Genomic DNA, 57135 nt, shown 5'->3' with positions numbered 1-57135 from the left:
GGGCTCGGGAGGAGCCACCGCCGTGTCGCGACCGGCGCCCCCTTCTCCCCGTGAGGAGCTGAGGGTGAGCGGGCAGCCGGGGCGGAGGTGTGGCTGGTACCTGAGAGGAGGTGGCGGGAGGGCGTTGGTGAGGTGAGGTGGGGTGGTGCGGGGTGACGTGACGGCGACTTCTTGGGAAGTGATCGAACGACTTTTTGAGCAGTGCTCCTCAGCTGCAGAGAAGGGGGAGTGTGCTGGAGCGGGGCTGGACAGGGTCAGATCTCGGTTTGAGGAGGTAACACTGGCCCAGAGTTAGCCGGCACGCTCATCAGGCTTGACATCCCCAACTAGGAGCAAGGTTGGGAAAAGTCCGTGGCCCTTGGCGTTCTTGGCATCCAAGTGCCACTGCTTTCGCAGAAGGCGGTCAAGAAAGGGTTCTAAAACCTGGTCTTAGAATTAATGAGCTAGTTAATGAGCTGGAAATTGAACTTGTAATTAGGTTCCTACTAATGGTTGTTAAGCCTTTTGGGGAAGTGAGGACCATCATTAGCATCTGGAGTTACCAAAAGGGAGGAGTGCCTGCACTATCTTCACCCCTCAGTTACCTGCCTGTGTGACCAGGAGTGGGATCTTGTCTTCTTCGATGACCTCCATGTCATCTTTGGTTTTGGCAGATGCCACTCTCTCAGGAGCCACTTAGAGGTTCAGATATTTGTGAAGTTTTCTTTGCAGACTTTCAAGGGGAGAAGAGCCAGCTTTTGAAGGTGGGAAAAGAGTCCTATTTTGGGGCCCTGCTGTCAGGGTACAGTATGGATGGTCTGTGCAGAGATGTGCTTAAAGAAGCTGGAATGATCAGGAGGACGAGCAAATGGGATTTTCCTAGAGATGAGACTATCCTCCTGATCAAAGTAATTAATTGTTTCTGATCTTTGCCTCAACAAGAATAAAACCAGTAGTCTGTGGAATGGCTAAAGCTTGTCCTTAAACTTGTCCCAGAAACTTTATCTGGGTTTGATCAGAGTCCCTTAGTGAAAAGACCACTTGCTAACATCCAAACAACTGTCTGATCAGATGTCCTGTCACCATGGGCTCTCATTTGAAAATCTGCTTTCTTTTCTTTGCCTTTACCACCCTCAGTAATTAATTTTTTATTTAAAGAGGAGATGGACAATGGACTTATATATAGTTTCCCTTCTAGATTTGCCTCATCTTCTGTGGGAAACTGTGATGGAAGAATTAAAACACTATTTCCTGCCTCTGGTTTCCTGAAAGGTTTAGGAGAAATGAGATAATCCTTTGCTTCCTTCAGTGATGACATTGTCACATATTTCTTCAGAATAATGACTATGTGGTATTCTAAAGCCCAGCTTTTAAGTGATTCTAATGATGGAAAAATTTCAGCATTCATGGGGGAAAAAAGTCCCATGAAAACATGTAATAAGAATGGCATCAGAAAACAAGAGGCAAAAGTAAAGCACATCCTAATTTATTTAATGATTTGTGTGGAAATCCTAGTGGAAAGTAGCATCAGGAGAGGCAGCTCATTGTACCTGAGAACTGGCAGCACCTTGCAGTGTTGGGAGAGCTTGAGGCTCTGGAAAGCCCAGAGTAGTATGTTTTGCTGTGTTTCCAGGTGAAGCATGTGAAACATCACTACTGTGGTTTGTGGTGTTGGGAATGTTGCTGCTGAGGTCTCATTTGAATCCCACTAATTAACTCAAGTGAAAAATATTAGTAAATATAATACAGGGTGGAGTTGCCAGATTGAGATCATCAAGTGTCTTCCGTGTTCATCTATTTGACTTGAGCCTGTTGCTACAGGCTAAGAAATGTCTATTTGAAGTGAAGATAGGGCTTTGGGGATAATAGGACTGAACTTCCAGAGATTCCTGGTTTTGAAATAGAGTTGTTAAATAAAAATATAGAGGGAAAAGCTGTGGGAGAATAAAGTGGAAGTGGTCTAAGTTTTTCTTGTTAAAAAGCACAGTAGCTTAAAAAAAAAATTAATGGGTGATTTTTATTATTTTTTTTTTTTTAAATCAGGAAACACTGTATTTCACTTCAGACCATTGTAAGACAAAATGGGGGCTCTTAGCAAAAAAGGCTGGTTAAACTGATGGTCCGTGGCTTCTACCAGCAGCTCTGGAGAACGGCATCAGTGTGCGGCTGCTGCCGGTATGGTGCGCTGCTGTGTGTAAATGCTGCCTGGAGGAGAGTGACAGGCTCCTTGCACACATCTGTGCTGTATCGGCTTGGGATTGCTTTTTGCTGTGGCTTTCATATGTTTTCAGTGTCTTCTGTCTGTCTGTAAACCAGAGGCTTTCAGGAATAGGTTTTTTTTTTTCCTGGTGCTGTTTATGGGGGTAGTGTTGGACCGTGCTGCGATGTGTGAGCCGGCAGGATGGCAGCAACAAAAAGTCGGCGACGCCAGACTTTGCTCTATTTTCCCACTGCCACTTGGTTATAACTCTGCTCACACTTACATCACTGAACTAATGCAGAAGACTGATGAACAGAGTGTTTCCATAGATGAAGTTGAATATCCTACTTTGTGGCTGTATAAGAAAATAAACTGCAAAAACACATAAGGAAATTATTTGATTTGAATTACTTTAAATTACTTTGAATTACTTTAAAGTTTCCTGAATCAGAGTTGTGTTATTTGTTTCCCAAGCACAACTGCAGTCAAGCAACCAACACCACCAAAAGGGGGGGAAAAAAAGACCCAGACAGGATGGGAGAGATGGAAACTTGTCCGTAAATGGCCCCTGAGTCTGCAGGAAGCTGCCTGCGCAGCTGATGGTAAGGCTCCATCAGCAGACTCCAAGACTGTGCAGCGTGTGGGAGGGTTTGATCACCAAGGTTCCAAGTGTCTGTTTGTGCCTTAAGACGCATACATAAAAAATGTTAACTGAAAGCAGCAGGGAATAAAGCAATTTAGCTATGTGACAGCTCTAGTTGTTGCTGGAGCTGCCTGTTCTGGTGCTTCAGGGAGCTGTGTTGCTCCCAGCTGTTTTGCTCCTGATTGAGCCTACCAAATAGCAGATGCTGCTGCTCTTGCTGACAAAATAAGCAAAATTTGCCATTCACAACTTATGATGGTCATCTGAAGAATGGGAAGAGTTATGCTGGGCTGCAGATGTAAACCAAGTGGAAGTTTGTCATCGCATTTATATTTTGGTGGAAGCACTTGAAACTGCATTGTTGCTAAAAAAATGCCCTGTGATTCTAAGCTCTGATTGTGTTCAGCACTGGCCTGGCATGATATATGCAGCAGATAAAACCTCCAGCTACATGGAAACACACAAATTCTGCCAGATGCACCTGCTCTTGCAATAGGTATTAGCAAGGTCTGCACCCACGTAGCACTGCAGATGTGTGAGGCGAGTTTTAAAAAGTTATTCCAGGGTGCCATGGCAAAAGAAAAAAAATTGTTGCATTTGGACTTTGAAATAACACCAAATTCTTGCAATAACAAGCTTATGTTGGCTATTGTGCACTGAAACTGGGAGGAGGCCTCTTTGAGAGTCTAGTTAGGAAAAGCTAGAATTATTTGCCTCTTGGGCAGATTTATTTCCATGGAGGTGGGTAGTGTGGTATGCTGCCAAAGTTAACCTTATGTTATTTTGGATGCTCTTTCATCTCCTGTCTAGGAATATGAAAGTGTTTGTCTTCACTGGTTAAAAGCTAAGAACTAGATTTTGCTGCTGGGCCCATTTGTATTTTGTCTGGAATTATAACATATTTTGAAACATGATGGATCGTTGCCTAAAACAGAAAAAACTTGTGAGATTATGTTTTTCTAGGCATTACTTGTATACCTTTGTCTTTTGGCTCATTATAAATGTAGACTAATTGTCTTTTTCTTTTGCTTGTTGGGTTGAAGGTTTTGTTTTTCTTTAAATAGGAACTGTTTCTGAGAGGTTAGTGCTTCTCTGTGGTGATGACTGATAATGATCTCACCTTTAATCTAATTGAAATCTTGCAAATTATTTTGGAGGGATATCTTCAAAATTATGTGGAATAACTGTTTGGCAGTTAATATGGCAGGTTCAAAATAACCTCATGCAATTTAACATTACATTATTGCTAAGATTTTAGTTAAATTTACATTTGATTTTTAATTTTAGGATGACAATGCCATTTACATTTATGTTAGTGGTATATAGGGTTTATACCAAGAGTCCTTTTTAATTCTTTTAGAAATTTGGTTAAAAAATATAACAGATGTTTTTATTGCCTATTTGCTTGTATAGTTTTTTCAAGCTGGCTTCACATCTTTAAAAGTCTGGTAAATTTTGGGTAATATTTGAATAGGAAGCTACTCTGACTGGATGAGCAGGAGCCAAAATTCTTGGAGAAAACGGTTATTCTGAAGTTAAATCTAGTCTGTCTTTCCATATCCCATGGTGTAATAGCTGGTCTGTTTTGGATTGAGACTTAACTTTTATAAGTTTATTCATTATGTGTGCCTGGAGCAGTGTTTTAGCATTACACTAGAGTTGAACACGACAGGGCTTTGGGAACTGTGCAGTGAGTCACCTCAGGCTGCGTTTGAAGGAGTGAATTTGCCCTGGCTGAGCCAAACCAAGAGAGCTGCATGGGTTAAGGCAGCCTTTTGGATCTCCTAGTGATTTTAAATCCAGAGATTTTTCCAGTCTCTTCACCTGTGTATGAGACATGACGAGCTTTACAGCGTGCAGTACCGTTCTCTAAATGCTGTGTCGAGGAGTGAATAGAGTCCTGGCTTAAGTGGATGTGAGTGGTGTGTGTGATTCTGTGGCAGAGGAGTGCTGTGCTGAAGAGCTGGATGTTGATTATTCTTTTGAGTGTGCTGCTTCTGGGCGCCTCCTTTAATAGCAGGTAGACAAACTGGAAAGAGTCTCATTGAGAGGAAAATGATGTTAAGAGCTGCAGGAAGGCAAGCCTGCAGAGAAAGCTTGCAGAACTGGTATTTGTTTTGAATAGGGAAAAGTAGGTTTTGAGGGAATGTGCCAAAACTCTCCAAACTAAAAAAAATAATTTTTTGTTGAAGGACACAATGACCGTTTGTTCCCTAGGTCCACTACAAGTAGGACAAGAAGTAACTGGCTTGATTTTCAGGCAAGATATTAGGTCAATCTTTTAACTCTGCAGTTGGTAAGTAATGGAACGACTCCCTAGAAAAATGGGAGCTTCGAGTGTGCACACAGGGAAGGTCTAGGTATCTTTTTCATTATGCTTCAGGGCAACCTCCTGAGGTCCCTCTGGCTACATTTACCTGCTTTGCAATTAGAGAAGCAATCTGGCAGATACAATGTGATTAGCTAAACTGGAATTTAGCCTGAACAATGATCTAACATAAGTGAAATAAAAAGAGGTAGTAGGGTCTTCAAAGACTATAATAAGCGGTCCTTGCCCTGGCTTAATACCTCACTAGAGAGACCAGACACCACCATAATTGTTCTGTGTGATGATTTAGTGGACCCCAGAGAAAGGGACACTAGTTGACAGCTTTTCTCCCTCCAGCACTTGGAGGTCTCTTAGCAAATATAAACCAACACAAAGATGCTTACCTTGTAAGCTTAGCACAAGATAGGAGCTTATGGTTTCTGTTAGTACCTGAGGAACAGCTAGCTGTGACAACCGTGGTCTGATTTTGTTCAAATATTCAGGCCAATAGCATAGACTGAGAGAGGTTATTGTGTTTGGAAGAAAAGAATAAACTTTTACTGAAAGCAGTTTTCAACAGCAGATAACCAAATCTGGGGAGCATCAGCCAGCTCTGCCTGTAAACAGGGGAAGCTGAGGTACCAGAAAGTACCCAAGTACAGGAATCCTCCAAGTAGCCAAGCAGGAGCAATACTGGGCTTTCACTGTATTCTCACTGCAGTTGAAATGTGTTTATAGTAGACCATAAAAAGGAGATGGTAAGGTTTTTTCTGACAATGATGTCACTTGCAAGCTTGTGAGGTAAATGGTCACTCAAAATAACCTTGTATCTTACACACTTTTTATTACCTGAAATATGTTCTTTCTTCATAAATTTTTGAGAAGCAGCTAGGGAATATTATCTTTCAGAAAGTCATTACTGCATTATGAGACTTTATTATATCCAATAGCATAGATTTCTTTCAAGTACCTTCTCAAGACTTTCTTTTGACATATAAAGATGAGAATAATTTTTTCTAGGTAACTGTGGCACAGAAAAAATGAATTAGGATATATAAGCTTTCTTTTTTAAGGGACCCAAGGATCAAGGTGATAATTTATTCTACAGGTACCTTGCTGTGTGATGGCCATTACAGTTGTGCCATCATTTCCTTGAACCCAGAGGGATAGTCCACAGGCCTTGTACAAAATGAAAATCCTTTACGACTGCAGTAGCAGGTGCAGAAAAACACCACACTGATCCATTCCTGTTTGCTATCTTCAGCTCAGACTGTTTCATGGCACTGCTGTGGGGGCCAGGCAACCCACATTGCCCTCCTGCCTGCCTGTGTGGTGATGCTCAGAGAGTGGCTGAGCAGCTGTGGTCATGGCCTCTGTGTCCCACTGAAGGGCAGCAATTCATTAAACACATCCTCTGCTCTCACCTCTTTCTCCACCCTTCCGAAGTTCGCTGTATTTAGGGAATTGGGTTGTGTTTGGTGTACTGCCGGTTATCAGACCTTATTAGCAGCGAACGAGCAGGACACCGCGTGCCGTGTATGTGCTTGATGGAGGAAGGATACCTTCTGCATGAAAGCTGTCGAGCAGGAGGTGGGAGGAGGTGAGCACTGGTGCGAAAATCGATTGTACAGCAAGTCACAGTCTTGTCATAGGGAAAGAGGAAGAGTCTCTGAAAGCTGGAAATTTTGACAGCCTTGAAGACAATGAGCACAGTTAGTGCCAAAAATTATCTTTTGTCACGTTTCATGTTTTGAAATAAGAAGTGAGAATGGTTTTGAGGATATGCAGCTTTCCTTGCTCAAGCAGTTCTCAAGATGGCCAAGCTTTCTTTATTCTTTTCTCAAATTTTCTTCTTTGGAGAGAGAAGAATCCAGAAAGAGAGATTTTGGATAGGTAAAAATTCTCCCAGATAGCCTTAGGGTTTTTACTTTACATTTCCAACCTTTAGCTGCCTTCTTATGAGACAAATATTTAACTTCATCACCAATAAGGGTTTTATCCCACTTTGTTCAGTCAATTCACATCAACATTTACCCAGCCAGCCAGGCAGTTAACAGAGATGTGTGTCTGCTTTGAGACTACACGGTAGGTGCTGGCATGCCAGACATCTCTCGTGCCACTTTTACTGAGCTGTGGCCATGGTTCAGACTGAGGTGCAGCTGGTGGATCTCTGGTGTGAACCCAGAGCAAACTCCAGTGGCCGCTGACAAGGGGTACAGTACTGAAATCCTGTGGTGAAGAACAAAACCTTCTCACAGCTGCCTCGCAGACTCATACAGACAGTGTGACGAGTGCATCATCACTTCTTACAAAACAGATGTAAAATTTGGAGATTTTAGGTAGCATTAGTGAGGGACCTCCAGCCTTCACACAAGCAATTTGTTTTGGTTGTGGTAGATCATGCTGTCCTCCTCCTGCAGCCTGGCAGTGATGGCTGTCACTCATGGCACAGCTTAGATAAAAGACTTGACACATAGGTGAGAAAGTCTGTGTGAACCACCACTAATCGTTGATGGCAGCAGCCCCCTCTTATCGCTTGTTCTAATATTAGCTTTGAGCTGTGTTTGTCTTGGATGGCTGTTCAGTGCTCCAGACCTGTGTGCAGTGGATATGAGTCATTCAACTCCAGTGTTTTTGTAGCTAGCAGATATGCACCAAGATACTTTTGTGTATGATGAAACATTGTCCAGAGCCCTTCTGTGTTTGTAAGTCTTAAGATCAAATGACAGGCAGTTCAGTGGAACAAATAAAGGGGAAAAAAAGGTTTGATTTAATTTTTCTTTCAGTTGCGATATATAGCATATGTATCCTGGAATCTGTAACATACATCACTCACCCTGATGTTTTTTATGTTAGTGCTTTTGCCTACAAAAGTGACAGGGTGACATGCTGCCCTATTTTGAGTTAGCAAATCTCTAAGGGTAATAGAAATCATGTGTGTAAATGGACCAAAACCTAGGGTAACACAGATGAAAGCCATGATTTTGAACTCACTCTTATGGCAACAACTGGGTCAATTTAAGCAGGAGATGATGGAACTGTTCCCAACTGTTTATGCCATGCTCAGTGGAAGAGTTTGGATTTTCAATGACACAATTTTTTCCCTGTCTGATCTTCTCTTCAGTAGGCTTGTGTTTGAATGTGCCATCAGGCTCAAGCACCATCAAGAAGGGCTCTGTCTGTGAAGTGCTCGTAGACTGCACTGTCAGAGAATGGGTGGATGAGGTGTCCTTTGGTTGTTGCAGACCCCTTGAAAAGCATAAGTCCTGGGTCTGGTTCTGGGGGATCCCCTTGGTGATTATTTTGCTTTCCTACTAATTTTTTGCAACATTTAAAAATAGTCCTGTAATTTTTGTCCACCCCAACATGCGTATAAATAAAATAAATTAACCTTTCCTTATGTCTTTGTGTAATGATAAATGTACTAGTTCCAGCAGCTGTTAGGACATACACAGAAGTCTTGCTTCTCACCAAAGTCGTCTTCATATGCTTTGCAGATGGGAACAAAGTGTTTTTGGAGAGTTCTTCAAAAGTCAGTACCACAGAACTGTTCTGGCTTTGCAGATCCCAAATATGGGGTACTTGCGATGAACATAGTTCCTGCTGCCACCTCTCCCTGTCATGCAATGAGAACTTTTCTTGTTTCTGGGAATGTAGAACCAGGAGGACTTTGCAGTGAGCTGTTGGGTTCTGAAGTCTCTTAGGATTGTCAGGTCAAGCCAACTGCTTCAGATTTTACATGGAAAACCTCTAGGTTTTTGTGCTTGTTGCAGAAAGAGCTAACCAGCAGCTCATTTAACAAGTGATCTGCTGAAGTTTACTTTGGATTTCACTTTCTGATAGATTTCAGGTGCAGCTTCAGGTGCATTGCTGCAGGCTTTTCTGGAAGCAACAAAATTCTGGGTCGTTTCCAGGACTGACCTTGTGACTTCTGCAGATTGAAGGAATTGAAACCTCTGCCCTTCTTGTAGTGTGGAAGACAAAGTTCATGGGCCTTGAGAGCTCAGGAAGGAAAGGTCTGCAAAGAGCCAGTTAGGCAACTAGTCTCTCTTAGGGATATTGCTAAAATGGTGGACATGCTGTTTGTTCTTGCTATTACTTTTGATGAGGTAGAGTCACTGTTTTTTAGTTTTGTGCATGTGTGACAGGGTGGTCTGCTGGGGAAAATTAGCCTAGACAAAATTAGAGCAAAGAAGCAAATATCAGTGATGTGCCAGGAGCTGGACCTGTCTGGGAAATATGTGCATTTGATGTTAGAAGTGGCAAACGTTAACATTGCAGAGCTGCTGTCGCTGCTTTATCCTTCCTCTGCTTTGCCTCATCCAGCCCTCTTCCTCATTCCTCTCCTAGCAGCTAGCTAAGTCAAATAATCAACTGGGAGCTTCAAAGTCAGTGCCCTTTTATTTAGCATCCTCTTTCATATTTTACAAAGAGACAGTGTTTGAAACTCTGGGAGGAAGAGAGGGTAATGTTTATTGATACAGCATATAACGTTAAATGTTATCTGCCGCTTAGAAGCCTAAAAATGATAGGAATCATTTTCAAACCCTTCCTGCTCCCTGCAGAGTGGACCGCAGTAGTGAAGGAGTGAGATTTATCCATAGATAGGTGCCACAGGGTAGGAGCTGTCTGAAAAAAACCCCAAAGGAACAGTAGAATTTGTTAGTATTGATGCCATGTCTCTTTTTTGGCTTTCCTCATGGTTGTTCTGCAGCACTGAAACTTTCAAAGTGAACTCTGTTTCATCCTGAATAGAGCGAAGCTACCACATCTTATTCCTTTTCCCTCGCTCTTTTGAGAAAATTAAACAAGAAGCAATTATGTGTCAATTGGCTGCTGCTGAGCTGATGTGTTTCTTCTTAGTTAGATGTCTTGATTAATGGTTTGATCTTGCAATTATTATTCATTATGAAATCTGTGAGAATCCTGGATGTATCATGAGTTCAGGGTCAAACCATGTAGCTGTTCGGTGCTATATCTGTATAATGCTCAGAATCAGGGATAAAACATTGGAAAATATCCTTAACTAAAGACGATGGTGCATATTTGCCCAAGCCCATCCTCCATGGGTTTATTATACTTTGTTCAATATAAGTATAGACCCAAAAATATTTCAAATTTGTGCACTTTGAAATGATCTTGATTTTGTTCTTTATAAATTGGAAAATAAATGTGTCATCTTGTACTTAAAATCCTAACAACTTGTAAGCCAGCTATTGTTGCCTTTCTAGACACAGGGAACTAATTGCCCAACACACGGTTTTATTTTGTTTGGAAGAATTTTACATAGCTCTAGACTAAGGGCAGTAATCCATAATCATATTAAAAACAAGAAATGAGTATGTTTGTAGACATTTAAAGCTAGTATACATTTGATTCTGTGAAGCTCCATTATCTTGTTTTATTAACTAATGCTTTTATGAAATAAGGAGTTGAAGAAGAAAAAAGTGAAGTCTGGCTTTTTGAGTCTTCCCTGGTTATCCAGTAAAACCCAGGACAATCAAGTGAAACTCATGGTGGCTTGAAGGAACAATACTTAGGTACCTGTTGTAAATATTTTCTCTCTTACCTTAGGTTTTACACTATGAAATTTAAATACCTTTAGAAGTTACTCAGCCCTTTGGTTTACCCATGAATAAGAATTAGTGTTTACTTCCTTTATGAGATTATAGATGTCTAGTGACAAATACTGCCCTCTACTGCTCTCTGGGCACAGAAGGTTGTCCTGGTACTTACCCAGGAGGGGAAGATGAAGGGGGAAGGGGTTTTCTGATGCTTCAGGTCTCCCTTTAGTGTAGAAGGTGTGGGCGACCATTTCTGTTTAGACATTGGATGAGAGAGAAATCTGCACAAGTGTGAAATGCTCTTATTTGTGTGAAAGCATTGGTTTTACTCCAAAGCACCTTCTTTTTCCCCCTGAGTTCTTAGCCTCAGGCAGGGGCTCTGAAGTCAGTGGATAGGCTGCCAGAGGCATCCCTATCTGTAAATCATAGTTAGAGTGCTGGAATTTGCACAGAATAAACTCAGCTTATCTGGCTAGCTGAGTATTTACTGATGAATTCTGTTTGCTCTATGCTGTGGTTTGAATACTGAAGTGAAGTCAACCTAGAAGAAAATAGCTTTCCCCCCCTTTATTGTATGGATTATGGAGTCTCCCATATTTTCTCAGCCAAAGCACTTCACCTAAAGCGGTTCTGAATACAGGGTGAAACCATGGTCTTGCATCTGCTTAGCAGAAATCTGAATTTGACAAGAAGTGACCAGTAGTCGCTCTATCTGTTTCTTGCTGTTATCCTTAAGTGTTGGGGAAAGCATGCAGGCACTGGAAGGAATTCAGCTGACTGAGCTGCTTAAGCAGTTTTGAGAATTTACTTTCCTAAATTTCAATCTGTTCTGGCTCCTGGTTTTATCTCCCTCAGATACTGTATCATGCTGTCAGCTTCTGGATAGCTCTGGAATGCTGCTGCCCACTTTATTTATTTTATTTCATTACCATAGCAAAGAATCCCACTTGTCTATTTTCAAAGCTGTATGTCTCTTAGCAGAGTAAAATCAGTCTCTCTTTTAATAAACATATATTTCTCCCTGATGTTACTGGGATTTCCAATGGCAGAGCTGTTGGTCTTTGGTGACCTTTGGAGGTTTGAAGAGGGGTTCCCCCCTGTGCAACTCTGCCCTTTCCTACCTCCTCAGCTCCTAGCTCCTTTGGCTGCAGTGGATTTATTCCTCAGAGGTAATGAGGAGTGGTAGTTATGCGATGTAAGTAATTAATTAGATGCAATGCTTTCTGAATTTGTAAGTACTTACAAATTAGTATTTTGGCAAGCCTTCTGAAACCCATGCTTCCTGTAAGTCCCAGTTCACTCAGGGTGATAAGCCCTGGTCTGGTGGTGAATTTACAGGGGTGTCCACAGCAACTAATTTAAACCTGGTGAGTTCCCAATATCCATTTTACTCTGAAAGTCAGGGTTATGATTTGAATTCAATGGAGCATTAGTCACCTAAATCCCTCTACAGATCTAGCTTCATCATATGAATTTTGGAAGGTGCTCTTTATTTTTCCAAAGCCATTTCTTCATTCCTAAAGTGATGTAAATTCTGTCACACAAAGTCTGTGGCAAGCATCCTTCTTTCCTGCGCATGCTTTTCTTATGAGACATTTATTTAGGGGAAAAGACAGAAACCTAAAAGTAGAGTTGGAAAGAGCTTGAGTATGGACTTTGTGTGTAAAGCGCTGAACCTCCCAATGCATCGAAGTTGTTGGTGTTTTGCATGGAGGTCGGTGTGTCTTGCCTGCAGGTTAGGCCAGCAGTTCCCTCGAGAGTGTGGGAGCAATGATTTGTATGCGTGTGGCTGGATTTCATACCGTCAGATGGGAAATCAGTAGCAAAAGGAGCAGAAAGTAAACATCAGTATTAACAAAAGGAAAGCAGAGGTGAAATGCTTGTTGATTGCTGCCTTTTCAGGGGTTGTTATGTATTCGTGTTCAGACTGATTTCCTTTACAAGGGTAAAGACTTTGGGTTTCAATTACCGTGCAGTGACTCAGAGCTTTTCTAATGAGAATTGAAGTCAAAGAAAATAGTTTGCTTCGTTTCAGTGCAAAACTTTGCTTTTTACCTTTTTCCTGCTAACCCTGAGAGTTTTACTTAAGGTGCAAACTGCAGCCTTGCAGCTGATAAACTGCTCTCAAGTGAAGCCCTCTGGGCAGCGTTTGGAGCTTCCTAAGTTGACTCTTGCAGCACTCGTGTATCCTGCTCCCAGCCAGACAAATGTGTGCTGCACTGCAAAGGCTTGGAGGAGATGAGGAGCTCGGGGAGAGTTAAGTGCATCTTAGAAATTCTTTCTTCAATTAAATAAAACACACACACCTGGATATAGAATTCTTCATATACAGGTCATGTCAGAAACTCATTTAAATTGAAGGCACGCGCTTATTAATGCAGAAAATGCTCTTATTATGGGACTGGCAGAATTTACTTTTGTAAGCAGCCTTCCTGCATGGGAAAGCCTGACTGTATGTTTTGCTTGCTTATCTTGGCACAAAGCTTTTGCTCCTCAGCCTAATATTCCAGCATCAAATCTTTAGATAAGATCATGGAGCAGATCCTCTTGGAAGATATGTTAAAACATGGTGAAAAAACCGAGTTGGTTAGGGGCAGCCAAAGTGGCTGCACCAAGGGCAAGTTGTGCCTGACTAATCTAGTGGAGTTGTACAGTGGAGTGACTGTATCAGTGGACAGGGTAAGAGCTATGGACGTCATCTACCTCTGAATTCCTGCCTCTGAATAGGAGACATACGGGTTTGATGGATGGACTGACAGATGAATATGGAATTGGTTATAGTCAATGGGTCGGTATCTAAGGAAACAAATAGTGAGTGGCATCCGTCACTAATCTGTACTGGGAACAATGCTGTAGCCTGGTCTAGTGGAGGGTGTGCACCATGGAAGTGGATCATGCTAGGTGATATTTAAAGGTCCCTTCCTATCCAAACCATTCTGTGATTCTGTAACACACCACAGTTTTATAGCTCTGGAGTTTGCCTGTGGAAGGGACTCCCTTTGTGGCCTGCTCATTCCACTGCACCAACCTGGTGTGTGCAGAGGATGGAGTAATCCAGTGGTGGTCGGGTACAGAGAAGGCTGTGTGCAGAGTTGTCAGAGATGCCTCTGCTTTAGATAAACTCAGAAAAGTAAAAAAATGGGGAAATAGATTTCCTATATTAATTATTTTTTTCAGTTCATCATGGAATTTGTGCAACTTCGGAGTCTCACTGTTGGAGTGGAAATTCTCAGTTTAGGTTGGCTGCAGTACTAGGTGTGACCTGCATTTCCCTGTGGTACACTAAGTGCCTGATGCCTCAGAGGGTATCCACTGCTTTTGTCTCAATACAGGCCCACACATGCAGAGAAGAAGTGTATGTAGCAAGTTCTGCACTGTGGTTTCTTAGGTGAAAACCTCATATGTTTAAGAAAGCCAAACTGGAAAGAAAAGTAGAAAATAATAGTAATATAAAAAAAAAGAAAGGAAAGAAACCATTCAGACATGTAGGGATGGAATATTTTGTTTGAAGGAACGGGGAACTATATTGTGGTCAAGGACTAGTTGTGATTCTACTTGAAGTTGCTTATTGCTGCTGCCTCCTTGCTGCTACATACAGTTCTACTTGGGGTTGCCTATTGCTCTGCTTATAGTTCTACCTGCATACTGCTACTTATTGTTTCTGCTTGCTTACTGTTACAGTGCAAAGGCAAGCCGGGCAGAATGTAAGGTGGTGAGACCAGCCTGGGCTCACTGCCGGGGAACCATGTGGCCAGAGGCAGGGAAACAGCCTGACAGGTGGATGAAGACAACCAATGGACTGCACCAGAAAGTGAAGATTGCCTTTTAAGAAGGGAAGGAGTGAGGCCTGGCAAAGGAGGAGCGAGGGAATGGTTATGCAAATCGTCCCTCCCATCCAGGTGTTCTCAAAGCAGGTCACAAGTTCAAGGCACCCAGCACGCTCTTAATAAAAAGTTCTTTGTTTCACTGTATTTGGTCGTCTTCTAAATTTTAATTAGAGGTATTTCTCACACATTTAGGTAAAGGGAACTGTAGGAACTGATCTTTCTCAAGGAGCTCTTTGCCAAGGCTGAAGGCATACTTACTCATCACTACTGACACCTCAGCTTTGAGGTGGAGTTAGGTTTAACTTGTGCCATATATTGCTGCTCCTAGCATAAACCGTTTGGAATTACTCAATCTTGCTGAAGAATGAAGTGCAGCTAAATGTTGTTTTAGGTTCATGGCTAAAGACTAGGCTCAGCCCTCTAAAACACATGCTTTTCTGCAGTTTGGCATGTGTGATAGTCTGGGTTGGGGTTTCTCTTCTGTGGTGTTGAGCATCTATGTTACAGGTGTTCTTGAGCCCAGCCTTCAGGCTTCCTTTGCGTGTCATGGACTTTTCTAGTGCTTGACTCATCTACTTATAGACATCTACTCTGTAGTGAGATGAATCATTCCATTAAAGAGCCTGTCTGCCTTATCTCTCCTGTCAGATAACTTATCTCCACAGCCCACTGTGGGAGCTTTGTCCATGGCTGTCCTCACTGCAGGAGCGTTTCTTCACTCCTGTCTCTCCCTTGGAGTCAACCAGCTGATTGCCTCTAAAACTAAATGTGGGTGTTCTTGAGGGATTCTTTGCTGCTGGAGCTGCTCTGTGTTGTCAGCAAGAGGAGCAGTGTGCCAGGTTTGGCTGCCTGCACCCTCAGCAGTCCTCCTATTTGTCTTAGCAGGCTTCACACTTGTTGTGTGACCCTCATGAAGCATGTCGTGTAAAGCCAGTACTTGAGTAGGCTGCAACACGCTGCTTTCACTTAGGGTACTTTTGAATTGAGGGAAAAACCCAAACAATTAGACCACTACAAAATAATATGCTTAAGGCCATAGGTGCTGCAGCGGGACCTCAAATAATATTATGTCCAAGCTTTGTAAATCATATCTCCTCTCACAAGGGCAAGCCTTCAGGAACTCAATCCAGTAAATCTGCTGTGTAGGTGTCTGAAATTTTGCAATTTGAATCCCACACATTGCATTTTAAACTAATAAAATCACTGCAAAATTTCACCCACAAGCAAGCTCTCTCGTGCTGTGCCCTTTTACAAGGCTGAGTGTGGTAGTACATAGGGTACCAGGTAGGCAGAATGGTTGGAGGTGAAGATGCATGTGTCATTTGTTTCTACGACTAGCAAATATTTATGGTTATTGATGGAATTTATTGCCACAAGTGATTTCCACTCACATTTGGTCCTGCCTCAAATGTAAAAAAATTATTGTTGCATGATTTAATCAGAGGATTTGCTTAAGACATCTGTGTATATATTGACAAGTCTTTTATTTCTTCTTTGGAAGCAACAGACTGCTTCATAGGGTTTTGTTTATAAACACAGCTAATATATTTCTGTATTTTAATTGGCTGCTAACAAGGAGGGAGATTAAAAGAGGGAAAAAACAGTTATTGAAAAAAAGATGGAAATATGCAAAATTTACTAATTCCCTTTCAAATGTAAGCAGAAGGGAAGGGAGGGGTTGAGCTTTTTGGATCAGTGCACTGAAACTAGGATTGGTCTGGAAAGAATTTAATGATTTGTGTTTTCAAGTTTAGGCTAGAAAAGCCAGATATTTTGCAGACCTACAATTTTAGACCTGCTGGTTTGTAAGCCCTTTGCAGATGTTTATTTACATTTTATATTATGATTTGAGATTTTAAAAATATACCATATATATACTACAGATTATTAAGGGGTTATCAGATGACTATCATAGATGGCTATGAGGAAGAAAAATCTAGAAAGAAGTGGGCTCCAGAGAAAAGTCTCTGCAGATTACTGTCAGATTAGTTTGAAGGAAACATCAGTCCTTATCCTTGAGTGTGAAGTACCTGGGTAAAAAAATCAGACCTTCAAATGTGTCCTTCTTTTTCTAACAAAGCAATGGCATTGCCTTAAGATTTTCTTTACTCTATGGTTATCTCATGTGGTGAAAATTTAGACATCACCCTGAATAACAGTTTCAGGATATCCATTACCATTCTGGAGTAGCTGAAGTCAGTGTCTCACCAGTGCTCAAAATAAAGTCTTGCTGAAGGCTGATTTTTTTTACAATGCTAATTTCAGGTACTGTGTCTGTAAGTGAAGCTGTATATAGAGGCATACTTCAAGATATTTGGTATGGTATTTTTTTAAGTGGCATTGTAACTTTCCAGGTACTGTCATCTCTTTATATGCTGCTGTTTGGGAAACACAGTCATGGTTGGATGAGTCCTTATCCTAGGGAGATAGCACACCCATGGTGATAGGCAGAGATGTAGAATGGCTGAACCCATTTTCTGGCTTCTGGGTGACCTTGTGGAGGTCTGTCTTTTCATATCCAAAGCTGCATAATATGGAGGTAATACCTCCTGTGTTCCTCTGACTGTAAAGCCTGTTGTGAAAGGAGCTGCTCCTCAGCCTGTTTTGTACTGCAGCCACAGCTCTTGGTTACTCTAGAGGTTTCCACAATACAAGTGAGAAAATCCAAGTCACGATGCCACAGTCAGGTTTGCTCTGAGTAAATAAAATTGCAAAGTTGAGATGGGGAAAACTCTTCAAATAAAGATCATTTGTTTATCAGGAATAAACCTGATTTTCACAAAGCACTTGGTCCACAGGGACCAGGTGCGTTTTATCTGTAGAGTTTATTTGAGAAGGCTTACATGGTAACACTGTGGAACAGACTGAAAATTACCTGAAAAACTATAAACAAAGGCTATCAATATACATATGGAATGGCTTCTTCAGGAGGATATTTTGTGAGTCCTGAACATACCTATGTCACGTCACCAACATCAGTGAGTTACCCACTGAGAGGGTGCACGTGGTCCAAGGGATGTGGTACATTTTCATCCCAGTTCATCATCTGTGAATCTATTCAGCAGCTATTGAAGTGCTCCATAGAGATGCTTAGTAGGTGTTAGGAACAGACCTCTCTAATGTATTCGTTAGTCGATGGAAATATGCTGCTACTTCCTAAGGAGCCAGGGACCAAGTGTGAAGTTTAAGAAGCTATTCAAAAGAATTGCCATCAAACAGAAGCCTCAGGTCTGATCTCTGTCATAAAAGTAGCATTTATGCAGTGCTTCTAAATTTAAAGAACTATATAAAAGGTTGTGGGGTTTTTTGGGTTTTTTTTTTGAGACTGCCGTATTAAGTCACTGGGGTTTTTATTTAATTTTCGTGTGTTTATTGATAGTTTGGAGTCACTGGGAAGGCAGTTTGTCATCTTTAAGATTTTAAGAACCCGAGAGTAAGCTGCAGTGGCTCTTGTATATTGTAGTTTGCTGAAAAAGAACCTCATTCACGTGGTTCATTATAGGGATTTTTTTTTCTTCCCTCTGTGCAGAGGGAATTCTTGCTGAATAGTGTCACAATGGCCACCCTGCGATTCCTCTACTTAATGAGCTACTTCTCACACAAATAAATTTCAGAATAACTGGGCACAGATGTTTAGGTATCTGTGTGGTTGGTAGGTGGTTTGGGTTTTTTTGTTTTGTTTTGGTGTGGTTTTTTTCCCCTTTCTTTTTTTGCCTGAAAATGATTGTCAGTCTTCATTTTCATTTCAGCTTTCAAGCCTGTTGAAACGACAGCATTCCTGTCATTGCAAACGTTATTCAGCCTTGTGAACTGTGACTCATTCTGAAAGATTACATGCATTTCACTCCCTGGTGTGCACCTATCCTCCTGCTGTTAGCTGCTTGCAGGCTGCCTTCTGCAATCAGAGGTCAGGGGTATGCACTACTGCAGAGCTTCCTTGCTAGCTCGCTTCCAGCCTCATGCTGTGCAGAGTATAGGAGCCCAGGTTTGCCATAGGAGGCAGGAAGTTTCAGGGTGAGAAATGCTAGTTTTATCTGCTTCTGGGGGGGGGGGGGGAAGTCTAAAATGTCTGTTTCATCATCTCTTTGCAGTAAAAAACCCAACAAAGAGTAACCCCTAAAGGAACAATAAACCTCATACAGACCTCCTGGCTCACATTCACTCTAGACTACATTTTCTTAGGCTGCAAAAATATCAGTTTGTGATATCAGCTCAAGGCAAACTCCATCTAGTCTGGTGGTCCTCTTTAATAAACTTTCTTTTCTAGTTTTACCTTCTTTTTCCTGTTTTCCTCTCTGGCATCAGAGGATCCCCGCTGTCACTGTGCTGGCTCTTCTCCCGGTGCCACAGACCAGTCCTATCTCGTGGCTCAGCACCTCACTTCTCTGATCTGTCTTCATCCTCTCCAGCTAATTGCTATTTCCTACATGTTTTCCAGGGCTTCTTTTGAAATGAAGTCCTGTGGGAATCCCAAATGGGGTTTGTGATTGTATTTTATTGAATGTCAACATGAACCTACGAGGGAAGAACCCTATTATGGAAGCTCAGTTAATTTAGAATGATTAAAGGGAAGCTTGATTCTACCTGCCCAACCATAGAAGTGAGTTATGGTGCCTGAAGATGAAAAGCCATGAGGAATCAATCTTAATTTAGTACAGCTTAACACCATGCTTGTATTTTTCTCTACTTGAGGGCAAGAGATGACAAGTCTAAATTTCCCAGCATGACAAAAGCAGGCAGAATTTGGAGAAGGTGGTGCAGATGGGAGCACAGAGGCCTGTTGCTCTGCAAGCATGTGTCTGAAAGACCTTTTCTGTCCTACTCTGTCCATGTGGGAAGGGTTTCTGGAAAAGGTGACAGGATCCCTGAGGTTCAGAGCTGAGGGGCCTTGTATGGAGTACAGAAAGCACCCACTGAAGCTACTTCCTCGGGGCTACAAAAATGAGGAGTGGTAGGGCTATGGGCAGCCACACTTGTATTTTTTGAGGGGAAACAAATAATTCTGGTGTATCTCATCTGGCAAGCATGGGAAAGGAAGAGGACTTTTCTCAGAGACCACAAGAAGCTTGCTTTTCAATAAAATCTAGATCTTAGAAAAGAGATTGTTTGCAGAGGTTTCCTTTGGTGATTATTGTTTACAATCCAAGTTCTTCCTTCAGTGGACATTCAAAAAGATATATGCAATAGATATAAAATTAAAATGATATTACTGTTTTCAGATGTTTTGCTGGGGGATTCAGTTACTGAGATCTTGGGTTTTTTTCATGTGTTTCTGCAAGCCACGGCTTTTTTGGATGTCCTTGAATAACTGGGTTGACATTGACACATGTATCCTGGATGAAGAGCCCTTTCTTTCTGAATTACCTACATCTGCTTTCAAAGCTGATCACTATAAATCATAAGTGCTCTTTAATTGTAGTTCAAACCCTACTTTATTCTGAAATGTCTTTCATATGTAGACAAGCCTCTAAGAAACTTTTTGTTTGAAATTAAATCTCCTTATTTTATTAGGCCTGGCATTTTATGATTGTACGGCCTTTAAGGTGTTTTTTGTTTTGATTTGTTTTGCAGACTGTAAGATGGCACGTTGAACTACAACCATGGGCAAGTCCAACTCCTTCCCTCAACTACGAGGCATTGAGGTTCCTAAAGTATATTAGCACTTCTCAGGTATGTTTTTCATTTCAGTCTCCATTTAGAAGATAGTTTGCCTGCCACAGGTTGTTCCCTCTCAGTTAACGAATTAACCTTGCACCAAACTTTTTTTGAAACTGTTTTATTTTTAAAGTTGTTTAACCTAGCAGTGATGGTCAACATGAATGTAAAGGTCAAAACACAGGTTAGAAAGAATGCATTATTTCCTTGCTTTTTATTTTTGAATGGGTTTGTGTCCTGACAGGAGCGTGGTATGACTGAAATTCTAGACGTAGTTTCTCTCCCTCTCTCTCTCTCTCACATACTCCATCTCAGATACAGAAAAATACAGAGCACTTTGTATTGAGAAAACTGTGTTATTCCCCCACTCCACTTTTCAATAATAATATGATAACCAGGCTCATTTTACTTAAAAAGGATGCTTTTGAGGTTCCCAGTAAAATGAGAACAAGGCATCAGACCCTAACTTGGACAAGTTGTTTCAGTGATACCAGATACCAATGATACCTGATATTTTAGGGACAAAAATGATGACCTGGAAAATGAGTGGGTTTATGTGATTTTTAAAATATGACATTTCTAAATCCAGATTGTGTTGACAGTTACCTACAGCATTCAGCACATATGGAAATTGGGCCATCATGTCTTCATAGGGGCATCATTTATGCACAACAGCATTTGTATTTCCAGTAATAAATGTATTTCCAGTAATAAAAAATGGAAAAGGTGCTAGATGCCCACTGTTCTGACAGGGCAGCTGCTTTCAGTACCCAGGTCTATCAGCAACTGACCCTTGCATACAGATTTAACAGCACCATTACTTATACTGGAGAACAGCAAAAAGCCTCAGGTGCTAATGTCACTGAAATGTCATTCACGTATGAAATTCTTTGTTGATGCAGTGCTTTCAAGGCTGAGACAAGATTCATTTGAAACACATCTAAAAAGGAGGGTAGTAGAGTGTTCACGTATCCTCCAGCTTTGGATACCCCTGGCTAAATGCTCAAGAAAATGACATCTGTGCTGCCACTCATGCCAGCACTGAGAAGGCAAGAGGCAAGGTGATGCATGTGGGGACAGCAAGAGATGTGTGTAGAGCTGCTTGTTTTGTTTTACAGAAATTTAGACTGCAGCAGACATACTGAGTTTGAAAACATCCTTCATCTCAGTGACTTAATGAACAGTGGCAGGTGCTGCTAAACTCCACTAGTTGGGTTAAAGCCTACAAGGACATCAATTAATAGAGAGCTTATTGCTTCTGACACACTAATCAAGAAGTTTTGTTCCCAGAGTAACTGACCTTGGTTGGGGGAACAAGCATAAGTGAAAACTAAAAATTAGAGAAATCTCTGTTTCTGACCTAGCAGATGTTACAGTATTAATAACTGACGGGGTAACACCATAACCGGTATGAGCACTTCTGAGAATGGGATCCTGCTTATGTAGATGAGCATGGGATCTCATATTCCTTGTTTGCTGAGCAAGTGTCTACTAATTACTGTGCCTGAGTTCAGCTCCCTGCCGATAGTGTACAATGGCTTAAACTGCTGGAGGGGAAGATGCCATGTCAGCAGTGTCGAGGTGTGGCCAGAAAAAGCTTTTTCAGCGCTGGTGTCTGATGATCAGAAGAACTATCCTACCTGTGCTTGTTGTTTGTGTGATAGTAGTGAACAGAAGCCCAGAACAGGATGTGAGCTCAGTGCATCAGGGTCTGTAAATCATTCAACAGACTGGTGATGGTGCTAAAGGCAGATTCAGGGTTGGGTGTTTGTTTTTTTTTTTTTTATTTTTGATAGCAAGAGCAATTAAGTTGCAAGAGCTGTTAAAATTGCTCCGAATTCTGACTATTGTAATTGCTCATAATGCCATGAGTCAACTAAGCAGCAGCATTGCAGAATCTTAGTTTTCTGTAGAGAGTACATTATTCTTCTGTCTTAAATTAGTGCTTATTTTTGCAATGCCATTTATTCCTTGATTGTTATGTGACTGAAGGGAAATGAGTAGTGGGGTGCAGTGCAAATAATTGCTTAAAACTTAGTGAATCCCGAGAACAGCATGAAGAGATGCTATATTAGCTTGAATAAATTTTCTGTGGGAATTATGAGCTGAGCAGGAGCAGGAAGGTGGTGATGCAGTGTGCAGCTCTTTGAATGTAATGCTTCAGGCAATGATCTTTCAGAGCATAAGCTTCTTAAAGAATTACTTTTTTTACTTATTGTAAGGTACCTGATGGAGAGTGCCTATCACATTAAAGGCTGGGATCCAGTTTTCGCTCTCACCTCTGTGTAGAATTGTTTCATTTCTGTGGTTCCAGGTGGGACCAGAGCCATGCCTTTTCATTTGGCTAAAACTGAGAACTGAACCTGGGCAGTCTGCTGTAGAGGAAGGAAGCAGCAAGATGAGAACGGTGTTCAGGACTGATGTTTAACCTGGTTTTGTCTCTACCATTTTCCTTCCCACCATTTTAGTTTTTGGCTTTCTGACAGTGCCAGCTCCCATTCCTGCAGCTAGGGTTGGTGCTTGGCGCAAAGAACAACTTTTTGTTGTGATGGCTCAGCTGGGTTCCTGCAGCTCTTCTCAGTCTTTGCTTTCCTATCTGCGTGTTAAGCAGCCTGTGCCCTTCAACCCCTGAATTTGATGGCTGGGCTGCATGTGGTTTGAAAAGCCCTTCAAAACCCAACTGTAGATGCTGATGCTGATGCAGGAGTGGCACAACCTTTCTTAGGCAGAAGCAGCCACAGCTTTGGTGCTTACTTCTGCTCCCCATTACCTCCTTAACATTGCCAAGGCAACAGGCGTATGGATTGTACTGGCTCTCCATCACCTGCTGTGCTCTGGATCCTGAGTTCTGGAAAGGGTGCAGCGCTCCCCAGCTCCGTGCCTGCCTTTTCCAGAGTGTGTCTGGAAGAAGAGGATGGTGCAGGGTGATGTGGCCTGGGGGTGAAATGCTGGCCCAGGCTGCTGGGGGGGACAGGCAGAGCTGGTGCTGCAGGCAGGGGCTCCTCCTTGGGGTGTCATTCACAGGGCTGTGCTTTCGTTGGCTCAGACACCGCTGTGTTTTGCCTGCTGCCGGCTGCTGCTCAGCTGCCAGCAAAGCTGACTTCACACCTCAGTTAAGTGATTTTTGACACTTAGAGGTTTCTGATGAATCCAGTGTGTTTTCAGTCTTTGCTTTCTTGGTCTGTACAAGGGCTTTAACTTACAGTGCTCCTCCCTGCAGGGTCTCTGTTTCTTCTTTTGCAGGGTGTTTTATCCTGGCTTTAGACTCTAGATGTCTAAGCCAGCTCAGCATAGACACACATGCTATGATTCCTCTGTTTAGTTAAGCACTTGCTTAAATCCCCTTGTTTTTTTAGAGGCCATGTGTTGGGGTAATGATTAAATCCCTTCTGGAACGGAGATCCAGGATACTCTGGATAAGGTATACGGCTTACATTGTGTGACACTGCACCTTGTGATTATAATCTTGAATCATGACATGAATAATGATTTTATCATTATTTGAGATGCAGAGTCCATTCCAAGGTTTGAAAAAAAACTCTAAAACATTTGAATGGTGAAGATCTTTTCCTTGTGGAAAAATGATTTTAGGTATAGTACTAATGTTTAATTATTTGCTTTTCAAACTGCATTGCTCTCTGTGGGATTAAATAAGCCTTAAATTTCACCAAGCAGAACACATGAACAAGGAAAAAATTATCGAATTTCTGTAGCCATGTACCAAATTGACAATCAGATTTAAATGAAACCAATTAACATTTTTCTTTTTTCCTCTCTTTCCCCAGAAGGCAAATTAAAAACAAATTAAAAGTCCTATCTTAAAATGAAGCATCCTTTGGTTTCAACAGATTTCATGTGAACATATGAACCTGAACAGCCTGAAAGGGTACTCTGAAACCTCAAAAAAACCCTGGTCAGTCTGTCTTGATGAGAGGTTTAGCCTCATTCACCGAATCAGAAGCAAGCAGTGCCGTCTGTATTCACTTGGGTAAGTGCTCTCTTTTAAAAGTAACTTCAAAAAACCCTATAAATGCAACACAGGTTGCAACAAGGTTGTCTTCTAAAATATAGACTTTGTTTGCATATGTTATGTGTTCTATAAACTTTTTTTTTAGGGAAAAACCTTTCTCTATGAGGCTCTTTATTTTCCTTTGCTTTTCTAATATTATTATGAAAACAAATTGCTTAATGGTGAGTTGTGAGTAGTAATTCATACAGAGGAAGATGGAAATTAAGGAGATAAACTGAGAAGCCTACAGCATCTTCTTTGAGCGGAGATGACTTGCATATTTGCTGGGTAATTCAGCAGCATTACTTATAAAACTTCATTAACTGCCTCTGGGACAAAATAGTACATTTCTGTACAAGAGTATGTTTGTTCAACACTTTAGGGGTGATATGTGGTGAAGCGATAGTAGTAAAGGCAGTTGAGGCTTTACTTGAAAATGTTTGCAGTGTTTATGATATTTACAGCACTTGAGATTGAAGTTTTCACTCTGTACAGAACAAGTGCTTTCTCAGGTAGCAAAACCACATATACAGCCTGTTTCTGTGCTAAGAAAACATTCTGCTTCCCATGAGGATGAGGGAGATCAGTCCTCAGAGTACATCAGGCCTCTGGCCTTTTGCATTACCCTTCAGCACACAGCTGCATTAGGAGAACGATCGCTGGAATCTGGAGCCCGTTTCACACAGATCACCACATAGCTGCTGCCTAATAAAACTGTCTTTGCTGTCCTGGGAGCCAGCTTTAGGTTCGAGGTGTATTGAAGCACTTCATCTCCCTTGAACCAGTGCAATTTATTTCTGTGATTTTGCTGCTGTGGAATACAAACTGTGGATAGCAGGGAATAGTGCCTGGGTGGCATTTCTCAGTGATTGGTACATGGCAGTTAACACCAGCAATTAGAGTGAAGTGGATGCAGAGAGCACTGCAGTCAAAGGGAGCATTTTTTGGTTAATTTGGGTGGGTTTATATTTGTCTTGAGTTTGTATTGAGCTGTAAAGACCTCCTTAGAGGTTGAGGGGCTCTCAGGTTTTGTTCAGCAGCACTGCTCAGTGGCAAAACAATAATATGCCCTTTAGAGATAGATCAGATATACAGAGAGGAGACTCCTCTTGACTACTGTTGCTTCATATTTTCTGAATGTTCTTTGCAATCCATTTCAAATTGTATTTACCTATATTAATGCAAAATATAGGTTTACATGATTTTTTTTTCTTATCAGCTTTTCATTTTCCTATGGAAGTTAGGAGAGATGCTCAGTTCCAGACTTTACCTGCTGACTTATTGCCTGAGGGCCCTTTCAGTAGTCAGTAGGGAGAGGCAGGCACATTCAGTTGAAAAATCAGCTAAACTAAATAACATTCTGGAGGTAGGTCTGGGTTTCCTTTGATTATAGAGGAAGACTGGATAACATGTCTGCTGACTTTAGAAGTCTTGGTAAAATACTCAAAGTTCAGTGGAATTAATCTAGAGCTTTCCCTTCAAGCTGCATGAACATCAGTATTAGACTTGAGCTTCTATGTTAATGTCCCTTTTCCATGTTGCGTTGTATCAAGTGTGGGTTGAGAATGGTATTTTTGTTGAACTGGCCAGTAGGTACAATGCAGAGTTGATTTTGTCTGTGTTAGGAAATGCAGATTTGGCATGAATCTGACCAGCACAGAGATGTTTTACTAATGATTTTGAACAAACCTGAGCTAGTGCATGTATACCAGTGCTTTATATGTGGTGCTGTTTTGCACCAGCTCTGGGGAGCCTGAATGCCAGATTTTCTGTACTGGTGGAACAGTAGGACTTAGCAGAGATTGAAATTGATGTTGGCTCTCCCATCAGACGTCAGAGACACACATGCAGTTAGTAACAAACCATGATGCATCACATGAAACAGCAAAAAAATAAAAGGGAAATACTTGAGATTAAGGAGAAGCAGTCTTCAATCCAGCTGCTTCTGCAGACTTGGAGCTCATTACTGCATAATTCTTCCCCTCAGACTCACTTCCTTTAGTTTATGACAGACAGAAAAGTAATTTTGTTCTGACTAAGACAAAAAAACTCTTTAAACATTTTTGTTATCCCATACACTTCATGAGGAGCAAACAGGGAGCAGCTGCATCCAATGAAGAACATTCTCTGTGGAGAGGATGGATACAGGACAAATGTGAAAGTTCAGTGTGAATGTTGCTGGGAATCCTGAATTTAATCCATATATTGCTAAAACTGGAACAAAACATGCTGCTTAGGCTTTGCCTCCTCAGATGCTATAGAAGAGGTCACTTGTGAATGCGAGCAAGCAGTCTCTGGAACATCTGGGCATCCCTTTAGATTAGTTATAGTTGCTTCCACTACTGGGAGACAGCAATGGTTTTTCTTTGGAGACAGGATTTCCCAGTGTGATACATAATTGCAATATGCATTAGTGAGCTCTAGTTATTAGTGCTAAATCTACTTAGATTAAGCTAAGTCAGTTACAAACACCACAGGCAGGCATTCAAGCTGGGATAACATAAATGAATAGGATTTCAGAAATTTACCAGTAGAGGTTTAAAGTGTCTCACTGCAATGTAGTATAAATGCTGTTTCAGGTGCATCCTAAAGTGTAGGGGTTTTATGATCCAGGCAGGGGGTGCTTCTTTTCTCCCCGAGCTGCAGAGCTCAGTTTTCTTCCTTTGAAAAAGAAGGGGAGGAGGGGGAGCACAGAATGGGAAAGCTGGACCTTAACATGCATGTGTTTATAGCTCTGTCCTGTGATCACTGTGGGAGCTGGAGTACCTGCAGTTAGACTGGATCAGCTACAGGTGCCAACTAGAGCTGTGCTGTAGAAGACAAAGCAGCTTTTGTGCCACTTGAGCACTCGCTGCGCTCCTGGATGATTCAGGGGCTGGTGGGATGCTTTGTTCGGTGCAAGCTGCAACACAGTGTTTTTTCTGAGTGCAAGGCTCTGTGTACCATGACCCTCTGTGAACCCTGGGAGCCGGGAACAGCCAAGGGACACTGCTCCCTGCTGTGCTGCACTCTGTCCCGGGTCAGCGTCCCTGCCCTGCTGCCAGCGGGGAGTGATGCCAGTGAGCCCTTCCTTTGCACTCACGCACAGGCTGGGAGAGATGGTCCTGCAGGTGCTGGTTCTGCTGTTTGGAAGCCCACCTCTACCCCCACTGCAGGGGACTGTGTTTCTCTCTGTAACCGAGTGCACTTCTCCTTTACAGTAAAAATAGGGCCAATGTCTGTGACATGTTTTATTTTGCTGTTGATGGAGGCGGCAGCTGCTCTCTCCTGATGGTGGGGAAAGGCCTCTCTAGTCTTCTGTGACCTCCACACCTTTGTTTTAAAATCAAGGTATCTTTTTAAGTAACACAAAATCCTTTTTAGGAGACCTGATTTGTTTATCTTTTGCATGCTACATTATCCCTTAGCATGAATGCATGTGAGCCAGGCATTTTGCAAAACAGTTCCTTCAGAGATGACTTTATTTTCTCCCCTAAATATCTGTTTTTGGCTAAATCTCTCTTCAGGCATGAATTTGAGCTGTTACTAGAGTGCCAGAAGATATATCAGCCTCTTCTTTACCCTCATCTGTTTTTTTTTTTTCTGTTTTCCACCACCGAAACCTCCCTTTACAGTCCACACAAGTAGCAATCTGTTTGGACGCAGCCTGAGGTTTGTCTACAGCAAAGCATCCAGCCCTCTGGATTGTACCAGCTGGTACAGTTAGAAGTGTGTTATCGACACATGTGGCCATCAGATGCTGGCAGGCTCTTCACTCGAGTGCTGTAACTGCCCCCAACAATTCACATGTTGTTCATTTTAGCCAGTTTCTCATTCCTAAGGGATTATGCTGGTCTTTGTCCATCAGTGTCCCTTCTGTAGAACGCCACGTGCAAACAAACATGTCGATTCACTTAGTTAACTTCTGAACTTTTTTCCTAATGTGTGTTGAATGTATTAAAAGAAAACTCCTCTCTTTTCCTCCTACACGGCTGTACGGGTTGGAATCCTGTGAAATAGAGTTGTTCTTAAAAGCACGCTAGGCTATTTTTGCAAACCCTGTCTCCCAGGACATGCAAAAGAGAAGATGGCTGAGCAGAAGACCACCTCATAGGATATCACTACACTGTGCTTAACCAGTATTACAGAAAGTGTCATACCATATTGGTAACTTCCAAAACATATTATCTTCTGAACGTTGTTTCATCGGTTGAATACTTTTTAGTTTACTGGTATGTCATCTCTGTAAAACATTTAGTGCTGGCCTGATGTCATACCATAGTGTATGACGTGATTTAAAATGTATCGCATTTTACGTATTGATGCAAATAGCCAAAATTATTTCATACTCACACTGTTTCTAAGGATTACTGTGGTGTCGTGTAGCAGGTGCTCTGAGAGTACACCTAAGAGTTCTGACCTGCAGTGGTTTGTACATGAGAGATAAATGCTGTGCTGTTAGTACATAGTGGACGGTCTCAACTGGCACAACTGGTTCAAGTGCTATTTAAAAATCTTGATTCTCTTCTTAGCACTACACATATGTTAGTTTTGTTAAAGTTTAATGTGTAGCGCGTGATTTGAATCACATTTGGAACAAGCTTGAAGGAGTATGAAGGAAGAGAACATCCTGTTTTACGGAGTAGAGAAGGCCTGTGGTCCAGACGTGATTCCAGTGTAAAATACCAGATATTTTTAGTTTTAGTGCACCCTGTGTGAACCAGTGGGCTGTAGGAGGTGGGAATATGGCACAGTCTTGTAAAATATGTCTTCTCCTTGCAGAGGTAGAGACTGAGACAGTCCTGCTGTATGATGGGGCTGTTAATTTTTCTTCTTCTTTGGAATCTTCACCCAATTAGCAGCAATATTTCTCTTAAGTCTATATAACAAGTCCTCTACTGTTGTAAATTGGTTATTTTTAAATTTTCTTTTTTTACTTGTGTCTTCCTGTCTGCAGAGAAAGAGAGGCATTTGGTACTTGTGTCGTGTCCACACTGGTGGTCATTGTGGCTCATCTTTGTAACACCAGATGATAGAAATGGTGTGAAATATGCCAATGTTTTACAAAAGAGTATTGTATAAATTTTAAATATATTTGCTCTTCTGTTTATGCTTTGCTTATTGGAAGTTTGTGCAGTGGGGACTGAGAAAAGTATTGTAAACTTGTCAAGAAAAAAGCAAATTGAAAATAGAGAAATATATATAAATATAAAATAGGAATATCAGTGATGACAGCACATAGATTCCAACATTTAATTTACTGCCTTATAAATTTTGTCAACTTCTGAATTAAGAAAATGCTCTTTGGGAAGTTTGTCAGCCTGGCTAAAAGTGTTTTAGTTCTTGACTTGAAAAGGAGCCCTTTGTTCTAATCATACTGCATTGAATTTTCTGTGTAAGCCAGTTCATCCTCAGAATGTTCTATCCACTAACAGTTCTTCTTGCAGCATTAATAGTTACATGTTTTTTGGTGGTGGTTTTTTTTTTTTTTTTTTGGGTAGGCTAGGCAGTGATGACAACCAGTTTGAGGTCGGCATGGCCAACAGTGGCTGTGAGGTGCATCGCTTTGACCCCAGCATCAAGTCAGCGCACATTCAGGAGGGTCGGCACCTCTGGTACCATCGCCTGTCCATTGACTGGAGGGATCCCAACCCAGCCATTGCTGCTCACAAGCTTCACAGCAACACAAAGAAGCTGGGCACGATATTGAATGAATTTGGACATCAGAAGGTAAGGACTCGGGTGTCAGGTTTCTGACTGCAAGATTATGTGTTGAGAAAGCTGCAGAACTTCTTCCTTGCTGTCTAAGGAAACCATGCACTTTCCAAGGTTTTCTCCTGATAATGGGTCTTTCTTCAGCAGTACTTTTAATGCATTTCTTGTAGGGGTGCCTTTTCTGTCTTGCTTTTTCTGTGTGCTGGTAACAGCCACCCTGATTTTAAATCACTAACCATATACTAAACACCTTCTTCCTCCTCCTCCTTCCTTTTCCTTTGAACTAGCTGGTGACATTGGGTGCTAGCACTTCTAATCCTGTGGTCTTTGCCTCAGCATAAACTCTGGAGTACTTACACAGACAAGTTTATAAAGAGAAAAAAAATATTTGCAACAATAATTAAAAGAGGTAATGGATGGGTTGTTTACATTTTCAAGGTCACTGGTCCTAATTACAGTCATCAACAACAAAAACATCCTGTTTTGAAATTGGCAGCAGTCTGTGGGTTGTTTTTTTTTAGCATTTCCCAGTTTGTTTTTAAAGAACTAGAAAGACTTCAAAAATCTTCAAGTCTCAAATAACTTTTGCCAGAATATAGTTGAAGAAGTTCCTTAGGTTGCTTTTAAGAGAGTTTTTCCTTCTGAGGATACACAAGCATGAATTCAAATGCTTATGTACTTCATTGCCTGCAGCTAGTTCTGCTTGCCTTTGTTTTTTAAGAAATAGGGAGCCTGAGCTAAGGAGGGGCTCTTCTGTAAGACTTACAAAGCAAGCAGTGCAATGTTTGTTTGGTTTGTTATTAAGAGATGCAGGATGTCATTTTCAGTTCACTTCTTGCTTTTCTTTAATGTTTTCTTTTGGTTCAGCTCTACTGATTGAACCATTTTGAAGATAAGAGCAGAAAAAAGAAGCCTTTTCCTACTTCTTAGGCATACTGTAACTATACTAGGCTGTGCATTAGCAAAACATCTGAGGAGACAGAGATGACTTTTCCTTGATGTGTGCCTTACATTCTTTGTTTTGATTTTAGAAGAGTTAGTCACAGAGCAAATAATTAATGACCCGATCCAGTGCAAGTCTTGTGATGTACCAGACCTGCAGGGAACAGTCAGTCTCAGGTTATCATGGTGATAGGGAGTGATTGTAAGACCTTCTGTGAACAAGAAGGTAGCAATGAATTCTGAGTATGTAACTTTCTGGGCAAGAGTTAGCTGACGTGAAAACATCTGGCTGGAGGGCAGCCAAGGATCATAATGCACACGTAATACATGCAACCAGGCTTTCTTCTAGCTGTGTACACATGACATGGGATTTGGTTAAGTGTTTTGACGCATTATGAGCAGTGTATACAGCCTCTTGCTCTGTTAGCATTTGAGCAGCTCCCCTGTGCGAAACTGTGGCTTAATGAAGTTGGGAACTGATTTTCTCCTGGTGAGGATAAAGCTGTTGCACATCCTGCAAGCTGTTGCACATCCTGCAGCCTTCTGGTACTGTATATTTGTGAAATACCTGAATGTGCTGACTGTCCTCACGTTGTTCTGTTTAGATTTTCTTGAATTTAGAAGGCAGCCTGAGAACTTGCATGTTGTGTAAAGACACCAATAAGCTCAAATTTTTGAAGAGAGCATCAAAGTAAATACTGTGACATTCAAGTTTTCATTCTTCCGGTGAATGTGAGTGGAATATTCCCTTGGCTGAATAAATAAGTTAATTCAAAACAGTTCCACAGAATATTTTCCAAAGCACTTTTTTTTTTTCAATTAGAAAGTTAAAACATGCTCTTTGTCCTGTTCTTTTTAATTTAAAAAATCCTTCCACTTACCCTCATCTTTGTTCTATTCCCACTTCAAGGCAGGAATTCTGGGCAGCTGCATTTGAAGTTAATGCCTCATTTTCTCCTTGCTTTTATTCTTTAAGATTTGGGACTTGATCCAAGACCCTACAAGTGACTGAAACTATTTCCACCAATATTAGAAGATCAGGCTGATGCAAACAGCACAGACAAGGCCTCCTGGAGTGCTTGAAAACAGAACTTGGAGTTTGGGGGTTTTGTGTGCAAGAGAATCAAAGGACTTGAATGGGCTTGTTTGCACACTGACTCAGATGAGAGCACACCTGCTATTCTGCAGACAGTGCTAAGACCTCATCCACAGAAAGGGAAACCCATCCTGATATTTTGGCAAGAAATACAAACACTTTTTGGTGTTAAGAGTGGATGTGAGGAAACATTAAAAGATCTCGATCTTTCTAACTGTCTATGTGGCATAACAGTCCTCAGTTCTCTGAGGAATGTGAACAGCCTGGGGGTAGAGTACTTATCTAGTACTATATCTAGTACTATGTTAGGATGTGGCTGACAAAGGAAACGTAGTCAGAGTATTTTTGGGAACTGTTAGAGTGTGAAATCTCTTAAGCCCTGGGATAATCTCTGAAGGATGTCATGGAAGTTTTATTTCCTGGTGTACAGTTTTAAATTGAAAACTTAATGGTGTATCTTCTGAGAAGAGCAGTATTTTATTGGCCACAGGAAAGGATAAAGATGTAAAAAATTATGTTGCTCATCTTCCCTTCCCTGCCCCCCACACTCAATTTTTTTACTTAGTGTGCACGCTCTGTATTGCATTGATGATGAACAGTAGAAAAAAGGAGAAGGCCACTGAGTGCACGATTCTTTTTCTATTGCAGTGGCATTCAGCTTTGTGGAAGCTTTCCTTTTCATATTTTCTGACTACCTACTGGGTTGAGGTTGCTACAATGCTGGTGTTCCCCATGGATTAGTGATCAATGGATGGGGAACTCACCTTCCTACATAGTCGTTGGATAATTCAAAACAGGAGGGATCTTAAAGGGTCTATAGCTCAGTCCTCTGCTCGAAGCAAGGCCAGCTGTGAAGTCGGACCAAGTTGTTCAAGGCTATATCTGCTCTCGTCTTAAAAAACACTGAGTTTTCTCCAGAACAGAGACTGCCCAGCTTCCCTGGGCCAGCTATTGTCCTGCTGGACTGTTCTAATAATGAAAATATTTTTCCTTATATCCAGTCTGAAAGACCCTGATTTGAGTCTATGCCTATTGTCTCTTGTCCTACTTCTAAGCACTGCTGAAGAGCCTGTCTCAGCTGTCTTGATGACTTCTTTGTAGGCTCTACAGGCTGATGTTTTTTCCCCTCAACAAAGCTGATACTTTTTCCCTCTGCCTAGGTTGAACAAGCCCTGTTCCCGCAGTCTCTCCTTGCAGCCATCTTGGTGACTCCCAGCTGAGTTCTCCTCAATTTATCATTGTGTATATTGTGTTGTGGGAACCAAAACTAGATGTAGTATCTCGATGTGCTCTCACAAGTGCCATATACAGGGATATAATCACATTGCTTGGGTCACTGCAGGGAGTCCTTCCTCCCCAGGTGCAGGACTAGGTGTTTGTCCTTGTTGAATTTCATCAGGTTCCTGTCAGCCCATCCTTCCACCCTGTCTGGGTCCAGAGCAGCTCTGCCCTGGTGTGTCTTTATTGGCTGATCTCACCAATTTGGTGTCATCCATAAATATGGTAGAAGTGTCATCAAACTCCTCATCTAGGTAACTGATAAAGGAGTTGATCAGGATGAATCCAAGTATAGGCCCTGTGACACCCTACTTGTAACTCACTTCCAGGTAGAGTACAATCCATTGTATTCATTGTTCATCCAGACTGTAATGTCCTAACTTGGATACAAGCCTACTATGGGACACAGCGTTGAGTATATGTCCCAGTGCCCTTCTAAACCACCAGTCACAGCTGGTTCCATGGTCTTGCAAGGGAAACATCAGATTTAATTTCAGCTACAAGGGGGCTAAGTTATCTAAATAAACCATTCACCTAATCCCAGCATGGACTAGTGTTATGTATGGTGTCAGTGTCTTCCTCAAAAGGTTGCTATGTAGCCCAGATTTTAGTATGGAATAAAACTGTAAGGGAAAGACCATATTGAAACGTGAGCTCCTTCTCCCCACTCTAACATTATCCCCTCTACAAAAAATCGTAATCCTTAACCAGAAATTCAAACCAAACTACTACATGTATTCTCTATTCCAAAGATTGTGCTATAAAGCACAGTTAAAAAACTTTGACAGAAAGGCCCTGAACAGCAGAAGCAGGCAAGACTTCATTCTGTCCTGAATGGGCATGCATGTTCACACATGCAAACTCTTTTTTCAGTAGCAGTTTTCCTCTCTCTGGAGCTCTGTAGGATAAGTCCTATGTGATGTCCTCAGTCACTGCTATGAATTTTCATTCCCTGGCAGTACAACTCGGCAGCAGATGAAATGGCTCCTGGTAAAATAAATTAATCTGAAAAGGAGAATCCGAGAACACAAAGTACAACCTTCATTTAATCAGGGAGTGCTCATAGCTGTTACTTTCAGGGGACAGCAGAGTTACATTCACTTCCTGCCATTCAAGTAATCTTGAACAAATTCTGTAAGAGACCAAACTGTGTCATTATTCGTTATGAAAAGAAATGCAAAGCAATTTTTGCGTCCTGATTTTGATTTGAAGGCTTTAATTTACACTGTCTCTTCGTGAAGATTTTTTTCTGTGACAACTGGGCTAACAGGTATCTGCTTCATTTTATTGAATAGGCTTAGATTTAGGATTTCAAAAGGAAAAACCTCCTTCCCTTCACCTGTTATTTAATACTCAATACAACTTCAAAACACTACACCCTGAAGTCATTTTGATTAATAACATCATCTCCTCTTAGAGAAGTAATTTATCATTTGCTCCTCTCTTAAAGCAGATACTGTAGAATCTATTTTATGCTGCACTTTAAGTTTTGTGAAGACTGGTGTGAAAGAGCAAATATTAAAGAAAAGATTTACAATTTTGGTTTTAAATTGGCTCTTTTGGCAGTAATTTAATAATCTAAAAGTCCAGGGAAAATGTATTACAGCTTAGTTGTGCATGGAGATTTATTTAACAAAACAAAAACTTTACTCTTCAGGGTGGGAAACATCCATGTTCAAGTTTTGTAGAAACCAAATTCGTACAATTACTCTTTTACTATGTATACCTCAGGACTACAGGGGCCAGAATAGGCTTATGAATTCTTGACCCTGCCTAGACAAAATCATTTGACTTTGATTATCCCCTGCAAGGGTAGACTTAGGTATTGCACAGGGAGCCATGAGTTTGTTAGTGTGAGTTACGGGAGCTGCTGTGTCCAAGTTCAATGGGTGAGTGCCACCAGGGTTTATACACTCAGCTCAGCTATCATCTTAACACACAGAAGGTCCTCAGTACCAGCTGATGAGCACCTGCAGGCTGGTCTATGTCCTGCTGTGAAAGCCTGAGCTCAGGATGAGAAGCCAGGAGCTCAGAAGCCTGGGAGCTCTTGCAGGGAGGTGAGTCCTTGTCACTGTTTCTGCTGCAGCCAGGGAACAGCCCCTTTCGCCTTGCTGGAGCTGGAGGCACAAGTTCAGATCTGCTCTGCTACATGTGGCTTAGTGTCAGAAAGAACAAATGGGACAAGGTCTTTTGACTTGTTGCATCACAAATCCTTCAGTAAATGTTTGGAGTTCTGTCTTGAAAGGGTTTAATTTTTTCTCTGCTTTTTATGCTTATTTGGGGCTTCTCCAGGATCTCAATTCTAGAAGGAAAAAACCCACTCTTCATCCGATTTTTAGCCTCGTTATTTTCACATCCAAGTTTACTCATGCAGTCAGTGGTCTTTAGGCTTAAGTGGCTTTTTATCTGCAGCTGTTATTTACCATTCCCATATAGCTGTGAAGAACAGCCTTGGCTTTTACAGGGTTATCATACCGGCCTTTCTAAGACTTCTCTGACATGGGAGATCCTGTGTTTCCTATAACATCTTATTAGTGTTGTGCTGCCCCTCCTGCAGCTGGGACATACTATTCAGAAGTCCCAGTGGTGTGTCTGCTAAGGCTCAGGCTGTGACCTGCCTTCTTCCCCATCCTTCCCTGGAAATGTCTGCACTTGTTACTGCTTGTCATCTTATTTGCTTTTTTGTGACTCATCAGGCCATCTCCTTGTTATATCAGTTTCTGAATGGCACAGTAGAAGGAGTTTTGTCCCAGAACACTGCTTTTTAAAGTGTAAATGGCTGGTCCTGACCTGTTTGTAGTAGGAGTAACTCTGCAAAGTAAAGTCCTGTATTAGCTCTGGACCCTTTTGCACCAGGCAGATGCAATACCGTAGCATTTAGAGCTCGTAGTCTAAATAAATGACCTGCCAAAGAATGGAGGAACATGAAACTCACCTCCATTAACCTAAATTTCTACATTTGAGATAGCTCTTGAGTTCTGTATAAACTCAAGTGAAACTAAGGTGCAGTTTGTCTCCCTCAAGGGCAGGTATTTAAAAGAGGCTGGATGACGTGGCCTGTACATCTCAGGTTGCCTTTCAGAAGTTCCTGTTCTTCTCCGTGGTCCTCTGTCCAAGGGAACTTGGACAACTGTTTGGGGTTTAGATGTCTAAGGCTGGATGAGGTGCATCCCATCTTGAGTGACTTGTCCACTGACTCAGCTCTGTGCTCAGCATCTGACAAATCCTGAGATCAGGACTTCAGAGTTGTGCTAACTAGTCTCACGCACCTGATTTCCAGGTTGTGCTGAAAGGGAGGGTGCAGGAGATGATAACATTGGGCAAGCTAGCCAGAATATGTAACTTTTTTTTTATGAAAGTCATCCCATTAGAGCAAAAGCTCAGAGTGCTGGAGAACATGTTATTCTACAGTAAGCATCTGCCTCTAGATCTATAGTTTACGAGTTTTTGAGGGACTTACTGCCTGTGACACACACATTCAGTCCCTTTGAGGGTATGTTTGTAGATCCTGGGCCAAATCCATTCTCTGTGAAATGCGACTGATTTCCTTGGAGTGACAGCAGAGCTGCAGTTTGAGCATTAACCGGTGCTGTGGTGAACCTTTTTGTTTGGGTGTGCATCAGTGAGTTGGTGAATTTTATTCCACTTGCTGAAAAGAGGCAATCAAACCGGTGCAGACACTTCCAGCTGCAGTTGGAAGTGCTGCCTTCTGTAACTTTGTAGTAGTTGCCTCTGAGTAACCTCCAAGCTCCTGACATACAGTATTTCTCTCCTGGATGTATATATTTTTTCATTCTAGGGATAATGAAATCCAGGTGGTAATAGCTGTATATTTACTTAGTCAGCTGAGGCTGCTGCTACCTAAAGTATTTTAATTGTAAGTGGGTTGAAGAGTTTGGCTGCAAGGAGAAATGGGCTTGACATCCTCATGTTTCGGGAAGCAAGGATCCTTGGACAGTGATTTACTGCTCACTACCTCTCACTCTCTCTGTTGTATACATGGAGTGCTCATACACATTCCTTTAAAGGGTTTTATCTTGGTCCCTTACATATCCTTTCGCCTCATTTAAATTCTCTCCACCAGAAGCACTTCTCAAGATATTGTTAAGAATATTGGTGTTTCTAGAGAGTAGCCTGAAGATGCTGTTTAGTATCCAATTTGTCAGGAATGGAGAAAAGATGTTTTTAAGGATACCATTGGCCGAATATAATGCAATCCATAGCCTTTTCTTCTCCTAGTAAAAGGGCTAGTGCAATGCCTGACTTGTAATGAAAGTATTGAAATATTGCACTGTTGAAACAGAACTTGTGCAGGTCCTCTTAAAAAAAAAAAGAGGCACTTTCAGAGTATATTATTGTCTACTAAAAATTAAAAAGCAAGGACAATTTTTTAGGGTTTTATTTTCCTTTTTTTGTTGTTGCTTTTGTTGTGGTTGTTAAGATCCTTCAGGAAAAAATCAGGTATTAAAAATCTGCTTTCCCCCAGCTCTACTAGAGGGCTGTGCAGACTGTGTTCAATTCCACCTTCTTTTCAACAGCAGCAGCAGCAGCAGCATACCATTGTTTCAGTGTCCAACAGTTGCATCCAGAAGAGCGTGGCACTCACTGCTGGCACTGTGTATTCATTGGTATTCTGCTACTGTAAGAAACCAGTCAGTCCTGGTTCCCTCCTCCCACCACAACTGGAGTTCGGCAGGAGCCTGGGGAACCTGCACTGCTTCTCGAGGTGGTACCAGATGAATATTCATGCTCCCCACTCCTGCTTAAGCCATTAACACTGCCTTAAACACAGAAGTGTGAATCTGTATGGTTTTAATTTAGCCAAGGTGCTGAATATTTGCTCAGGGTGGTGGTCCATAACATGGTTTAATTAGAATTGAGAACAATGCCTTTCTTATAAGCATTGTCATTTTTCTCCACTACCCATCTTTCTCACAAATTCCAGGGAATAATTGACATTAACAAGCTCTTTAGATAAATGTCCTATCCAGAGCACTTAGGAGCTCTCTGAACAATGTACTTTTTTCCCTCCCATGTTTGTTCTTAGTAGCTCATACGTCCTCCTTTTATGGTTTACAAATTTTTGTCATTGGCATTGGACGTATCTCATTTGAATACTTTCACCTTAGTGTCTGGATCCTTTCTGATTTCACTGTTGATTTGACAGCAGTATAAGATATCCCTCCCTTCTCAAAAATTTAAAATACAGAGGTCAAAGGCTCAGCAGCTCTCCTGTCCCTCCTTAGTGGCTGTCCCAGATGAAATCTGAGATGTGCAAGCATTTTTGGGTTTTTCTTATTCATGTTTTCAGGAATGTGCAGCTTTCTTCCTATCGTGGTTGCAAGCAAATACCAAGGTGGACAAACAGCAAAACAGTAAGGAGGCAGGTTGGCACTTTGGACCAGAAATGGAGTGAAACAAATAGATTCCTATGAAGGGGTGTAGTCTTAAAGATTGCTCTGTCTAGTGCAAGTGGGAACCAAGTTCTCCACTAAATTTAACTGGAGCTACCCAGTTATACCAGGGCTGCAGATTCTCATCCTGCAAGAGATGTTCTTTAAAGTGTGGTGAATGTTTTTTGAAGGTGGGACTCTGATCCCTTTCTTCAATTACTTACATTTTGAAAGCCCCCATGGGCATTAACAAGCAATTAATAAATAATAGAAGGTCTTGCAGCCAAAATGCTGTTTACTGTGTGTAACTTTTACAGTAGCCTAAGCCCTCTGTCCCTTGCTGCGCACACACACACTCACAGGTCTTGCTCCTCAGGGTTTTCGAATCAATTGCTGTTTAACTATTTGCCTTCTATTGCAAACCTCCTGCACTGACTGCCCCCTTGTCCCCTTGTAATGCACTTGTCCCATTGCTGCTGGCTTTCACCTTTTGCAATACTGGGATAATGTGGCTTTATATAAGCATAGAGCTGGATCCCACTGTCCTTGCTTGGTGCTGGGGCAACATAAACAGGCTGCAAATGTTTGTTCCCCTCTAATGAAGAGACTCGAGGGTCTAGCGTACACCATTTATTCTTTTGAGTAAATATCCGTTCCCACAGGCATCCAGCAGCGTCTGGCAGAGAAGATCAAAAGAACAGAAATGAAAAGGACTTTCCCCCTTTCTGGGGGGAACAGGCAGCGGGACATCTCCTGCAAGATTAGATGGCTGAATACACCCTTTGCAAAGCAACTCGTGCGCTTGGCCAGGGCTGCGCGCAGAGCGACTGCGCTCCCAGCCTGGCCGCTGGTGGAATAAGTGCAGTATCTAAAAAGTCTGTTTGCAGCATGGGCTTGGCAAGCAGAACTTTTGCTGCTGATTAGGCTGTTAAATAACTTAAGGTCAGGGTTTCTGCAGCTCCCTTGTGGTATTTTTACCACTTTGGCAATCTAGCCATTGGATTCAAGGATCTGGCGAGGGGATGTTTTCATCTTTTAGTGTACAACAGGAGAACTGTGCAAACTAAAAAAGGTAACACAGTGCAAATGGGAGCTGGGGCACAGTATTCTGAGCAGAGATGCACACTTGTGAGCTGCTGCCACTCTGAGCAGGTGAGGAGGTCACTGTTTGGGGGCTTATGTCCTCATGGTGACTCTTCACCCTGTTTCCTCTGAGAAGGTGTCACTTTGAGTCTTCAGCTAATGGTGAGGTTCCTGTTGCCTGCTCTGGAGACTGGTCTCAGTTTAAAGTAATGGGAAATCAAGATCTTTGATGCTCAATTTTTTTTAGAGAGGAAGGTCTTCTCCCTTGGCATTGTCTGTGTGCAGTGTTGGCCTGCTCCATGCAGAGGGCTTGTAGATCCTATTCTCTAGGTCAGTGTAGAGGAGCCTTGGTCTTGGTGGGCAGCAAGCTAGACAAGATGACTGACTTTAGGATCATTATAGTGTAGAGCTAGCTAAACCCATCAAACTTGTCAGAAAATCAACTCAGGCTCGGGGACCTGGATTATTTTATGACCAGAATATGATTAACGAGTGAGCTGCTGTCTCTGGCTGGTCCAGTGCCCAGCGTGAATTAAGATGGGAAGATGCCAATAACTAGTCCCGTGGCAAAGGAAGATATTTGTGGTAACAGAAGTGACCTGACCAAGTGCAGCTAGGCAGAAAGGATGTCAGGCCATGCTGATCTCATTAATCAGATGGTGGTTGTTTGTCCAGAGATTATTTTGTCCCTTGGTAAAGTGTTATTGAAAAAAGCCTTCTGCCAGCTCTTCTTCTCTGCCTGTCCATTGGAGTAAGAGACATCACTTAACTTGTCCAGTTAGCTGGACTGGAGTTGGGTGTATGTTATCTTTTTTTCTGTAATGGGTCCTCAGAGAGAAATTGCTTTTGGATGGAGAGAGTACGTGGGAAATGTTTTGGCATTGGAGACCAAGGGAAGAAGTGGGGAATGAAAGTGCCAGGTTGCCCTTAGGCTGTCAGGTTGACCTGGGCTCTGCGTCTGTGGGAGGAAGTCTCTTGGGGTGCCTGCATGGATCCTTGCTGGGAGCAGTCCCTTATGTGGGTGAGCATGGGCAAAGTGCTCACAGTGTTCCTGAGGATGCAGCTGAGATTGATGCCTCCTGCATGTGCTGGGTGGGCTTTCTGGATGAATACATTTGTCTGGGGCCATTACTGCATCTGGCAAGCTGTTGCTATACTGACAGTTGGCTATGAGAGAGTTAAATAAGTTTTTTTAATATGATTTTGAAACCTTTTCTCTAGTTCAAGTGGTAAACCTAAAATTACTTTGTATCCTGCTCCTACTGTGTAATGCTTTCATGGAAGCACATTACAAGAACTGGGAGGAAAGGTTTCTTTGTCACTTGCAAGGCTATGGAGGATCGGAGGTGAGAGCAGAGGAACAAAGCTTGCCTGCACTCACTCCTGGTTTTCTGTTTCAGTGATGTGTATATCAACTGGACAGTTGTTTTTTACTGTAAAAAAAGACCAAAGACCATGTAAACACCCAACTGCACAAATCAGCTTTGTGACTTTGATGCCTTAAGCAGATACTTGAAGATGTGCCCGATCTGTCACATTGAGAGTGAACAATCTCAAATGACACATTTGCACCAGAGTCAGTGTGAAACTGGCTGTACTGACCACTGCAGAGAGAAGTGTCAATGTGAGCAGGAAGGAAGGGAAGTAATTAGAAGAAGTGCTGCTGTTTGGAGCTGTATATCACTGATCAGTAGTGATTGACTTTTCTCCCTGTTTCAGTATCCATGTTGCTCAGACCATACCCACAGCAGTCCTGGTCCCTCCAGCAGATGGCTGAGAGAGAGAGACAGGATGTTTTCCCCCCCCGCCACTGATTGCAGGGAGCATGGGGAGAGACAGTCACAAGCTGCTGGGAGCATAATTTGCTATTAGGCTACGTGGCATCCTGTCTGCCATCAGTTACAGTCTCAGCTCAGAATAAAAGGGAATGGAAGGGACTTTACATCCAAGCCATCTCCTGCCAGTAAGGAGGGGCTGTGAATGCATTTTGAGAGGAAAAGAAAGTGGGGGAAGTATCATGCTGAAAATTTGCAGATGGGAAAAGAATAAGAGGGAAGACACATTTGAAAAAAACATGCTCAAGAACCTGTTGTTACCTGCAAAGACATGTGCTATCAAAATGTGAATTAAATAGCTTTTTCTAGAGTTTTATCTGCTGAAAATAGAGAATTGTACTTAGGTGGAGAGGGAAAAATCTGATGCATAAGCCAGCAGAGTTTATCAAAATGGTAACCGGGTATCAGGAACCGGAGCAGAGGGTTAATTCTCCCAGCCTCAAATCGTGGGGGCGGCCCTGCGGTTCAGGAGGCCAGGTTGTTCTGAGCTCTGTTCCTGTGCTTGAAAGCTGTAACCAGCTCTCCTCTCCCTGCTCCCAGCTTGCACCACAGACCTGCTCCCACAGAACTGGAGGGATCCTCCTTACGTGACCTGTACAGCATTTGTTGTTTTGCCTTTCCTGGCTTTCACTTCCACATGCTGAGCTCATGGTGGAAATAATACAGCTAAATTGCTTCCTCCAGCTACTCACTCTCAATTGACTCTTCTCCATGGGGAGCTTTAAATGGTGCCCACGGGGCAGCGCAGAGCCTGAAATCCCCCTTAACCCTGGTATTTCAAAAGCGATCAAGGTGAACAGAGATCTGATCTCTGCTTTAGGAAATGATGCACAGTTGTAACAAGTCATTACCCTAAAAAGAAGAAATGAGCCTTCATACAGTGTGTGTTGACCTTCACTAACTAAAACACATTTTTTTCAGCTGTTTTATATGCTTGGTTGTGCCCAAGCAAGGCCCTTTTTTTTCTCCAAGTGTAAGGGGTACAATGCTGCAGTGCTTTTTCAAAGGAGCTAAATTGAGAAAACATTTAAAAATCCACATTTTTTACTTTTCTGTGATAGCCTAGTTAGTTCTTGGAGGATAAAAGGATTTGTGGAAGATAAGAGGAAGCAGCTTTTGTGAGTGCTTGAAACTGACTGCCATACTTTACCTTCAGGCACTGTAGATCTTTGCCCTCTGGGATTTACTCCCAGCAGCAGACTCCAACTGCGCTCCTGGATGAATTAGAGCTCTGAATTTATAGACATGTCCACTAATCCTTTCACTGGCACTTTGAATCAAGGCCACTGGAAGGTGGTAGTGTATTTCTTATCAGTAGTGTACTGCTTATCACTGATGGTAAATATCTCCTGAGCTGTCTAATCATCACAAAACTTGCATTTGGTGTTAGCAGGACGCTTGTTATTTGCTCAGATCCTCTGACAGAGCTGTTCTGCCGTTTATTTTGCACTATCTGTGGCATAAAATGGAGACTCTGGGCTGAAAGGAACACCTTGCCTGGAAGGCAGTCATAAAAGTTGGTGGGTAGAGACAGGTACCCTTCTCCCTCCAGGTCTCTGAGCAGTGCACAGCACTAAAGGCAGCAAAGAGCCTCTGGTTTGTGTGTGCAGCACATCCCCACTAGCCTTGTGTTTCTTTCCTGGTCATTTCAGTATGTGTTTAAGCAGTTATTGTGGTAACTCACTTTCTCCTACTGAAACACTGGTTAGCAGACACTTTTCAGATCAGTTTTGCAAATACAACACAGAGCATGAGAGTCCTGCTGAGCAGCCAGAGCAGCAGTTAGTGTCACAAAAGAAAAACAAACAAACCTGTATGATGACTGCAAACATTACCATGGAAAAAAGGTGTCCTACTGTTGCCATAAAGTAAGATCATGGGAATACAAAAGCAAACACATAGAAACATTTCTTCCCCTATACACCCACTCCCCTGCTCTATCACCCAAGAATATAAAGTTTTGAATAATTTGTCTGCTTTCAAAGTTACAGAAATCTCCCAGAGATAAAAATCTTTGTTATCTTAAGTGCAGCAGTGTGTGGTCCTATGGCAATTGCACCCATGCAGAATGAACTGCCTGCAAAATTGCATTACAGGTAGAGATGTGAGTTGGTATTTGAAAAATAAATAACCTATTTAAATGTATAAAGGAAAACAAGTGAGCTCACCCATGAAGTAGGTCTCAGCTGAAATGTCATGAGCAGCATCATTTACGTTCAGCCTCCCCTTGAACCCAGGGGAGCCTTATGTTCAACTATTTCACTGACCCACGGATGGACAGACTGACAGGCTCTTTGTTGTAGAGTCAAGTTAGGAAATACCAGAGCTGAGGTTGTCTGTGCAACCTTCCTCTCTGCTCCCCATGCGGACATGCCACAATATGGGCTTTAATTCCATAATCCCTCAGTCTTTTTCCACTGGCTCCCTGCCTCCCACAGTGTGGAGGAGGCACAATGCCGCCTTAATGAGCAGACAAGCAGCGGCTTGGCTTATTATTATTCGGGCTGTGACCATGGACCTCATTCAAGTCCCACTCTCTGAAGTCCTGCTCGGAAAATGCAGTGTGTTATTTTCAGCTGCTTTACAGCTTGTTCTACTGAAGTCTTGCAGCCCTTCATTGGCACAAACCCTGCACTCTGTAGAGGGTGTTCCATGGTTAATACCCTTGTTTTACAGATGGAGAACAGAATGGGCACATGTCCAGCACCTACAGACTCTTGCCATCCCATGCCCATCTGTAGTGCTGGAGCACAGCGCCTGAGTAGGGCTGACATAGCTGAGAGCTCTGCACCTCAGCAGATAAACCTGTTGTGTCTCCAGTCAGCCATCCAGAGAACAAGGGAAGGTACATACCCCTTGCCACAGCCCTATGGTTTCTGGCCATGGCCTATGCAATGCAGAGCTCTGGTGGTACAGGAGATGTGCTCACAGTACAACCCCTGCCCTGCCCCCAGGACAGAGGGGTCTGGGAGCCAGGGCCCCAGCCAGCATGGATGGGGCATGGCATGACACCAGCAAGGCATCCTGGGATGGTGCAGCTTAGGAAAACAGTTGCCTTGGCAATGCTTTTACATTACCCGCCCAGATTCTGGCCTGTAACTGCACAGGTGCCTTTTTCAACACTGCCATGACAGTTAAGGTGTGAGAGAATCTGGGGATTTTGTTTGGGTCTTGTTGTTGTTGTTTGGTTTGGGTTTTGTTGGCTTTTTTTTTTTTTTTCAGTATTCTTGACTCTAAATTAACTCAGTTTTTCGCTTCAAACATATCTTGAGTGTGAGCAGTGGGCAGAAGCAGCAGCTCAGGTGGAACTGGCACAGGCAAACCCTGTACTCTCACAGTGTGGGAGTTTCCCCTGTGTGGCTCTGGGAAACACAGACCCTTGAGCTCTGCAGCTTGTGATCACTACTGCACTGCAGTCATTGTTTTCTAGCAGGTGTGAAAAGGTGATGAAATGCTCATTTTGCATTTAAGTTTACAGCTCCCCTGCACCCGCTAATCTCCAGGTGAAGTAAACCCACAGTTGTGTAGGGCTGTGAGAAGTTGGATTGCTGAACATCTCACCACAAGATTAAATAACAGTCTAAAACTAGAACAGGGAACTTTTCTATTAGATCTGTTATTCCCTTTAAACACCTTCACAGCTTCTTTCCTGCTATGCGTTTTTCTTTGGAGAAGCTGCCCTTAAAACCCTGTAGACTGTGCATAATTATCTTTTGTTTTGGTCCTCCTCACTCAGCATCTGTAGTGATGCCTGCTGACCTGAGCTGCTCTCATATTCATTTCACTGTGGCCTTCTCCTGCACTTGTGTGGAGCATGTGGCATCTGTCTCATGAGGACCCCACTCGACTGTGGTGCAAATAATCCCTGTTAGTGTGTTTAGATCTGTCATGGAATTTTGTGACGGAGAAATAAGGAACAGTCGTGCCTTACTGTCTGCGCTTAGTTAGGTAGGTTTCTTTCTTTCATAGATGTGAAGGAACAGTAACATGCTTTGTTTGTAGGAGGAACTGCATCAGCACCTTGGGATACATAGTTTTTCAGACCAGGAGTTGGAGGGAGGAGGAGAAGGGCTGTGAACAGGCAAGCGTGAAATATCGTGTACTGCCCCTGTTAGTCCTCTGAGATTTTTTAATCTTTTTTTACTACAAAATTATTTATACATAAGAACAACTATGTATATTAAAGAATGGTCAAGCCTGGCCTCAGTTGTTTCTAACTATAATTGCAAAGTTTCTCATTTTCACATAGTAATGGTGCTTTTGTTGCAGATTGATGTCCTCAAGGCAGATGTGGAGAGTGCAGAGTGGAAAATTTTGGAAAACCTGATCCTGGAAGATGTTGTTGAGCAGATAGGACAGCTGGTCTTTGAGGTGCACATCCACTGGCCTGGATTTGAAGTTAGCGGCAATGACAGCACGGTGGTGCGGTACTGGTACAGTCTGCTCCGAGAACTGGAGCTGAAGGACTTCAGGCTTTTCTATACCTACAAAGACTTATCAAAACCACAGATGTTCCTGAAAAAGAAAGCCTTCAACGCCAGTAGCTGTTACACACTGAGCTGGGTAAATACAAGATGGAAATAGCAGAAAGGAATTTATGATGTGTGACTGTGAGGCATCTGGCCCCGGAGCATTACTGAAGAGGACTTTGGCATCACTGGCTTAGGTTGCTAAATTTGTGCGTGGTGACTGCTAACAAAATGGCCTGGCTTTTTTATTTATATGTTGTCAAAAGACCTGGCACTAGGAGAAGATACATGGTACAGATCTGTGTAGCAACATATTTGCCAGTGGGTACACTGTCTCAGGGGGCAGAGGTTTCTGTAAAGGTCTGCCTGGGCAAGCTAACAGCAAGGCTTTTCCAGGCTGCCCCATGCTTGACCATGCCAGCAAGGCGGGGCTGCCCTGGGAAGCTGTGCTGGCTCAGCTGTGCCAGCCCTTGGGCAGGAGAGTGCTTCTGAGGAGGTGCCTTTCTAAGAAACGGTCATGTGTTACTTCTCTGTAAAGCAATTGTCTTTGGTTTGCACCTTCTTTACTTTGGCTTTGTTTCCTATGGAACAAATTTTAGTCAAGAACAGTATGTTCTTGAACCCACTGGCAAATTTCAGCTGAATTGGGCAGAGGCAGAATTCACCATCAAACTAAATTTCTACCTATTTCGTTGAGCAGCTTCTGGGTGCTCTGACTTTGGCTCTTTAAGCTAGTCTGGCTGCATGAAGCGAGTTCAACGCTTCTGACACAGGAGACGGTGGGACAGAGACACTCAGCTGCCGGAAAAGCTGCTACCAGTGCTCTCCCTCCTCACCCTCCATAGTCTTCAGCCACAGAAGAAAGGGCTTCCCTAGTTCATCTGCTCAAAAACCAGCTTGATTTAAATTAGTCATGCAATGGCTGCAGCGAATGGCTTTTCATCTAGCAAGATACTTAGGTAAAAGAGATGAAAGTGAAACCTGGTCTTTTTGTTTGTTTCTTTTGAACCATTTGCTGATGCCTTCTCCAGTGCTGTGCCTGAACACCTGCACCTCCTCAGCACCTCGCTGGCCCAGCTGCCTGTCCCTGGCACAAAGAGGCCAGACCCTGGATCTGCACTGATGCTGGCAGAGGTGATGGCTCAGGCAGGTGCCCTGGTCTGCTGCTGTGCTGGGGCTCTGCAGGCTGGGATGTGGATTGTCTGCAGTGCACCCCCAAGGAGCCAGCCTTTGGCATTTCCTGGGGAGCTAAGGAATGGGGGGAGCTAAAAAATATATAGCAGATTGGGGGGGTTCTTATTTTTAAAAGAATTTTGACATTAAACTTTGCATTAAAATACAATATATCACCACTTTCATGTCTTTAATATGTGGCCTTTGTAACTGCCTTTGGTTTCTGACTTCTGCAGGGCTTGGTGTCCCTCCCCTTGGTGTGCCTCAGCCCAGGGTTTTGTTTTTAACAAGTCTCTCCCCCTGTCCCCATGTAGTTCCTTCTCTTAGTCCTGGCATTTTCTTCTTTCATACCCTCCTTTCCTTTTTCACCTCTCTGCTGCCTTACCACCCTCATCCCCTCCTTCCCAGAGCAGGAACTTGTGCTGGACCTAAGAAGTCCATAGGATCTCAACAAGCAGCCAGAGGTAGGAGCTCTTCCTTCCAGGCAGACAAGTCAGCTTTCTTTCTGAGGCCCTGCTTTGCCTCACCAGTGGATCGAGCCATTCCCCTCACCTTCCCCAGGCTTTATTCCAAGCCAGGCGTCTGCTTTCCTCCTCTCCCACCTCTCTGAGGGCTCCTGCTGTCCCAGGGTGGGCGGGGACCACTCTTGCCAGCAGAAACTGCTTCAACCCTTCAGGCAGCTTTCCTCCCACCACCCTTGTTTGGGGGCTGTGGGGAGCTCTGGCCCCAGCACCTGCCTCCCACCTCGACCTGAGGAGTCATTGTAGGGCTTGAATCTGCTGCAGCAAATCCAACTTCGAGCATCTATGTTGACCACAGAAGCCACAAACCTTGGATTGCTTTGGAAGATGCAGAAAACACCCCTCCCTGCTTCAATTGGTGAAGGACTAGCGTGGGAGGGGCTAGTGGAAATGGAGGGGGTTTTAATCTCTTCAGTGAAAGCTGGCTCTGTACCCTCATGTGTTTTGGTTTGTATCAGTCTTCCTAATCACATTTGAAACTTTAACTTTTTAAACAAACTCTTTCTTTTATAACCAATGCATGCTGGTTTTCAGTCTAATGCCTTTCAGTCACACTGACTGTGCTTTATGTCTTATGACATAAAGATGAAGGACTTCAGGCTTTTCTATACCTACAAAGACTTATCAAAACCACAGATGTTCCTGAAAAAGAAAGCCTTCAATGCCAGTAGCTGTTACACACTGAGCTGGGTAAATACAAGATGGAAATGATTTATTGCCTCCCCTTTTCATTTTACTTTTAATAAGAAATCAGTCTACTTTTTAGTTACAGTAGGATTTGCTGAAGTGGAGTTTAATCCTAAGGGGGGGACTTAACATGGGCTTCTGCACATCAAATGCCTCATTTAGGGAAGAAGATGGATGGTGCTGCTGGATCGGGACTACTGACAGGTGATGATCCTGGCTATGCCTATGCTAGGAAATTTAGCAGTGACAGGCAGCATTCACAGGAGTGGCTACCTGGTTAACTGACAAGATCCTTGGCACAATTTTGGCTCAGGCCATCTAGGATTCTCCCAGATGATTCCTAGGCACGGCCATGAGTTAGCCCAAGCCAAGGACAGCCTGGATGCAGCCACCTTGTTTGAGAAGCTGAAAGTGTTTAGTAAATGGACATGGCCAGGCCATCTTTTCCAGTTTGTCTCAAGGCTGAGGAATACCTGGTGCCATTTTGCTTTCTGGTATAATTTAACAAGAGCAGTTGGCAGATTCTTCAGCTGTGAGGGGGTAATCCTGGTTATGTGTACAAACTGGGGGGATGAGACGCTGGAGAGCAGCCCTGCAGAAAGAGTTCTGGGGTCCTGGTCAATGGCAAGATGAATATGAGGCAGCAGTTTACCCTGTCAGTCAAAAGGGCCAACCATATCCTAGAGTGCATCAGGCACAGCATCACCAGCTGGTTGAGGGAGGTGCTCTACTCTGCACTGCTGACTTCAAGTAGTGTGTGCAGTTTTGGATGCCGCAATATAAGGACATCAAACTGTTAGAGTGTGTCCAGAGGAGCGTGACCAAGATGGTGCAAGGTCTCGAGGGCAAGACTTAAAAGGAGTGGTTGAGATCACTTGGCTTGGTCAGAGTGGAGAAGAGAAGGCTGAGGAGTGACCTCCTAAAGTGACTTCCTAAAGGGAGACAGTGGAGTGGGAGATGCTGCTCTCCTCTCTCCAGTGACAGGACATGAGGAAATGGAATGAAACTGTGTCAAGGGAAGTTCAGACGGGACACTGGGAAAAGGTTCTTCATTCAGGAGGTGGTCAGTCACTGCAATAGCCTTCCCAGGGAAGTGGTCACTCACCAAGCCTATCAGAGTTCAGGGGGTGTCTGGTTGACTCTATTAATAGTCGTGTGGTTTGGTTGTAGATAGGCCTGTAAGGAGCAGTGAGTTTGTCTCAATGATCCTTATTGAATCTTTTCCAACTGGAGATATTCTATGATTCTATAAAAGTAGCTCCTGTTTCTGCTTCTGGACATCCTGCCTGGACTGGGGAGCAAGGGGCTTTGCAGTCACCCAGAGCAGGATGCTGTGGGGGCCCACCATGTCCTCAGCTCTGCATCAAAATCAAGATGACCTGTTGCAGATGCATTGAACTCCCCACGTCCAAGAGTTGGGCAAAGGACTTTCCTCAGGGCCAAGCTGCCTATTGCCATCCCTGAGCCAGCTAATACACAACCCAAGAGATCCATGACCTTAGAAAATGAGTAGGAAATGTCTTCTGTGACAGCCATGCTTCCTATAACCCTCATATGTTAAGTACTGAGGTTGTTTAATGATGCAGGGTCATGAGGAGATTCATCAAAATGTGAGAGGCTGCCAGGGTTTCCTAAACTAATATCTAGCTTATTGGAATGATCACAATTGGTGCACTGCAGAATGGCTCAACTCCCATTTTTCAAATAACGGGGTGGCAAAAGTCCAGCTGCAAGTCCTGATTTATTAATAAAACATAAAAATATGGGCTCTAGCACTGTACAGGTTTTTTCTCCTAACTAGTCTTAGAATATGTAGCTTAGTAGCTTATTATCATTTGTTTAAGAAACCAATAGATAAAGGGCAAAAAACAAATCACATGACTTCTCCCAGATGTTAAAATTCCAAAGCAATGCATATCTTCCATAGTTCTATTTCCCTGAAGTAAAAATGGCAATATGGAAATTACAGAAGTGGAGTAGAGGTCCATCCTGGTTTTTCTTTGGTTAGTAAGAGAGTTCAGTAAACTCTCAACTAATCTCTTGCTTGGGATTGCCAGGTAGTCAGGAACACTTCAGGCTACATCTTCTGAAAAAAAGATTCCAATAACTGTGGTAATTTTTAAGAAAACCTTATCTCAAATGCAAGATAGATAAAAGCCATCTATCATGCTGGAGGCAGTTATGTGATATTGTAGGAGAGAATGAACAGCACTTATTTAATGCACTATCTGTGCCTCGCTACTTCACATCTCTTAGAGCAGAGTTCAGCCCTTCTTTCTGAGATCGTGCTTTTGTGCCCTTACCTCTTCTCTTTTATTGATCTCTTTTACCTAAAGGAGAGACCCTTAAATGAATTCAATTCCCATCTCCTAAGAACTGAGCTGCCAGGTACGTGCACAGCGAGAAGACAAGCCAGCGCTGGCTGAATGCCGCAGTGGACAGGCTGGTGCTGAGGGACGTGTGTGGTAAGTTTCTGTCCACCCACTGCTGTACCCAGGCACAATTGCCCCCTACCTGTTGCAGGGTCCCAGCTGTACACCCTGCTCGGGTGGTATCTCCAGCCTGTTATGGACTGTGCTGAGAGAGAAAGGTAGGGATCTGGGAATTCTGTCATCCGCAGGCTCATGCTGCTTCAGCCAGAGCTGAAGATGCACCAGCCAGCCCCTGCTACATGCTGTCTCTCAACCAGACCAGCTACCTCTGGGACATCTGCACACGTCTGGCATCCATGTTTGAGCTGGCCTTGTTCCTGTAGGATGGCTCTTTGCTGGGAGCATTCCACTGCCCAGGAGCAGCTCTGGAGAAGAGAGACTGTTGGAAAGACTATGAAGGTGGTGATGAGCTTGTTGAGACCATCTCCATGCAGTGACCATATGCCAGTGTTGCACTCCACATCTCTTCCCAGATCAGACCTGTGCAGAAACCACCATAGGTTCCCCCTTCTTCAGGGGTTAAGTACAGAGTGCACCATTAAAACCAGCGTGGGCAGGGCATTCTGCCATTATAGCCATAGCCTGGAGACTGGTAATGGCGTGGCCATGCCCAGGCAGGAAGAAAGAGCCACTGGCTTGTCTTGGCATTGCTACAAGGCTGCCACACCTGGGCAGCACCCAGCATCTCTTGCAGAGAATGCAGTAGAGCCCATTTTTCCCTCTCATTTGTCTGAGAGAGAGAAAGAGAGATGGCTCTTCAGAGTCTTACTGCAGGGCCCTTCCCTTGGCAGCAGCTAAGGAGGAAAGTCAGACTCAGCCCCAGATCTGCTCAGCATCACTGTTATGGGTATTGCCCAGCCCTGCTGTCCCCCCAGACTCCTGGCCTACTGTCCCCAGGTGCATTGGGCATCTCCCCCTGCTCCCTGTAGGCATCCACATCAGCTCTCCAGAGCAACCAGCTCATTGCCTCCAGCCCAGGGGCCTCCTTACTGCCTGCACTTCAGGTCATTCATAGTGGCCACAGCTGGTGCCAAACCCAGCTAACAAAGACACGATGGCCAGGTCTCATTCCTGATGCGGAACCATGATTGCATCAGTTGGACAACTCCACCAGGAGATGTTTCAGCTCAGTCTAAAGTGGATCTTTTCAGAGATACCCAAGTGTAGGGGCAGTTTTATTTGCACAGATCCTTCTGTGAGGGTATTTCTCTTTCAGAGAGGCCCACAGCGACTTATAAATCACACGCATTTGTGAATCAGAATTTACAGGTGCTGCCTGTGATCTAGTGAAGATGAAGAGCAGCAACAGATGTGAATCCCCCAAAATTATCACTTAATACTGCATCATAAGCTTTCCATAGAGAGCCCATGGCAGCAGGTTAGAACATTAACATGTTCCTCCAGAAAAACCAGCCCCTTTCTGAATGCCATGCTGGCTACCGTGGAGTTTCAGAATTTTGACCAAAGAAAGGTCTGACCTCCTGCTGCACTCCAAAACCTGCCATATATTGCATGCTCTTTTGGCCCCAGGCTTTGATCCCATCAGTGACTTGTGAAGGGTTGTTCTTCATGAGAGCCTCTCAACTGTGAAAGAACAAAGAAAGCGTAAAGGGAACATATGTCTGGCCTTTCTTGGCAGATGCCAAGAAGACATATCAGCCAGTAGCACACCTGAAGAAATGGCACTCATTCTCTCTGGTGAATTATTCAACAGCTGAAACCATCTGGTTCATTACAAAACTTTGATTTCATGAGCTTCATTAGCCGCTCCCTTGTCCTTGAAAGGATCCTCAGGGTTATTCAGTAGGAATCACTCGTGATTTTTTCCTGCTTGTTAATACAATGTGACATTTAATTGCAGTCAGTAGAGACCTGGTTTAGCGCTGGTGGAAGTTCAGAGCTGACCTACATTCAGAGACATTTACACCTGCTTCCCCACCTGACTTTCAGGGGCAGCATCTGCAGAGCAAGCCTGGCACTTGAAAGGAACCACCTGCAAAAATGAATGGATCTCTTCCCTTAAATAGAAATCTCTGTTCAAGGCACAGTTTGACCTCCCTGATGTAAAGAATTTCACCTAGTTCCCAAAGAGACCTTTGCAGACAGCTCGTGTTACGTCCCTTACCCCGATAAGGCAGCACCTTACACAAGGGGGAAATGGGAGTCTGCTTTCTGCTGCCTAGAAATGATGACTCAAATGTGAATACCACTGCAACATCCCAGCCCTTTTTGGTGGATTACCACCACAGATGTTTGGTTTCAAGCAGCTTCCTGGAAGAAAGTGCACTGCCATACACAGTACAGAACTTAATGCAAGTAATGAAAATGCTTCTGTGCTTCAGCTGATATTTTTGCCCCCATATTTGAAATTCCATTTTTGAATCAAACACAATGTGAATCCCACCCTTGCATCCACCTTCGATATCTTGAGTGGAGCCACCACCCAGGGTACCACCACCCTTGCAGGGAGGAGGGGATGATCTGACCTGTGTCAGACCTCTAAGGCGGCGGCAGCGGTGGCAGCAGCAACCATGCCCTGGGAGGACCTGTGTCTCTCCATGGACACCAGCCAGGAGCAGCCAAGATGCAGAGGCTAGGACTTCACCAGACCCAACACTGACCCCTCAAACTGATTTGCCAGGCAGTAGAGGCCCTGAAATGCCTTTTAACTACTTCTTTATGAAGGGAAGGAAAATTGCTCCAAGAAATAGGAGAATTCAGGATCCAAAGAAATATTCAATAATATAATTCCACTTGTTTAATATTGGAGGAATAATGACAAAAAGCAAACAAAAGCCACTTGCCCTGCTGCACCACGGTACTCCCAAAGGGTCAGCAGCAGGGCAGAGAAAGGAGCTTGCAGAAGGGAAGCTCTTCTGACAAAACGCAATGTGGTTTTGAAAACTTCTGGGAATGGCCTTCCCTCTTTTCCCTGTAGATGTCTGGCCTGACAAATGATTTCAGAGTCTGAGTTCCCTTTTTGTCTCCAAAGAATATTCAAAGGGAGAATGTTTTACAGAGTACAGGGAGTTGGAGCAAAAATGTATAGGGATGCTGAAGCAAAATATAAACAATTCTTGTGGGTGAGCAAAGGCCCAGGTGTGTGTGGAAATTAGCCTGGTGTAAGCTAGGGTGGGAAGATAAATGGTTACAGATCTTCTAGGACAGGGCATTTTTGCTTTTTTTTTTTTAATATTGCTTTGCAAGAGTTCAAACTCCACCAAAAAAAAAAAAAAAAAAGACTTATTCCACAATATCTGGGGAATAGGAGCAAGACACCAACTCCAGAGCAAGTACACTGGGAGAAAAGAAAGATTTCCACTGCCAAAACTATGTTTGGATAACTGTCAGTGGTCTTGAAGCTCCATGAAGTTCCTATTACTGAAAACAACTCCCTAGAGGATTTGTGTTGCTGTCTTCCTTTCCTAAACCAGAGAAGTAGGCTCAGTTAGTCTTGACATCTTTCAGACTAACCACAAAAATCAGAAGCCTAATGAGAATCCCTCACTCTATTGACCAACACAGCACATCTGCAGTAACTTGCATTTGAGCAGTCTCCCAGTGGCATGAAGCACAGCAGGACAAAAGGAGGCTCAGAAAGGCTCAGTGCTTTAGCACATAACATGTTTTAAATATTCTGTCATACAAGACAACGAACAGGTCTGAGGTCAAACTTCCAGCGTGCCTGGTGAATTTACAGATCCATGGCCCGTTGAAAGTATTGCAACTTGTTTCTGAAAGCTTTAGACTCTGCAAGCAGTTTCTGTAAACATAGCCCTGCCACAAGCAGTTTTCTCGGAGTGCTGCAAGACGGCTGTGGTGACTGCTTTGCTTACGAGCTAGCCTAACAGAAAAGACATATTTTACTGCAAAATATGAGATGTAAATTTTGAGTGTATGCTAGTGAAGTCAACCTACAGTAACAAGTCCTTAAGTAGTCTCCAGAGGAACAACCTCCCTGGCAACTGATTTTTTCTGGCGTATGGGTTCAACTGTTCACACAGTCTTCCAAGCAAAACTCCCCTCCCTCCTCCACTCTCCGCGTGTTCCCCCTCGTGCAGCCTGCTTGTCATATGGAATCTTCCTAGCAAACGGGAGCAGGATTTTGTAATAACCAGCTGGTAGAAAGAAGGAAAGTACATCATGTTACTGGGCTGTCAGAACTGCAAGGCTCCCCGTTTAAATCAGCCTTTAAAGACCACAGTGTTAAATGGCATATTGAACATCTGCTTGCTGCTAAAAATTGGCTTTTTACAAGACAATCTTGGACTTTTCTGGATGTACAGTAATTTTGATGTTTGTTCTTCATAATGAGGGCAAAGACTGAGCAGCCCCATCTTACTGGGGACAATTATAAACTCTGAGCAAGACAGATGCCAAGACCATCTGCTTCAAGACAGCCAGCCTCCTTACCAGCAAGATGCACGGGATATGTGGGACATTTCCCCCTCTCATATGTGAAAAAAGTCCAAGAAAAAAGCTGGCTAAAGGCCAAAAGAACTATCAAGTTTCCCAGGCAGAACTCTTAAGAACGATGGAGATAGTTGCCTGATCTGTAAGACTTCCACCGTAAATGTAATCAGTATTAATAAAAGTAGCAACATATTGGCAAGTCATTTCTGAAAGTTACAGATGCGTGACCCAGGGGAACAAAACCATGATGCTGCAACAGCAGCCCTGCACTCCAGCTTGCCTGTATTCCTTCCTGGCAGTGCAGCACACTGCAGCCCTCCCAAGATGCTCTTTTCTGCTTGAATCACTATATTGCATTCTTCATCTAATGTCAGAGGAGAATAAATTGGGGGAACTCGAAATGCATGCTTTCCTTTTCTCCCAACGCTGCCTTTTCCCTAGCTCTGTCTGCTCAAGGGCCAGGTTCAGCCTAGGGAGTCTCACACTAGACTTGCTCTGACCAACACTTAAAGCAATTTCTGGTGAAACATGAAGTGGGGAAGAGAAGGACATGATTTGAGCCGATTAGCCCAGAAAGAAATCTCTTCCCATGTGGCTGCTGGAATGTCAAGTCTAGACTTGCACCACACTGACACACACCATCTATCCCTGTGTACGGCAAACTAGCTGACAACGCAAGCTTTGCAGTTTGCAACTCTCAAGCTGACAAGAGGGAATTATCCTCATAAAAATTCCCCCTGCAGGCTTCAATGCAGATGTGAGAAATTCCACAAAAGATTAACGAAGTGACCAACTGTGAGCGACAAAGGATTTTATCTTAAAGCTTCTAGGGGAATTCTGATTCTGGCCTTGCTGCAAACATTTAATCCCAGTTCATCAACTCCAACAGAATTGATTGAAACATTTCTTTTTTTTTTCCTTCAAAGACAACACCCAGTATATTACTACAAGTTTATACACTTATTTTTATACTTTGCATATACATATTTTTAAATATATATCTCATGTTCTGCTGGAAGGTGACACATGGAAAAACACAGCACCAGTGACAGAGCCAAGCATTTTGTGTATTATGATTTAAATACTTTTAAGGCATTTGGGAAAGGTGTTTCTGATCTGAAAGCTAATATGTGTTCCTGTGAAAAGTTTCTCTATTTGCTCTATTCCTCCTCTCACCCCTGTTTCCCTGTACATATAAGCAGTTAATGGTCAGGGCACACCGTAGCTACCCAAATTACTTCAGCCTCCTTTCTTGAAGCAGCACCTGGGGGACAGCATACACCAGAGCTCTACTCCCAGCTCATGAATCAAACCTTCCCTATAAAAAGCACCCTGTTGGAAATTCACCCTCTGTGAGACAGCAGCAGCTCTTTCCCACCCACATCCTGAAGAACAGAGAAATGGGAACAGCCTCTTCTCTCCCTGCAAAGGAGATCAGTCATCGGGACATGTTGGACCAGCTCTTTCCTCTCTCTCCAGGCTCTACCATTTCCTATCTCAGTACATGGGTGCAAGGCTGGGCAAGGCCCAGTTACCACCCATACACTGCTTGTGAAAACAGTGTGTGGAGTTTTTCAGGCACACTAAGCTACTGAGATGGGAAAGTAAACAGAAACATGTAAACTTGTTGCAGTTACACACCAGCACAAACTGACAGTGGAATGACTCTTGAGCTCAGCTTTAGAGTTAGTCTAAAAATGCCTAAGCTCCATGTTCACTCACAAGGGCCTACCTTGTGTAAGTACTCTATGAAAGACCAGAATTGTCTTGTAACCAGTCAAATAACCCAAAACCCACAAAAAACCCAATCCATTTCCTTCTGTCCATCTGGGATTCTTTGCTTCAGCTTCTATCCTGCTGTCAATTAAGACAATTACTCCTTTGCTATTGTTGATAATGGATGAGCAGTGATTGGATTTACAGTAAACAATATA

At 43.0% G+C, this 57135-nt stretch overlaps 1 protein-coding gene across 1 annotated transcript; it reads left to right on the top strand.

Annotated features, from left to right (window-relative positions):
- Positions 1 to 2744: 2744 nt before the first annotated feature.
- METTL24 (methyltransferase like 24) lies at positions 2745 to 47327 on the top strand. Its single transcript, XM_027634289.1, has 5 exons — positions 2745 to 2781; positions 20093 to 20191; positions 24025 to 24164; positions 29666 to 29894; positions 45776 to 47327. Exons 1-5 carry the CDS (start codon positions 2779 to 2781, stop codon positions 46088 to 46090), a joined length of 786 nt encoding a protein of 261 aa, XP_027490090.1. The 5' UTR covers positions 2745 to 2778; the 3' UTR covers positions 46091 to 47327.
- The last annotated feature ends 9808 nt before the right edge of the window (positions 47328 to 57135 follow it).

Source organism: Corapipo altera, unplaced genomic scaffold (genome assembly GCF_003945725.1).
Source record: "Corapipo altera isolate COAL_440 unplaced genomic scaffold, ASM394572v1 2b, whole genome shotgun sequence".
Taxonomy (NCBI): Eukaryota; Metazoa; Chordata; class Aves; order Passeriformes; family Pipridae; genus Corapipo; species Corapipo altera.
The sequence above is the reverse complement of the archived record's forward strand: the minus strand, read 5'-3'. Positions and strand labels throughout refer to the sequence as shown.

What these genes read in the sequence shown, in the direction of transcription:
- METTL24 (XM_027634289.1), top strand. An exon ending in AGTATATTAGCACTTCTCAG is followed by an intron (nt 20,192 to 24,024) that starts GTATGTTTTTCA and finishes TGGTTTCAACAG; the next exon opens with ATTTCATGTGAACATATGAA. An exon ending in ATGAATTTGGACATCAGAAG is followed by an intron (nt 29,895 to 45,775) that starts GTAAGGACTCGG and finishes CTTTTGTTGCAG; the next exon opens with ATTGATGTCCTCAAGGCAGA.